This window comes from Bufo gargarizans, chromosome 5 (genome assembly GCF_014858855.1).
Source record: "Bufo gargarizans isolate SCDJY-AF-19 chromosome 5, ASM1485885v1, whole genome shotgun sequence".
NCBI lineage: Eukaryota > Metazoa > Chordata > Amphibia > Anura > Bufonidae > Bufo > Bufo gargarizans.
Genome location: NC_058084.1, coordinates 316,403,071 through 316,472,865, shown reverse-complemented (window position 1 = coordinate 316,472,865; position 69,795 = coordinate 316,403,071). Strand labels below are relative to the sequence as shown.

The 69,795-nt window shown below is 44.6% G+C and overlaps 1 non-coding gene across 1 annotated transcript; it reads right to left on the bottom strand.

Annotated features, from left to right (window-relative positions):
* Positions 1 to 54,690: 54,690 nt before the first annotated feature.
* LOC122939715 lies at positions 54,691 to 54,776 on the bottom strand. The gene has a single exon (XR_006390153.1). It is a non-coding gene; the product is annotated as a small nucleolar RNA SNORD71 (small nucleolar RNA).
* Between the last annotated feature and the right edge of the window lie 15,019 nt (positions 54,777 to 69,795).

The window sequence follows — 69,795 nt, the reverse complement described above, 5'->3', positions numbered from 1 at the left end:
TAGCAATTTAAATGTAGTGGTTTCTGCTGTATCAGAGCTATTTGAAATCTATCCCTAAAAGGGTAGATCATATTGAAGGTGCACATAGGGTCATTCAGAATAATTTCACACACCCGCTACTGTGCATTTCCAAGTCTAATTCTGTCACTAAACCCATACCTGTCACCCAGCGCCTAAATACTAGGCCTCAAATTTTATATCCCGCTAAATCTCTCGTTACCGCTGTCCTGTTGTGGCTGGGAAAGTTATTTTAGTGTCCGTCAAAGCACATTTTTTGTTCTGGGTTGAAATACCAATTCCCAATTTAGCAATTTCATAATTTAGTGGTTTCTGCTATATCAGAGACTATTTGAAATCTATCCCTAAAAGGGTATATAATATTCAAGGTGCACATAGGGTCATTCAGAATAACTTCACACACACGCTACTGTGCATTTCCAAGTCCAATTCTGTTAGTAAATCCATACCGGTCCACCCAGCGCCTAAATACTAGGCCTCAAATTTATATCCCGCTAAATCTCTCGTTACCGCTGTCCTGTTGTGGCTGGGAAAGTTATTTAGTGTCTGTCAAAGCACATTTTTTGTTCTGGGTTGAAATACAATTCCCAATTTAGCAATTTCATAATTTAGTGGTTTCTGCTATATCAGAGCTATTTGAAATCTATCCCTAAAAGGGTATATAATATTCAAGGTGCACATAGGTGTCATGGAACCATGAACCAGACGTACAACAGAGATAAGTGGAAAATAAGAAGGTTTTATTGAAGAGCAAGCCGTAAGCAAAGTCCGAACGGATGGCTAAACCGAAGCAGGGTCTTGCGGAGACAGAGGTCAGGAACCAGAAGGGTAGTCAGACGAAGCCAGGAACAGGAACCAACGGGGTAGTCAGACGAAGCCGGAATCAGGAACCAACGGGGTAGTCAGACGAAGCCGGAATCAGGAATCACGGGGTAGTCAGACGAGGCCAGGATCAGGAACCAGAAGCAGCAGCAGTCTTGGAAGCATGTGAACACAGGAGGACCAAGCAAGGAACTGAAGCCACAGACCTCCTATATATATGAGCTGGGCATCCAGCTCCTCCCAGTGGGAAGGAGGAGCCGCAGGGTGGGAGGCTACAAGAAAACCCAGAAACCAAGATGGCCGCCAGCACATGTCAAACGAAGGGAACAGCAAGGAGGTAAGACCATGACAGTACCTCCCCCTCAAGGGCCCCTCCTCCGCGGAGTAAGGAACGGTTTTCTGAGGGAAGCGTGCGTGGAAGGCTCGGAGCAAGACAGGAGCATGGACATCTGCGGAGGGAACCCAGGAACGCTCCTCTGGACCATAACCACGCCAATGGACCAAAAACTGCACCCGGCCGCGGACCAGGCGTGAGTCCAGGATATTGCTCACCTCATACTCCTCACGATTGCCCACTTGGACCGGACGAGGCCGAGGAATCGAGGAAGTGAAACGATTACACACCAGTGGCTTCAACAGGGAGACATGAAACACGTTGGAGATCCGCATGCCAGGAGGAAGCGCAAGGGCATAGGCTACCGGGTTTACCCTGCGAAGCACTCGGAAGGGACCAACAAAGCGAGGCGCCAGCTTGGGAGTGGGCACTCGAAGGTTGAGGTTGCGGGTGGACAACCATACGCGGTCTCCGACCTGGTAGGAAGGAGCGGGCGCTCGTCTGCGATCAGCCTGGAGTTTCTGGCGCTGCGCAGAGACCTCAAGGGACCTCTGGATCTGTACCCAAGAAGCACGTAGGACGGAAAGGTGATCCTCCACAGCCGGAGTATCCTGGGGAGAGAATACCTCCGGTAACACGGCAGGTTGGAACCCATAATTGGCCATGAAGGGAGACGTCCCAGAGGAAGAGTTCACCGCCGTGTTCCTGGCAAACTCAGCCCAAGGCAGGAGGTCAACCCAATTGTCTTGGTGATCGGAGACATAGCAACGAAGGAATTGCTCCAAGGCCTGATTGGATCGTTCTGCGGCCCCATTGGACTGAGGGTGGTAGGCCGAGGAGAAAGAGAGATGGATCCCCAACTGGGAGCAAAAGGCGCGCCAGAACCTGGACACAAACTGACTCCCCCGATCCGACACAATCTCCTTGGGCAAACCGTGCAACCGGAAGACCTCCCTGGCAAAAATCGAGGCCAACTCTTGTGCAGAGGGTAACTTCTTGAGAGGAACACAGTGGCACATTTTGGAAAACCGATCCACAATCATGAGAATGACCGTATGGCCTCGGGATGCAGGGAGGTCCACAATGAAATCCATCCCCAGGTGTGACCATGGACGCTCCCCGGTGGCTATGGGTTGCAAAAGGCCCAACGGAAGGTGCCGAGGGGACTTACTCTGGGCACAAACGGAGCATGCCGCTACATATGCGGCGATGTCGGAACGTAGAGAAGGCCACCAGAACAGACGTGAAACCGCCCAGGACAGCTGATTCTTTCCAGGGTGCCCCGCGGCCTTGGAGTTATGGTAGGTTCGCAACAACCGAGTGCGTAACTCCTCAGGCACAAAACATCTGCCGTTGGGTCTCCCGGAGGGAGCACCAGATTGAGCCGCCAAAATCTGCTCACCCAGAGGAGAAGTCAGGCTGGTGCGAATAGCGGCCAGGATCTGATTCGGGGGTATGACCGTAGTCGGAATCGACTCCTCCCCGGACAGCTCGGAGTACTGCCGTGATAAGGCATCCGCTCTGATGTTCTTGGAGCCGGGTAGGTAGGAGACCACGTAATTAAAACGTGACAAGAACAGAGCCCATCTGGCCTGACGTGGTGTCAATCTCTTGGCCTCAGAGAGGTAGGTCAGATTCTTGTGGTCCGTCAGGATGAGAACCGGAACCACCGAGCCCTCGAGCAAGTGCCTCCATTCTTTAAGGGCCTGCACGATGGCCAATAACTCCCTGTCACCAATCTGATAGTTGCACTCAGCGGAAGACAGTTTCCGGGAGTAAAACCCACAAGGAAGCAGAGGGCCCTCTGGTGTTCTACGCTGAGACAGGAGGGCGCCTACTCCCGTCTCAGACGCGTCCACCTCGAGGACAAAAGGCAACCCAGGGTTGGGATGCGACAGAATCGGAGCCGACACAAAGGCGGACTTTAGAGCCTCAAAAGCTCGGATGGCCTCGAGCGGCCAGACCTGAGGATTACTGCCCTTCCTGGTCAGATCCGTGAGAGGCTTGGCTAGCATGGAAAAGTCCCTGATGAACTTCCGATAATAATTGGCGAAGCCCAAAAAGCGCTGCAGGGCACGAAGCCCACTGGGCTGGGGCCACTGTAAGACAGCCGAAACCTTCTCAGGATCCATGGAGAACCCCTCAGCGGAAATGATGTAACCTAAGAAGGTTACCTGGGATCGGTGAAATTCGCATTTCTCAAGCTTACCGAACAGCTTGTTCTCTCGTAAGCGTTGCAACACTCGTCTGACATCCAGAATGTGGGCCTCCATGGATGCAGAATATACCAAGATGTCATCCAAATAGACCACCACACACTGCTGCAACAGGTCACGGAAAACATCGTTGATGAATTCCTGGAAGACTGCGGGCGCATTGCACAACCCAAAGGGCATAACCAAGGATTCATAATGACCGGTCCTGGTGTTAAACGCGGTCTTCCACTCATCGCCCGCCTTGATCCTTACCAGGTTATATGCCGCCCTCAGGTCGAGTTTGGTAAAGACCGTGGCCCCTTTGAGGCGATCGAACAGCTCGGAAATCAAGGGTATCGGGTAAGCGTTCTTGATCGTGATGCGATTGAGACCCCTGTAATCGATGCAAGGCCTCAACTCGCCGCCCTTCTTTTTCACAAAGAAAAATCCAGCCCCTGCCGGGGACGAGGATTTGCGAATGTGTCCGCGTGAAAGCGCCTCCCTCACGTACTCCTCCATGGCCTCGTTCTCCGCTACCGACAGTGGATAGACTTTGCCACGAGGAGGAACGGCACCGGATTGTAACTCTATGGCACAATCGTATGGGCGGTGCGGAGGTAGGGCAACCGCGCGCACCTTATCGAATACATCCCGGTACTCTTCGTATTCAGGAGGCAACAGAGAGTCCGAGGAAGTACACAGCAACTTGACAGGCCCATGGATGCAACTAGCCCCACACTGCGGTGACCACGAGAGGATCTCGACCGATCTCCAATCGAAAGTCGGATTATGCTTCTGGAGCCAGGGGTACCCCAAGACCACCGAGTAGTGTGGAGACGAAATAACCTGGAGACAGACCGACTCTCTGTGAACGGCACCAATGGCTATCCCCACTGGAAGGGTCTCATGAGTCACGTGTGGCGGCAGAAGGGGTCTGCCGTCTATCGCCTCAAGAGCCAGTGGGGAACCTCGAGGCTGCAGAGGAATGGAATTGGCGGCAACGAACACTCTATCAATGAACAAACCACCAGCACCAGAGTCCACCAACGCCTGGGTCGTCACCGAGCCCCCGACCCAGGAGAGGACAACCGTGATCAGTGGTTTGTCAACACGGGAAACCGGGGACGAGGAGACTCCACCCAAGATCTGCCCCCGACAGGATCTCAGGTGCGAGCGTTCTCCCGGACGGTTCGGACATGCCAACCGAAAATGCCCACCGAGACCACAGTACATGCATCGGCCCTCGCGTCTCCGGAGTACCCTCTCCCCCTCAGACAGGCGAGCAAACCCCCGCTGCATGGGTTCACCCCCAGACAAGTCATCCCCAGGAGGCGTGGGAGGAGAGGGAGGCACGGGTGGGACAGCAAACGTAGGCGCCAATCTGTTAGGAGACCTCCGCAGGCTCTCCTTAAAGGAAGGTCTCTCCCTGAGTCTGGTGTCAATCAAAATCAGGAAAGAAATAAGAGACTCGAGCTCCACTGGTAGGTCCTTAGCTGCAACCTCATCCTTCAAGGCATCCGAGAGACCATGAGAGAAAGCAGCGACCAGAGCCTCATTATTCCAGCCCACCTCTGCTGCCAGGGTACGAAACTCAATGGCGTATTCAGCTACGGATCGTGAACCCTGTCTGATGGACATAAGGAGCTTCGCAGCAGAGGCAGCACGAGCCGGCACATCGAATACCTTCCGAAGGGAAGCAACAAAACCGGAAAACTCGGCAACCACCGGATTGTTGTTCTCCCATAAAGGGCTGGCCCAGGCCAAGGCCTTGTCCGAGAGCAGCGAGATCAAGAAGCCCACCCTTGATCTCTCAGTAGGAAAGGCATGTGGCAGCAACTCGAAGTAAATGCCCACCTGGTTAAGGAAACCTCGGCACTGAGTTGGCTCTCCCCCAAAGCGCTGTGGAAGGGGGGCAGAACCGGTCATACCCTGAAACCCCACAGGCGCAGCAACGGGTGTCAGGGTAGACTCTGGCGCAACAACCGGAGCGGCAGTAGGAGCGGGCCCAGGAGCGACAACCGACCCATCGGCAACGGAAGCTAAATGAGCCGTGCGTTCAAGCAGGGTTTGCAACGCCACAGCGAACCGACCCAACAGGTGATCCTGCTGATCAAGTCTGGCAACCAGCGTAGGTAGCGAGGGTGGCCCTGTACCGTCAGAATTCATGGCTTGGTCCTAATGTCATGGAACCATGAACCAGACGTACAACAGAGATAAGTGGAAAATAAGAAGGTTTTATTGAAGAGCAAGCCGTAAGCAAAGTCCGAACGGATGGCTAAACCGAAGCAGGGTCTTGCGGAGACAGAGGTCAGGAACCAGAAGGGTAGTCAGACGAAGCCAGGAACAGGAACCAACGGGGTAGTCAGACGAAGCCGGAATCAGGAACCAACGGGGTAGTCAGACGAAGCCGGAATCAGGAATCAACGGGGTAGTCAGACGAGGCCAGGATCAGGAACCAGAAGCAGCAGCAGTCTTGGAAGCATGTGAACACAGGAGGACCAAGCAAGGAACTGAAGCCACAGACCTCCTATATATATGAGCTGGGCATCCAGCTCCTCCCAGTGGGAAGGAGGAGCCGCAGGGTGGGAGGCTACAAGAAAACCCAGAAACCAAGATGGCCGCCAGCACATGTCAAACGAAGGGAACAGCAAGGAGGTAAGACCATGACAATAGGGTCATTCAGAATAACTTCACACACACGCTACTGTGCATTTCCAAGTCTAATTCTGTCAGTAAATCCATACCGGTCACCCAGCGCCTAAATACTAGGCCTCAAATTTATATCCCGCTGAATTTGAATACAATACATTGGGCCAAATAATATTTTTGTTGTTGTGGTGAACCATAACAATGAGGAAAACATCTAGTAAGGGACGCGGACGTGGACATGGTCGTGGTGGTGTTAGTGGACCCTCTGGTGCTGGGAGAGGACGTGGCCGTTCTGCCACATCCACACGTCCTAGTGTACCAACTACCTCAGGTCCCAGTAGCCGCCAGAATTTACAGCGATATATGGTGGGGCCCAATGCCGTTCTAAGGATGGTAAGGCCTGAGCAGGTACAGGCATTAGTCAATTGGGTGGCCGACAGTGGATCCAGCACATTCACATTATCTCCCACCCAGTCTTCTGCAGAAAGCGCACAGATGGCGCCTGAAAACCAACCCCATCAGTCTGTCACATCACCCCCATGCATACCAGGGAAACTGTCTCAGCCTCAAGTTATGCAGCAGTCTCTTATGCTGTTTGAAGACTCCGCTGGCAGGGTTTCCCAAGGGCATCCACCTAGCCCTTCCCCAGCGGTGAAAGACATAGAATGCACTGACGCACAACCACTTATGTTTCCTGATGATAAGGACATGGGAATACCACCTCAGCATGTCTCTGATGATGACGAAACACAGGTGCCAACTGCTGCGTCTTTCTGCAGTGTGCAGACTGAACAGGAGGTCAGGGATCAAGACTGGGTGGAAGACGATGCAGGGGACGATGAGGTCCTAGACCCCACATGGAATGAAGGTCGTGCCACTGACTTTCACAGTTCGGAGGAAGAGGCAGTGGTGAGACCGAGCCAACAGCGTAGCAAAAGAGGGAGCAGTGGGCAAAAGCAGAACACCCGCCGCCAAGAGACTCCGCCTGCTACTGACCGCCGCCATCTGGGACCGAGCACCCCAAAGGCAGCTTCAAGGAGTTCCCTGGCATGGCACTTCTTCAAACAATGTGCTGATGACAAGACCCGAGTGGTTTGCACGCTGTGCAATCAGAGCCTGAAGCGAGGCATTAACGTTCTGAACCTGAGCACAACCTGCAAAGCATGAACTGCAGTGGAGTAAACACCTTAAAACCAAGGAAGTCACTCAGGCTCCCCCTGCTACCTCTTCTGCTGCTGCCGCCTCGGCCTCTTCTGCTGCTGCCGCCTCGGCCTCTTCCTCCGCCTCTGGAGGAACGTTGGCACCTGCCGCCCAGCAAACAGGGGATGTACCACCAACACCACCACCTCCGTCACCAAGCGTCTCAACCATGTCACACGGCAGCGTTCAGCTCTCCATCTCACAAACATTTGAGAGAAAGCGTAAATTCCCACCTAGCCACCCTCGATCCCTGGCCCTGAATGCCAGCATTTCTAAACTACTGGCCTATGAAATGCTGTCATTTAGGCTGGTGGACACAGACAGCTTCAAACAGCTCATGTCGCTTGCTGTCCCACAGTATGTTGTTCCCAGCCGCCACTACTTCTCCAAGAGAGCCGTGCCTTCCCTGCACAACCAAGTATCCGATAAAATCAAGTGTGCACTGCGCAACGCCATCTGTAGCAAGGTCCACCTAACCACAGATACGTGGACCAGTAAGCACGGCCAGGGACGCTATATCTCCCTAACTGCACACTGGGTAAATGTAGTGGCAGCTGGGCCCCAGGCGGAGAGCTGTTTGGCGCACGTCCTTCCGCCGCCAAGGATCGCAGGGCAACATTCTTTGCCTCCTGTTGCCACCTCCTCCTTCTCGGCTTCCTCCTCCTCTTCTTCCACCTGCTCATCCAGTCAGCCACACACCTTCACCACCAACTTCAGCACAGCCCGGGGTAAACGTCAGCAGGCCATTCTGAAACTCATATGTTTGGGGGACAGGCCCCACACCGCACAGGAGTTGTGGCGGGGTATAGAACAACAGACCGACGAGTGGTTGCTGCCGGTGAGCCTCAAGCCCGGCCTGGTGGTGTGTGATAATGGGCGAAATCTCGTTGCAGCTCTGGGACTAGCCAATTTGACGCACATCCCTTGCTTGGCGCATGTGCTGAATTTGGTGGTGCAGAAGTTCATTCACAACTACCCCGACATGTCAGAGCTGCTGCATAAAGTGCGGGCCGTCTGTTCGCGCTTCCGGCGTTCACATCCTGCTGCTGCTCGCCTGTCTGCGCTACAGCGTAACTTCGGCCTTCCCGCTCACCGCCTCATATGCGACGTGCCCACCAGGTGGAACTCCACCTTGCACATGCTGGACAGACTGTGCGAGCAGCAGCAGGCCATAGTGGAGTTTCAGCTGCAGCACGCACGGGTCAGTCGCACTACAGAACAGCACCACTTCACCACCAATGACTGGGCCTCGATGCGAGACCTGTGTGCCCTGTTGCGCTGTTTCGAGTACTCCACCAACATGGCCAGTGGCGATGACGCCGTTATCAGCGTTACAATACCACTTCTATGTCTCCTTGAGAAAACACTTAGGGCGATGATGCAAGAGGAGGTGGCCCAGGAGGAGGAGGAGGAGGAGGAGGAGGAAGAGGGGTCATTTTTAGCACTTTCAGGCCAGTCTCTTCGAAGTGACTCAGAGGGAGGTTTTTGGCAACAGCAGAGGCCAGGTACAAATGTGGCCAGCCAGGGCCCACTACTGGAGGACGAGGAGGACGAGGATGAGGAGGAGGTGGAGGAGGATGAGGATGAAGCATGGTCACAGCGGGGTGGCACCCAACGCAGCTCGGGTCCATCACTGGTGCGTGGCTGGGGGGAAAGGCAGGACGATGACGATACGCCTCCCACAGAGGACAGCTTGTCCTTACCCCTGGGCAGCCTGGCACACATGAGCGACTACATGCTGCAGTGCCTGCGCAACGACAGCAGAGTTGCCCACATTTTAACCTGTGCGGACTACTGGGTTGCCACCCTGCTGGATCCACGCTACAAAGACAATGTGCCCACCTTACTTCCTGCACTGGAGCGTGATAGGAAGATGCGCGAGTACAAGCGCACGTTGGTAGACGCGCTACTGAGAGCATTCCCAAATGTCACAGGGGAACAAGTGGAAGCCCAAGGCCAAGGCAGAGGAGGAGCAAGAGGTCGCCAAGGCAGCTGTGTCAATGCCAGCTCCTTTGAGGGCAGGGTTAGCATGGCAGAGATGTGGAAAACTTTTGTCAACACGCCACAGCTAACTGCACCACCACCTGATACGCAACGTGTTAGCAGGAGGCAACATTTCACTAACATGGTGGAACAGTACATGTGCACACCCCTCCACGTACTGACTGATGGTTCGGCCCCATTCAACTTCTGGGTCTCTAAATTGTCCACGTGGCCAGAGCTAGCCTTTTATGCCTTGGAGGTGCTGGCCTGCCCGGCGGCCAGCGTTTTGTCTGAACGTGTATTCAGCACGGCAGGGGGCGTCATTACAGACAAACGCAGCCGCCTGTCTACAGCCAATGTGGACAAGCTGACGTTCATAAAAATGAACCAGGCATGGATCCCACAGGATCTGTCCGTCCCTTGTCCAGATTAGACATTAACTACCTCCCCTTAACCATATATTATTGGACTCCAGGGCACTTCCTCATTCAATCCTATTTTTATTTTCATTTTACCATTATATTGCGAGGCTACCCAAAGTTGAATGAACCTCTCCTCTGTCTGGGTGCCGGGGCCTAAATATATGCCAATGGACTGTTCCAATGTTGGGTGACGTGAAGCCTGATTCTCTGCTATGACATGCAGACTGATTCTCTGCTGACATGAAGCCAGATTGTCTGTTACGGGACCTCTCTCCTCTGCCTGGGTGCTGGGCCTAAATTTATGACAATGGACTGTTGCAGTGGTGGGTGACGTGAAGCCTGATTCTCTGCTATGACATGCAGACTGATTCTCTGCTGACATGAAGCCAGATTGTCTGTTACGGGACCTCTCTCCTCTGCCTGTGTGCTGGGCCTAAATATATGCCAATGGACTGTTGCAGTGGTGGCTGACGTGAAGCCTCATTCTCTGCTATGACATGCAGACTAATTCTCTGCTGACATGAAGCCAGATTGTCTGTTATGGGACCTCTCTCCTCTGCCTGTGTGCTGGGCCTAAATATATGCCAATGGACTGTTGCAGTGGTGGCTGACGTAAAGCCTCATTCTCTGCTATGACATGCAGACTAATTCTCTGCTGACATGAAGCCAGATTGTCTGTTACGGGACCTCTCTCCTCTGCCTGTGTGCTGGGCCTAAATATATGCCAATGGACTGTTGCAGTGGTGGCTGACGTGAAGCTTCATTCTCTGCTATGACATGCAGACGAATTCTCTGCTGACATGAAGCCAGATTGTCTGTTACGGGACCTCTCTCCTCTGCCTGTGTGCTGGGCCTAAATATATGCCAATGGACTGTTGCAGTGGTGGCTGACGTGAAGCCTCATTCTCTGCTATGACATGCAGACTAATTCTCTGCTGACATGAAGCCAGATTGTCTGTTACGGGACCTCTCTCCTCTGCCTGTGTGCTGGGCCTAAATATATGCCAATGGACTGTTGCAGTGGTGGCTGACGTGAAGCCTCATTCTCTGCTATGACATGCAGACTAATTCTCTGCTGACATGAAGCCAGATTGTCTGTTACGGGACCTCTCTCCTCTGCCTGTGTGCTGGGCCTAAATATATGCCAATGGACTGTTGCAGTGGTGGCTGACGTGAAGCCTCATTCTCTGCTATGACATGCAAACTAATTCTCTGCTGACATGAAGCCAGATTGTCTGTTACGGGACCTCTCTCCTCTGCCTGTGTGCTGGGCCTAAATATTTGCCAATGGACTGTTGCAGTGGTGGCTGACGTGAAGCCTCATTCTCTGCTATGACATGCAAACTAATTCTCTGCTGACATGAAGCCAGATTGTCTGTTACGGGACCTCTCTCTTCTGCCTGTGTGCTGGGCCTAAATATATGCCAATGGACTGTTGCAGTGGTGGCTGACGTGAAGCCTCATTCTCTTCTATGACATGCAGACTAATTCTCTGCTGACATGAAGCCAGATTGTCTGTTACGGGACCTCTCTCCTCTGCCTGTGTGCTGGGCCTAAATATATGCCAATGGACTGTTGCAGTGGTGGCTGACGTGAAGCCTCATTCTCTGCTATGACATGCAAACTAATTCTCTGCTGACATGAAGCCAGATTGTCTGTTACGGGACCTCTCTCCTCTGCCTGGGTGCTGGGCCTAAATTTATGCCAATGGACTGTTGCAGTGGTGGCTGACGTGAAGCCTTATTCTCTGCTATGACATGCAGACTAATTCTCTGCTGACATGAAGCCAGATTGTCTGTTACGGGACCTCTCTCCTCTGCCTGTGTGCTGGGCCTAAATATATGCCAATGGACTGTTGCAGTGGTGGCTGACGTGAAGCCTCATTCTCTGCTATGACATGCAAACTAATTCTCTGCTGACATGAAGCCAGATTGTCTGTTACGGGACCTCTCTCCTCTGCCTGTGTGCTGGGCCTAAATATATGCCAATGGACTGTTGCAGTGGTGGCTGACGTGAAGCCTCATTCTCTGCTATGACATGCAGACTAATTCTCTGCTGACATGAAGCTAGATTGTCTGTTACGGGACCTCTCTCCTCTGCCTGTGTGCTGGGCCTAAATATATGCCAATGGACTGTTGCAGTGGTGGCTGACGTGAAGCCTCATTCTCTGCTATGACATGCAAACTAATTCTCTGCTGACATGAAGCCAGATTGTCTGTTACGGGACCTCTCTCCTCTGCCTGTGTGCTGGGCCTAAATATATGCCAATGGACTGTTGCAGTGGTGGCTGACGTGAAGCCTCATTCTCTGCTATGACATGCAGACTAATTCTCTGCTGACATGAAGCCAGATTGTCTGTTACGGGACCTCTCTCTTCTGCCTGTGTGCTGGGCCTAAATATATGCCAATGGACTGTTGCAGTGGTGGCTGACGTGAAGCCTCATTCTCTGCTATGACATGCAGACTAATTCTCTGCTGACATGAAGCCAGATTGTCTGTTACGGGACCTCTCTCCTCTGCCTGTGTGCTGGGCCTAAATATATGCCAATGGACTGTTGCAGTGGTGGCTGACGTGAAGCCTCATTCTCTGCTATGACATGCAGACTAATTCTCTGCTGACATGAAGCCAGATTGTCTGTTACGGGACCTCTCTCCTCTGCCTGGGTGCTGGGCCTAAATATATGCCAAGGGACTGTTGCAGTGGTGGCTGACGTGAAGCCTTATTCTCTGCTATGACATGCAGACTAATTCTCTGCTGACATGAAGCCAGATTGTCTGTTACGGGACCTCTCTCCTCTGCCTGTGTGCTGGGCCTAAATATATGCCAATGGACTGTTGCAGTGGTGGCTGACGTGAAGCCTCATTCTCTGCTATGACATGCAAACTAATTCTCTGCTGACATGAAGCCAGATTGTCTGTTACGGGACCTCTCTCCTCTGCCTGTGTGCTGGGCCTAAATATATGCCAATGGACTGTTGCAGTGGTGGCTGACGTGAAGCCTCATTCTCTGCTATGACATGCAGACTAATTCTCTGCTGACATGAAGCCAGATTGTCTGTTACGGGACCTCTCTCCTCTGCCTGTGTGCTGGGCCTAAATATATGCCAATGGACTGTTGCAGTGGTGGCTGACGTGAAGCCTCATTCTCTGCTATGACATGCAGACTAATTCTCTGCTGACATGAAGCCAGATTGTCTGTTACGGGACCTCTCTCCTCTGCCTGTGTGCTGGGCCTAAATATATGCCAATGGACTGTTGCAGTGGTGGCTGACGTGAAGCCTCATTCTCTGCTATGACATGCAGACTAATTCTCTGCTGACATGAAGCCAGATTGTCTGTTACGGGACCTCTCTCCTCTGCCTGGGTGCTGGGCCTAAATATATGCCAATGGACTGTTGCAGTGGTGGCTGACGTGAAGCCTGATTCTCTGCTATGACATGAAGACTGATTCTCTGCTGACATGAAGCCAGATTGTCTGTTACGGGACCTCTCTCCTCTGCCTGTGTGCTGGGCCTAAATATATGCCAATGGACTGTTGCAGTGGTGGCTGACGTGAAGCCTCATTCTCTTCTATGACATGCAGACTAATTCTCTGCTGACATGAAGCCAGATTGTCTGTTACGGGACCTCTCTCCTCTGCCTGTGTGCTGGGCCTAAATATATGCCAATGGACTGTTGCAGTGGTGGCTGACGTGAAGCCTGATTCTCTGCTATGACATGCAGACTAATTCTCTGCTGACATGAAGCCAGATTCTCTGTTATGGGACCTCTCTCCTCTGCCTGGGTTCCGGGGCCTAAATATCTGAGAATGGACTGTTCCAGTGGTGGGTGACGGGAAGCCAGATTCTCTGCTATGGGACCTCTCTCCAATTGATTTTAGTTAATTTTTATTTATTTAATTTTTATTTTAATTCATTTCCCTATCCACATTTGTTTGCAGGGGATTTACCTACATGTTGCTGCCTTTTGCAGCCCTCTAGCCCTTTCCTGGGCTGTTTTACAGCCTTTTTAGTGCCGAAAAGTTCGGGTCCCCATTGACTTCAATGGGGTTCGGGTTCGGGACGAAGTTCGGATCGGGTTCGGATCCCGAACCCGAACATTTCCGGGAAGTTCGGCCGAACTTCTCGAACCCGAACATCCAGGTGTTCGCTTAACTCTAATCGCGATTAATATGCGATTTAAATAATCGCGTATTGCGATTTTTAACTTAAGGCTAGTACTTTCCTATTGGTTTCAATGGTTTGATATCTAGAATTAGCGAAGATGACGAATATATTCGTCATATTCCTCAAAACGAAGATAACGAAGTATTCTCGATTTTTGTTTTTAGCTATCTATTCATCAACTTCGCTAATTCTAGCAATCAAATAGGAAAGTTGACTATAGAGACAGCTACGTTTAATTCGCTATGCGATTATATTACTTAGCTTTTTTTTTTATAAATAGAATAATTATAATACCTGATAATTATTATTTTCCGGTTATCCGTTATCTTAGTTTTGTAGAATATGACGAATACATTCGTCATATTCGCTAATTCTACCAAGCCAACCATAGTAAACCAGGTTCTAAGTTGAAATCGCAATTCGATTATTATAACTTGATTGCCATTTCAACTTGCACTGCTATATTCCACCTTAGGCTAGAATTAACGAATGTGGAATATAGCAGTACTATGTTGAAATCGCCATGCGATTACTTCGAGTTATATTAATCGCATTGCGATTTCAACTTGATGCTGCTGCTGTGTCTCAACTAAACCAGGTCCAAATTGAAATCGCAATACAATTAATTCAAGTTATAATAATCGAATTGCGATTTCAACTTGGATCTGGTTTACTATGGTTGGCTTGGTAGAATTAGCGAATATTGCGATTGTATTCATCATATTCCACAAAACGAAGATAACGAAGTATTCTCCATCTTCGTTTTTAGCTACCTATTCATCAACTTCGCTAATTCTAGCAATCATATAGGAAAGTTTATTATAGAGACAGCTAAGTTTAATTCGCTATGCGATTATATTACTTAGCTTTTTTTTAATAAATAAAATAATTATAATACCTGATAATTATTATAATTATTCTATTTATTAAAAAAAAAAGCAGTAATATAATCGCATAGCGAATTAAACTTAGTTGTCTCTATAGTAAACTTTCCTATATGATTGCTAGAATTAGTGAAGTTGATGAATAGGTAGCTAAAACGAAGATGGAGAATACTTTGTTATCTTCGTTTTGTGGAATATGACGAATACATTCGTCATATTCGCTAATTCTACCAAGCCAACCATAGTAAACCAGGTCCAAGTTAAATTCGCAATTCGATTATTATAACTTGAATTAATCGAATTGCGATTTCAGCTTAGCACTACTATATTCGATATTAGGCTAGAATTAACGAATATGGAATATAGCAGTGGTAAGTTGAAATCGAAATTCGATTATTATAACTTGAATTAATCGAATTGCGATTTCAACGTAATTCTCAAATACGACAGTACATTCTAGTATATGGAGACGTTTCCATGGTGATGGGGACGCTCCATGAGCACGGAAGTCGGCAGAAGCGGCAACGGGCACTGACTGGAGCAGCCAGGAAGCCAGGAATCCAAAGGACAGGTAAGAACAACTTTAGGGAAGTGGGAAAAAAATTATATAACAATAAAAAAATGAATATTCGATTTCGCCAATATATAGAACTATATTCTAAATATTCGCAAAATCTCAAAGTCACGATATTCGAGAAAAAAATTTGCAATTCGAATATTCGCGCTCAACACTATACAGCAGTTGTTGTCCAGCCAACAGCCAGTATTTATGCTGGAACAGGCTGGATTAGCCTACCAGATTCCCAATGCAACCGTGGACGAAACCTAAGCAAAAAGCAGCAATTCTGGCCTTTTTTTTTTTTTTTTTACAACGATCACCATACAGAATAAATTACCGGTACATGATAACTATGTAGTGCAGGTCGTTACAGACACAGCAATACCAAACATGTGAAGGTGATTTTATTTTTTATTTTTTTCCATTGAAAACCATTTTTTTTTATTGCAGGAGATTTTTTAACTTGGATTTTTTTTTATTTAGTAAAGCTTTTTTAAACTTTTTTAACCATTTAACAGTCCCACAAGGAGACTTAATAGGCGATATTTTGATTGCTTCTATAATTCTCAAATTATGCAGTACAAGAGAATTACACTGTAAGTGCTATACTGAAAGTCACCAGCAGGCTATGCAAGAGAGGCATGGCCTGCTATGATACATGACAGGAGGCCTGGACCTTCATCAGGCCCTAGGCTGCCATGAGACAGAGGGAGTCCAGTGCCATGATTTCCATTGGCCACTGCATCTAAGGGGTTAAGCAACTCGAATCGGTACTTTTGCCAGCCCGGCCTGTTAAACAGGAGCGTGACTCTAATGTTAGAGCTGAGCACGTGCTCTCCGCTGCCCGGGGCTGCCATAAGAAGAAGGCGGCACTGCCTATTGCCACTTAGTGACCGCCGTAAAAAAAAAAAGGGGTATTGGTAGTCACTAAGGGGTTAATATGTTATAATACCTTATGACCAAAATTGTACTGTAAACACGATTTATCAATTTCATAAGTGAGAATGAATGTACAGTACATAACAGAAATAGTACAACAAAACCCACTGTCTTCAATATGGTTGTGTAACTCTGTAAATGTGTTGCCTTTTATTTGACTGGCTATCTGTCTGCAGCTCATGTTCTGTACAATGTCAATAGAATGTCTATGAAATATTTGTGTCACTGAACAATGAGGCAATTTAAGATAATACTATTTGGGCACAGGGTTTTATTTAATCATACATGTCCTTGGCAAGATATTTATACAGTATTTGCACATAAACAAGATATTAGGATTTTTTTTTTTGCTGTATATTTGGTCTGAAGCCCATTGCAAACACGGGTAAGGCTACTTTCACACTGGCGCTTTGGTTTCCGTTTGTGAGATCCGTTCAGGGCTCTCACAAGCGGTCCAAAACGGATCAGTTTAGCCCTAATGCATTCTGAATAGAAAAGGATCCGCTCAGAATGCATCAGTTTGCCTCTGTTCCGTCTCCATTCCACTTTGGAGGCAGACACCAAAACGCTGCTTGCAGCGTTTTGGTGTCCGTCTGACGAAACTGTGCCAAACGGATCCGTATTGACACACAATGTAAGTCAATGGGGACGGATCCGTTTTCTATGACACAATCTGGCACAATAGAAAACAGATCCGTTCTCTATTGACTTTCAATGGTGTTCAAGACGGATCCGTCTTAGCTATGTTAAAGATAATACAAACAAATCCGTTCTGAAGGGATGCAGATGTTTGTGTTATCTGAACGGATCCGTCTGTGCAGATCCATGACGGATCTGCACCAAACGCGAGTGTGAAAGTAGACTTATATAGGAAACAGATCTTTAACCCCTTAAGGACAGTTTTGGCCTAATAGGAGTTATGTCACCTCAGCAAGTGGCATTTATCATGTAGAGAAAGTTAAAGGGGTTCTTCACTTTCATTTAACTGATGAACTATCCTCTGGATAGATCATCAGCTTCTGATCGGCGGGGGTCCGACACCCGGGACCCCCGCCGATCAGCTGTTTGAGAAGGCAGAGCTTAGCCGCGCCCACTCTAGTTGATACAAGTCGTGACATCAGTGGGCGGGCGGCCCGGCGGTAAACAGTGAGAAGGCAGCGGTGCTGCTGGAGCGCCGCTGCCTTCTCAAACAGCTGATCGGCGGGGGTCCCGGGTGTCGGACCCCCGCCGATCAGAAGCTGATGATCTATCCAGAGGATAGATCATCAGTTAAATGAAAGTGAAGAACCCCTTTAATACAAGGCACTTACTAATGTATTGTGATTGTCCATATTGCTTCCTTTGCTGGCTGGAATCATTTTTCCATCACATTATACACTGCTTATTTCCATGGTTACGACCATCCTGCAATCTATCAGTGGTGGCTGTACTTGCTTACTATAGGAAAAAGTGTCGGCTTCGGTAGGCATTACTAGAATATACCAATACAGGCCAACAGGTGGCAGCACTGTATTGGTATATTGTAAATGGAGGGTTCTATGATGGCCATCACAGAACACAATGGGCAATCTAATGATTACCAGTTTATAGTCACCCAGGGTGATTTAAAATGAATAAATAGTTTTCAAAATATAAAAAAAATTAAAGATTTATAAAAGTTCAAATCACCACTATTTCCCCCAAATCAAAACAAAAATACATAACCAATAAAAAATAAAAAACACACATTATGGGCATCAACGTGTGCGAAAACATATAACAATATTTATCCCATGCGACAAATGGTGTAATAGGAAAAATAAAATAAAATTTTTGGTCACTTCACCTCCCCAATAAAAATGTAATATAAAGTGATCAAAAAGTCACACACATTTCAAAATGGTATCACTGAAAAGTTAAGATCGCTCTGCAAAGAATGAGCCTCATACAGATCTGTATACATAACTAGTGTTGAGCGCGAATATTCGAATTGCAAATTTTTTTCTCGAATATCGTAACTTCGAGATTTCGTGAATATTTAGAATATAGTTCTATATATTCGCGAAATCGAATATTCATATTTTTTTTTTTTTATTGTTATATTTTTTTCTTTCCCACTTCCCTAAAGTTGTTCTTACCTGTCCTTTGGATTCCTGGCTTCCTGGCTGCTCCAGTCAGTGCCCATTGCCGCTTCTGCCGACTTCCGTGCTCATGGAGCGTCCCGTCCCCATCACCATGGGAACGTCTCCATATACTAGAATGTACTGTCGGATTTGAGAATTACGTTGAAATCGCAATTCGATTAATTCAAGTTATAATAATCGAATTGCGATTTCAACTTAACACTGCTATGTTCCATATTCGTTAATTCTAGCCTAATATGTAATATAGCAGTGCTAAGTTGTAATCGCAATCCGATTAATTCAAGTTTTAATAATCGAATTGTGATTTCAACTTAGCACTGCTATATTCCATATTAGGCTAGAATTAACGAATATGGAATATAGCAGTGTTAAGTTGAAATCGCAATTCGATTAATTCAAGTTATAATAATCGAATTGCGATTTCAACTTTTTACGTATATTCTTAATGCTCTAACTTCGTCTTTTAGAATATTCGTAATATTCTAAAAGACGAAGTTAGAGCAATATAACGAATATTCTAAAAGACGAAGTTAGAGCAATATTACGAATAGTCTAAAAGACGAAGTTAGAGCAATATTAAGAATATTTGTAAAATACACATATAGATTGTAATTTAGCTAATATACTGCTATAGTAATTTTTTTAATAGTGTACATAATTTAAAAAACTTAAGTTCATAAGAGGCAAAAAAAATTTAGAAAAAAAAAGGATTATAGCACTATATTAGCTAAATTACAATCTATATGCGTATTTTTACGAAAATTCGTAATATTGCTCTAACTTCGTCTTTTAGAATATTACGAATATTCTAAAAGATGAAGTTAGAGCAATATTAAGAATATTCGTAAAATACACATATAGCCTAGCCATAGTCAATTAGTCATAGGAACGTTGCCTAAGAAAAAAATCGCAATATGCGATTAATTAAATCGCATATTATTTGCGATAATTGGAATAATTACGAATATTCGATTTCAACCAATATAACACGAATATTCAATTGAATATTCGCGAAATATCGCGAAATCGAATATGGCACCTCCCGCTCATCACTATACATAACTACAAAATAGGGGTCAGAATATGGCGATGAAAAATATTTTTTTTGTATTAAAACACAAGAAAAACTAAGTGTGGTATTGTTGTAATCGTACTAACCTGGAGAATGACGATAAGGCTACTTTCACACTAGAGTTTTCAATTCCGCTATTGAGATCCATTATAGGATATCAATAGCAGAACAAAACGCTTTAGTTTTGTCCCCATTCATTGTCAATGGGGACAAAGCTGAACTGAACGAAACGGAATGCACCAAAATGCATTCCGTTCCATTTGGTTGCGTCCCCATTGTGGACAGAAACACGCTGCAAGCAGCGTTTTTCTGTCCGCGATGTGGTGCGGACCAAGACGGACACACTGTAAGTCAATGGAGACGGAACCGTTTTCTCTGACGATAGAAAACAGATCTGTCCCCCATTGACTTTCTTTCAAATTTTTTTTTTTTATTGAGGTTTCATGAGTCATGACGGATCCGTCTTGGCTATATAAGACATAATACAACTGGATGGATGCATGCGGTTGTATTATTGTAACGGATCCACAAAAAACGTTAGTGTGAAAGTAACCTAACCGGTACATTTTAATGCATAGGGGACACAGTAAAAGAAACAAAACATAAAATTGTAGCAGAATTTTTTTCCAATTCCATCGCATTTGGAATTTTGTTCCATCTCGTCACTACATCATATGCAATATTAAATAGTGCCATTAGAAACTACAACTTGTTCTGCAAAAAATAAGCCCTCATAAGGCTAATTCTCACCAGAATCATCATCCACCGCAGCTTTCAGGGCCAAACATTGCATTTATTGGGACATTTTTCATACACAGAACAGTTCAGTTAATAATCACTAGGTGTGATGTGGTCCCCACATACATCAAAACAAATACCTGCCCGGCTGGGCTCACTATACCTGTTAACGTGGCCCTGACTAACACTGTTCACACACGGAACCCATATGCGGCTTTTCCTCAGCCCGTAGTTCCCCAGCCTCTCCGGCTGTAATCAGTCCCGTACCTGTGTGGGGAAGTGTGGCCCAACAGTCCTCCCGACTCCAGCCTTGTGACCCTTGAATCCCGGCGTCATGGTGTTCCCCAAACTTCGGGCTGTCATAATGCCCCGGGGTCTCTCAGTCTGGCAAGCTGAGACCACGCACAGAGCCTCTGCTCTGGGTCTCTGTATCTCTCCTCAGACTGACCTACTCTGAGGCGCTTTATGCCAGCCTGATTACAGCATGCCTCACCTGCGATCACCTCAGGTAGAAAGGAAAACCCATACTGGAAGGTGTGGACTGGCAACTCCCTCTACCAAGCCTAGCCACCAGTCCAAGTAAAATCCAGCCCAGAAAATGTATACAAAAATGTCTCAGCAAACTATGCTTTGCTGAGACAACTGCCACTCTCTGGATTTCATCTGTATCACCCATCTGAGGTACCTGAAGTGGGACAACACACCTTCCAGCACTGTTCACATTACCACAGAAGGCAGAGAGTGAAAAACAAAAAAGCAAAAATAGAAAATCACAAGGTCCTCTAAGGGTTAATGAAAATTTAACACCATTTGCAATTTTCCAAATTTGGATTTCTTTGCCTTTAAAGGGGTTATCCCACAAAATTTTTTTTTTTTTTTTAAAACCAGCACCTAGATCTGAATACTTGTGTAACCAGCACCTAGATCTGAATACTAGTCTAGCTGCTGAGTTATTCACTAAAATCTATCTGTATAGCGCTACCTGCTGTTTGCTCTTTTTGAAAATTTACCCAGCTCAGTTCCATCCTTCAACTGCCTCCATAGGCAGCAGAAAAAACATGCCACTTGAGAACGAACATGACCCCTGAGCTAGCAGCTTGAAATAAATCTAGCAGCGCAATTGTAGCAATGAATGGGGATATATCTGGATCCATGTGAGATACAGGGCTATATCTAAGGTTTTTTTTTAGAAAGAGAATGCCATGTACCATATGGTATCTGATTTTTATTTTTTGGACATTATTCATGGGATAACTCCTTTAAGACAGATATTCATAGCTCAGAAAATACTTCAAAATTTCTGTTTACCTTAAATCCACTGTATGTTGGCATAATCATTCAATCGTAGTTTTTTCTTTTTGAGACGTTAAAAGGTTTATACCAGGGGTGTAGCTAAAGGCTCATGAGCCTTGGTCCAAGGGTTCAGCTGGGCCCCCCCCCCCTTCCCTCAGTGTTTTGTTTCTAGGGAAGCACATAGCCTTCATGATGCCTGCGCCAAAAAATTTAAACAGTAGACCCCCCCAACCCCCCATGCCAAATTCTTGACCTAACCCCTTCCCTCCAGCCAGAGCTATAACTTGACCAGCATGTACTTTCTATAATACTGGTGTATTTCTATAATACTGGTATCTTCTTATGTGGCACAAGGGTCTTTGGGCCCCCTCAGGCTCCTGTGCCCGGTTGTGACTGCTACCTCTGCACCCCCTATAGCTACGCCCCTGGTTTATACGTTTAGCACCAATGTTACAAATTTTCAAGATTTTCCAAGCCCTATTTTTTTAAGGGCCAATTCAATTCTGAAGTGGTTTTGAGGGGCCTATATATCAGGCTAAAATCTATACCCCTCAAAGTATTCAGCATGGCATTTAGAAAGTTAAAACATTTTAAAAACTTTTTTTGCATATTTCCAATTTTAAACAATTTTTAGACAACATATGATAAAATAGAACTCATACTTCAATTGTAATAACCTGACTCTGCAGTTTTTAGAAATATCGCATATGTGGCCCTAGAGTGCTACTTGACTCAAATATTGACTTCAGAATTAAAGTGGCACCTTCTGGATTTTGAGGCCCCCATTTTTTTTTCTTCCAGTAACCATTTCAGTTTGCAGAGGCCTTGACGTGCTAAAACATAAGAAATACTCCCCAAAAGGCCCCATTTTGGAAACTACATCGCTTAAGGAATTACTATAGGGGTGCAGTGCGCATTTTCACCCAACACATTTTTGTAGAATTAGAATTGGGGCATGAAAATCTGAAATTATATACTAACAATAGTATGTAATTTTAGCTAAAAAAAAAATCATTTTTACAAATATTTGTATTTGTGGAAACCCCATGAAATAACCCCATTTTATTCCATTTGGGGACTACTTGGGGACTTCAGTATGTAAGCCGTGTACTGGGGCGGGCTCCCCAGAATACAGCGAAGTCACAGACAAGGAAAGCGACACTGACACCAGCTTAATATGCAAGAACAGAAAAGTAGTAACATAAGCATCACCAAAGCAATATAAACATGCATAGAAATGCTATATCCCGGACCCACAGTCAATGTCCCTGCCTACTAGATAGGCCTAGCCGATGGCGGACACAGCAGAGCCTGCAAATCGTGCTGTGCCGCTACAGAGGACACCCCTAGCCGGTGGCAAACGCAGCAGAGCCTGCAAGTCAATAACTGCGCTGCAGTCCAGTACATTTCAGCCTAGCAAAACGATGCAATCCTAACTAGCTAACTAATGCGAGGCCTAGGCTAGTCTCTGTAACTTCAGGCGCCACACAATATATTACAATCAGTAACCAGGTGTACTGACCTGCATCCGTTCTCGGCCCGAGGATGCAGCCTACCAGAGATTGCCACCAACTTCTCAGCAACCGTGCGGCCTTGCTAGATGATGAGGCCTTCTGTCCACACACTGAACTGGTCTTCCTGGGGAAACCTCTCTTTCAAACGAGCTGGATACAAAAAGGATGTAACAGCTACTCTCCTTCTTCTGAGTGTCCATTAACTGCCGGACATCTGCAAGCCAGGATGGAGTCGGATTCAGTCCCTCACAGGACAATCCTTCCACCATGCCAGATCAACACTTCCTGGTTCACTCACAGGCAGCAGCATGAGTTATCATCTGTTTTGCATATTCAAATCTTAGAGTGTGCTGGCTGTAGCTGCAAAACAGTGGCTTCTAGTGCCCGGAATGCCAAATGACAGTTTAAGTACAGACATTATGCAGAAATAGCTGTTTCACAATCTCACAAGTACCTGGCAGACCTGGAAGCCATTAAAGGGAACCTGTCACTGGGATTTTGTATATAGAACTAAGGATATAGGTTGCTAGATGACCGCTAGCACATCCGCAATACCCAGTCCGCCAGGGGGTTAAAAACATCTGACTGGTAAAAATATTTTTTAAAATGCTTAAATGGGTTAAAAAAAAAAGCAATACACACCTGACTGGTCCTGTTATCATACTGCCCAGGTCCCCCACCGTTTCTATTTCTGAGTTCTTTTCATCACACAAGAAATGATCGCTCAGCCAGTCACAGCAGCCTGCGCCTGGATGATTGTCTTTTCCTGTGTGTCAGAGAGGAGAATGAAGTAGAGACCACTAGGGGAATTATCAGAAGAGTAGAGTAAGGGGATTGCTAAACATTGCTTCTTTTATTTATTTATTTTAAACCTATTCTGATCCTAAACTTGTGTGCCAGTCATTTGGTCAAGACATTCATTGAAGAAAACTGACACTATGTACCATGGTGAATGTTTTAGACCTTGTCCATGCCCCCTGAATATACAGTTTTATTATGGACTGGTAATGAGCAATGAAAATACAACTTTGGTACCATTATACAATTTTAGACATGTCCTTGTACTTCGCCTTGCAGCCATAATCATCATCAATCAGTGCTGGTAGAGGTGAGTCCACCTCAGTAAACTGTACACTTGCCTTGCCTAAAAAAAATAATTGGAATAGCTTAGTTTTCCTAAAAATCATGCCTATTTATTTTGTATCATATTATTCGGAGAGCACAGTATGTATGAGTGCACAGTAAACCCCTTTACGCATATTTCATGCAAAGCAAATGGCCTTTGGTATTATCAATTTCATTGGAAATAAGGCTTTAGCTATCCTGTTTGTCAGTTTCATCACATTTATAAATAATAAATAACAACAGTAACTAATATTTTATTAAAGAGCCTTTCACCCATCTCTGACACTCATATTGTAGGATGTACACACTATGTTGACGAAGATTGAACAGTGTAAATATCACCTGCTCTGTAGCTTATAAATACATCTCAGATAAGGACCTACATAGGTGCCACAGACTAGAACATGACAAACAATCAGAGCACCATTTTGTGGTGCCAGTGGCAATATTTCCTTCTCTTTTACTGTAGCTCTCCATGCTCATTCATTTTTTTTGTTTAAATGCAGTACGTATCTTCACTTACTGTAACCTAATTACCATAGTTTAGTTGCGATATTCCTCTTCACTTCTGTGGATGGCTGGCTGGCCTGTGCCACAAGCTGGAGCTAAACTCTAGGTAAGGCCCCTTTCACACGGGCGACTTTTCCGTGCGGGTGCGATCCGTGCGGCGAACGTATGGCACCCGCACTGAATCCTGACCCATTCATTTCTATGGGGCTGTGCACATGAGCGTTGTTTTTAACGCATCACTTGTACGTTCAGTGCAAATCGCAGCATGCTCTATAATGTCCGATTTTGACGTGACGCAGGCCCCATAGAAGTGAATGGGGTGTGTGAAAATCGGATGGCATCCGCAAGCAAGTACGGATGCCATGCGATTTGCACGCATGGTTGCTAGGAGACCATCGGGATGGAGACCCGATCATTATTATTTTCCCTTATAACATGGTTATAAGGGAAAATAATAGCATTCTGAATACAGAATGCATAGTAAACCAGCGCTAGAGGGGTTAAAATAAAATAAAAAATAATTTAACTCACCTTAGTCCACTTGTTCGCGAAGCCGGCATCTCCTTGTGTCTCCGCTGCTGATGAACAGGACCTGGGATGAGCTGCTCCATTAAATAGAGCTTAAGGACCTTCGATGACGTCACTCCGGTCATCACATGATCTTTTACCATGGTGAATCACCATGGTAAAAGATCATGTGACGTACCATGTGATGACCGGAGTGACGTCATCGAAGGTCCTTAACCGGTATTTAATGGAGCAGCTCATCCCAGGTCCTGTTCATCAGCAGCGGAGACACAAGGAGATGCCGGCTTCGCGAACAAGTGGACTAAGGTGAGTTAAATTATTTTTTATTTTATTTTAACCCCTCTAGCGCTGGTTTACTATGCATTCTGTATTCAGAATGCTATTATTTTCCCTTATAACCATGTTATAAGGGAAAATAATACAATCTTCAGAACATCAATCCCAAGCCCGAACTTCTATGAAGAAGTTCGGGTTTGGGTACCAAACATGCGCGATTTTTCTCACGCGAGTGCAACGCATGACAATGTTTTGCACTTGCGCAGAAAAAATCGCGCATTTTCCCGCAACGCACCCGGCTCTTAGCCGGGCCAAAAAAATGACGCCCGTGTGAAAGAGGCCTAAGGGTTCTTCCAGGATGCGGAGGCTTGGCAGCCATGTACTTTTGACACCTATGCTCTTGCCTTAAGTTCTTTGTAGTGTCGCGCTAGTATTGCACTAGATAGGTACACCCTTATAGCTAGTGCCACTCACCTCTACTTCTAGCTAGCTACATGCAAAACATTAGCATCCATCAGCTTCAGCTCTCTCATGGTGTCCCTTCCTTCTCCTGCAGCTATTACAAAGCTTGCCAATAGCATACTTCAATGTAATTTGGTATCACATAACAGTTCAGTTTGGATGGAGTGACCACTGCAACAGGGTCAATTGGTGACCCACAGCAACAAGTTAAAAGTAAAGGCTGCATAGTTCCCTTGTAAAATTAGAAAGACAGGACACACCACAGGAGTGGTGATTATTTTTAGCCCCTATCAGCTATTGATATACCTGTAACCACAGTAGACAGAGAGACACGGACAGTTAGCCCTAACTGAAACTTCGCAGAGCAGAGACAGCAAAGACCCGCTGGCTATGGTGCCCACTACAAGTGCAAGTGGGCGCCATGTTTAAAGATCGCACCAGCGCCATACATGTACGGCACTGGTAGCAGAAGGATTAAAGTTAATGTTTCACCATGATCTTGGACTATTATCTGCTGTATATACATGAGTAACACTGCAGATAAGGAGTCCAGATCCAGATAAGGAGTTATTTTTTACTTTCTTATCAATGCTCATTTCCCTGCTGTCAGTGCTCAGCGCTCGACTGAAATACATTGTCATGACTGCTGTGTGTGTGCACGAGTCCTTTCCATTAAGTTAGTAGAGACTAGCAGAGAAAATCAGTGCTGGCATCGGAGGAACAATGGGACAATAGGAAAAGATATAATAGTGGTCAGGGCTCCTTATGTCCAGTACTACTTATGTAATAGTCCAAGATCATGGTGACACAATCCCTTTAATAAATTTCAAGGAAAGGTAAGGGTAAATCTATAGCTGAGTACAGTATGTGCATAATCAAAAACCTTTAAATCTGCCAAGTTTAAGGAAGCAATGAAATTTTAAATATAATGACAAAATAGTCCCAAATATGTAGACTGTTCATAGCTGCAGTTCATCTTCATAGTTAGTTGATATTTGCTATATCTGTAGACGATGCATCTGGTTCACTATCTGTGATTACTTTATGTTCCCTCATATTATTGACTTAGGTTATCTTGTTTTTCCACCGGTTAATAAGCAAATGTGGTGATAACCAGCAGATTCTATGTTCAGGGTATGAAATTAGTTTGCATGTATGAGATACAGTATCATTTGCTTTCTGCTTTGAATATTACTTTCTATTCCACTAAAAACACCTTCCTCTGTAATGTTCTACTATTTTACTGTTCTACTATTAAGTTCATATATTTGACAGAGCTTTCCTAGTCTATAATGTGAATAGCAAGGAACGTTTTATTGGATATTAAAATAAAATTTACCTGCAAAAGGTAGTTATCATCAACTAAGTCTTTGCACGTCTTCATATTAGACAGCAAAAATAGTGCCACATGCAGAGTACATTTTTTACTGTCAAAACAGCAGACTCCACTACTGCCTCCGCTGTAAGTCATGGGAACCATCTGGTGCCATTGGTATCTGTCATACGACAGATCAAAAAGAGTTCCTCAGTATGGGGATGAATGATCACTGCTACAGTCATTCATCCTCATTCAGATTCTTTGTTTACACAGGAAAAAGTGTGGCCAACAATGATTTCACCATACGTGCCACATAAATGATTGCCCAACAATTGAGCATTTTGCTCATTTGTCAGGGGATCAGCGACACACTGGAGAAATATCAGGAATAAGCATTAGTGCAAACATTTGTTACCAAATAACTGTCCTGATAATCTGACCATGTAACTAGGCCTTAAAGGGGTTGTCCAGATTCAGAGCTGAACCCGGACATAACCCCATTTTAATCATAAACATGTGGCTGGCTCACAGTAAAATACCAATATGCAATTTATTTGAATATACACATATATACAAAAATAGATAAATAATAAAAAATATATATATAAAACAGTCACGGCCCCTTGTTAATGCCTAAATGCGGAGCTCACGCAAAAAAGGCTAAATATACTCTAATAGCAATGTTTCTCCAACCATTGATGCCTTTTTCCCGCTCACCTCTGGGGCCTCTGTACTGCTGTGTCTTGTTGTTCCCTTGTGTGCCGGCACACTTACTTGCTTATGCGTTGTCTGTATATGGGAACGCCAACTTCTGCAGAGTCTATGTCTGGGATATTGTAAAGACGAGATTTGTTGGTTTATATTTTCACACTGCTAGGCGGAGGCTTCCACTTAGTAGTGTTGCCGTTGACAACACCGGCATTGATCGGTGGGCTTTAGTGCTTCCCTAGCCATTTAACAGGCTAGGACAGTACAAAGCACGCCCATCAGTGCTGGTGACGTCACCGGGGTCACTCCTAGGCAGAAGCCTCCGCCTAGCTTACACTATAGAGAGTCTGGTACATCACCAGATCTCCATAAAAAGCCTTTGCCCTGTGCAATTCAGTGTGGGGAAAAAGAGAGCATCTGAGCATGAAGTGCTTCGATGGTCATATTAGGGGGGCTGCCTGGGAGAAAATGGGGATACGTCCGGGTTCGGCTCCAAACTCAGACAACACCTTTAATTTCAGTCATGAATGGGTTGTGTGACATTTACATTTATTTACTCATGTACAATAGAGATGAGCGAATTGGAATTCAATCTGAATTTCAGGAAAAATTTGATTCGCACAGTCGAATTTCCTCACGCTTCGTAACGAATCGTTTTTTTTCTGCTGGGAACGAGGGATCACCCACAATGCCATGCATGCAGCCAATCAGCAGCCAGCCAGCCCCTGGGATGTCACAGCCCTATAAATAGCCTCAGCCATCTTGGATTCAGCAATTTTCCAGTGTACTTAGTGCAGGGAGAAACGTGATAGGAGCTAGGGACAGTATTACGAAAGACTTTATTGTGCTGAAAAAAACAATTTACAAGTTCAGGAAAAGATCATTCAAGGTGTAGGGAAAGGAAAGGAGGCATTATCTAAACTAGAGATGAGCGAATTTCTCAAAAGTTCGATTCGGCTGCATCGCCGAAGTTTCCGAAAAGATTTGATTCAATACGAATTTATTTGTGTCGAATCACGTTAAAAAAAAGCTATTTCCTTGCTGCAGAGAGCCTGTAAATTGTGCCTTGCTGTAACACGCATAGGGAGTCTGCTGTGGTAGTGAAACAATACTGTAAGTCACTATGACACGCACATGACAGGCGTCGCTCTTAGAATCACTGCACACTTCACTTATTTGGGCACACTTCACCTAGTTACGGGGCCAAACTGACAAAATAACTCAAGTGTGAACTCAGCCTTACAGGTCGATGTTAGTGCCAGGTATAAAGAACCATGCAGAGGCCCAAGATCATACTGTAGCGTGAAAGAGCGCACTCCTTTTACACTGTCGTCAGTTGATTTCAAATAGATGTCTACAGAACCTGTTCTATTAAACGCTTATACAAGTAGAGCCGCCTGACAGAGTGGAGAGGGTGTCAGCAGTAAGTTTGTGTTGACTTCACTGATTATTATGCCCTTCTTCTGATCCATCAAAAAAATAACCCCCAAAAAAACAGATCCTGTCTGTTGAGCATCCGCCTTCACTTCGTCAGCATTTGGTCAGTAATCCATGAGTATTGCTAAAGCCCAAAAAAAAGAAAAAAAAAAGGAGTGGATCCAAAACAGAGATGACACGTGAATTAAATATTTGCATGTCTTCTGTGTTTTGTACCAACTCCTGCTTTTGGCTACCAAATCATAAGCCAATTCTGATGGGACCATACAGGCCTTACAGCTGCTACACAGACAGGATCCGCTGTGCATCTCATTTTTCCTTCCTTCTGACAGATCAGAAGAAGGGTCAAATAAATGATGATGTCATCCAGGCCAAAAAGTCAAAATAGTGGCCCAGTCATGGAGTGGGGAGGGTGGAAGAACAGCATGAGAGGTCCACAGAGTGGCCAAATGACATAGTATTGGGGTAGAAGCAGCATGAGGAGACCACAGAGTGGCCCAGTGACAAAGTGGGGAGGTGGCAGCAGCAGCAGTATGAAGAGACCACAGAGTGGCACAATTACATAGTATTGAGTTGGCAGCAGCAAGAGGAAGCCACAGAGACATAGTGTTGAGTTTTTAGCAGCATGAAGGTGCCACAGACTGGCAAGGTGACATAGTTTGGAGGTGGCAGCAGCATGAGTAGGCCACCGCTGAACGGCAAATAATGTTTTTTTTTGCCACTAATACACGGCAAAAAGGGCTGTAATTTTCTCACTTTACCACACAATGGCTAATAAGCACTTTTTCACCACTAATAAACGCCAAAAGAGGCTTTAGAACATATATCTGCACCGCTGAACAGCAAATAATCATTTTTTGCCACTAATAAACGCCAAAAAAGGGTTTAGAACATAGCTGCACCGCTGAACAGCAAATAATACTTTTTTTGCCACTAATACATGACAAAAAAGACTTTAGAACATATAACTGCACCGCTGAACGGCAAATAATACTTTTTTTTGCCACTAATACACACCAAAAAGGGCTGTTATTTTCTCACTTTACCACACAACGGCTAATAAGCGCTTTTTTCCAGTTAATACACGCCAAAAAAGGCTTTAGAACATATAACTGCACCGCTGAACGGCAAATAATACTTTTTTTGCCACTAATAAACGCCCAAAAAGGATTTAGAACCTAGCTGCACCACTGAACGGCAAATAATACTTTTTTAGCTAATAATACACGCCAAAAAAGGCTTTAGAACATAGAACTGCACCGCTGAACAGCAAATAATCCTTTTTTTGTGCCACTAATACACGCTAAAAAGGGCTGTAATTGTCTCACTTTACCACACAACAGCTAATAAGCGTTTTTTTCCCCGCTAATACACGCCAAAAAAGGCTTTAGAACGGCGAATAATACTTTTTTGCCACTAATAAACGCCAAAAAAGGCTTTAGAACATAGCTGCACCGCTGAACGGCAAATAATACTTTTTTTGCCACTAATACATGACAAAAAAAGGCTTTAGAACATATAACTGCACCGCTGGACAGCAAATAATACTTTTTTTTGCCACTTATATTGTGGATTAGTAACCTACTATGAGGGTTCAGAGAACAGGCCACATGGGGAGGGAAGGGGGGGGGGCACATTGTTGAGCTGTGTGTGCCGGACCACCCAGCCTGCTCTACAGTAGCTTCACGCTGATGGGTGGGGCTTGATCTCAGAAAGTTCTGCTATTGGCTGGCAGATGATGTCATAGTAAGCTGCCAGCCAATAGGAAACAGAAAGCAGTACAGGCAAGTGGTGTGCCCAGCGCTTCCCAGCCTGAGAACGGCCATAGGAGGAGGAGAAGACGGCAATTTGACTGTATATGCTCCTCACTGAGTAAGGACCTTCAGTGGAAGGAGCGCCAGCTCTGCTGCTGTAAGTGGCATTTGCTTCTATAAAATGCAGCAGTTGTGAGTAGGGGCAGCTCTAGATCTAATGAAAACATTCAGTACTGCTCTGGGGCCCCTTCTGAGCTTGGGCACTGGAGCAGTCGCTTCCCCTGCTTCCCTGATAGCTACGCCACTGGGCTGAGCCAACAAGGTGGTAGCGTGGCCGTGAGTCAGCAGGGTGGCAGCAGTGGGAGGTCAGAAGCCAAACGTTCACGGGGTAGACTGCCCGCTTTGCAGGAGCCTACCTGCCCGGAAAGTAGCAGTGCAGGGGTTCACGGAGGCAGCGGTAGCAGGCAGGGGAAATGTCATGCTGGGTGGTCTGGCAGTTTTTAGTCAAGCCACCGGAGGAGGCAAACATGGTCATTTGCTGAATCTGTCAGCAGAAAGTAAAGAGTGGCCAGGGTGCCAATGTTGGCACCACGGCCCTGCGTCAACAAATGCAGCGTCACCATAAAGTGGCCTGGCAGAACCGTGGTGCTAACATAGTAGTCCAGCTTGCCGCAGCAACTACTGCATCACCCAGTGGCCCGCACCCCTTTTCCTGCAGTCAAGGCTCCAGCACCTAAGCCGAAGGGAGCTGTCTGTCCTTCCCATCATCTACTCGTCCTGATGCTCCGGCTCTTCGTCCTCCTACTCTTTGTCAGTCATTTCGTCAGCAATCGATTACCAAAGTGATTGTCAAAAGACAACAGTATGTGTGCACTAATCCAACGGCATAGAAGCTGAACATGCTTCTGGCCAAGTTGCTGGTGCTGCAGTCCCTCCCTTTCTAAGTGGTGGACTCTGCACATTTTAGAGAACTGATGGCTTGTGCCAAGCCAAGGTGGATAGTTCCAAGCCATCATTTCTTTGCAAAAAAGGCAGTACCAGCCCTGCCCTGTTGAACAGAAAGTGGGCCAGTCCTTGAGTCTGTGTGTGTCCACCAAAGTGCACGGCAGCGCAGATGTGTGGAGCTCAAACTATGGTCGAGGACAATATATGTCCTTTACGGCCCACTGGGTAAATGTGGTTGCTGCCCAGCCACACCAGCAACTTGGTCAGGTGACGCCGCTGCCGCCTCCATGTTCTCACTCCATTGGTCCTGCGACAATGTCCGAACCTGCCTCCTCATCCTCCATCGTGTCCTTAGCCTCCACTGCAGGGACAATTCACAGTGCTCCTCCAGCATATCACATGTTCAGGGCACAGCGTTGTCACGCTGTTCTGCACCTAGTTTGCCTAGGCGAACGGCGTCACACAGGGGAGGAACTGCACCATGTCCTTCATCAAGAAATCGTATCCTGCCTTTATCCTCGACAGCTAAAAATCGGAACCATGGTCACCGACAACGGGAAGAACATGGTGTCAGCGCTTCGTCAAGGAGGTCTGAGCCATGCGCCTTGCATGGCACATGTGTTCAATCTAATTGTAAAGAAGTTCCTGAAGTCTTCCACCCATTTGCAAGACATCCTAAAAATGACCAGGAAACTGTGCATACACTTCAGCCACTCTTACACTGCAAAGCACACCCTCCTTGAGCTGATATGCAATATTTCAACTCGGAACTCCACCCTCCATATGTTGGACCGATTATATTTACAGAGAAAGGCTAGAATTGATTTCTTGATCATACAGGCGGACAGAGGTACTCCCCTGTGTAAATTCGATGTTAGCCAGTGCCAGCTCATGCGTAACACCTGCCGTTTGTTCGGGCCCTTTGAGGAGGCCACTTTTTTGTTAGTCCCCAGGACTAGGGGATGAACGTAGTCATTCCACTGCTTCATGTCCTGGAACAGATGCTGCTAAATCTGGCTGGCCAGGGGACAGGAGAAGTGACGACTACATCTCATGACGCACATGAGCCCTGTGGGGGTTGAACTAGAGGAGTAGGAGGACATTCGAGTACAAGCAATGTGTAGAGAAATGGGTGGTTTTTCTACACATGTGACAGGAGATGAGGAGCAGGAGCAGCCAGAGGAGCTTACAGGACGATGATGAAGTTGAGGCAGATGACCCAGACACACCGTGGCAGTATGCATTGGATATGGAAGCAGGGAGTCCCTCCGAGTCACTTGCGCAAATGGCCCAATGCATGATCAGTTGCTTGCGTAGTGACAGGCGAATTGTCACCATTCGGAAGAGGGATGACTACTGGCTCTCCCCCATGTTAGACCCTCGCTACCGGTCCAAAATGGGGGCCTTTTTTCCACCCGGTGAGAGGGAGGACAAACTGAACTACTATAGAGACATCCTAACCTGAACCAGCATACTTGGTTGTGGCATACTTCGACTATACCCTGCCACTTCACATCGAAGATCCCCTGGACTACTGGCCAGCTAAACTCTATTTGAGGCCGCAACTGGCCTAGTTTGCCCTGGACAAGCTTTCCTGCCCGGGCAGCAGTGTGGCCTCAGAGTGGGTGATTATTGTGGCGGGGGCCAGTTACCCAAAGGAGAACTCGCCTGTCCACCCAAAATGGGGAGAGACTGACCTTTGTCAAGATGAATCAGGCGTGGATCATCCAGGATTTCCACCCACCAATGCCTGAAGCATCAGATTAGCTCATCCATTCTGCCTCATCCAAACCTTGACAAAAGAGACCGGTTAATTCTAGCTACCTGTTTCAGCCACTATTCTGATGCTGCCACCTGCCTGATGCCACACATATGCTGCTTCTACTGCCACCCACCATCTTCAGCGGATACTGGTAATGCCCCCCACCTCTCCTCATCTTGCTGCCACCCCACCACTATGTCACTGGGCCACTCTGTGGTCTTCTCATGCTGCTGCTACCTCAACACTTTGCCACTGGGTCACTCTGTGGTCTCCTTATGCTGCTGCCACCTCAACACTCTGTGGTCTCCTCATGCTGCTGCCACCTCAACACTCTGTCACTGGGCCAATCTGTGGTCTTCTCATGCTGCTGCCACCTCAACACTCTGTCACTGGGCCACTCTGTGGTCTATTCATGCTGCTGCCACCTCAACACTCTGTCACTGGGCCAATCTGTGGTCTCCTCACCTCATGCTGCTTCCACCTCAACACTCTGTCACTGGGTCACTCTGTGGTCTCTATATGCTGCTGCCACCTCAACACTCTGTGGTTTCCTCATGCTGCTGCCACCTCACCATTGTCACTGGGCCATTCTGTGGTCTCCTCATGCTGCTGCCAACTCAACACTCTGTCACTGAGCTACTCTATGGTCTCCTCATGCTGCTGCCACCTCAACACTCTGTTGTCTCCTCATGCTGCTGCCACCTCACCACTCTGTGGTCTCCTCATGCTGCTGCCACCTCACCACTCTGTCATTGGGCAACTCTGTGGTCTCCTCATGCTTCTGCTACCTCAACCCTTTGTCATTGGGCCACTCTGTAATCTCCTCATGCTGCTGCTACCTCACCACTATGTCACTGGGCCACTCTGTTGACTTCTCATGCTGTTTCCACCCTCCCTACTCCATGACTGGGCCAGTATTTTTCCTTTTTAGCCTGAATGACATCACCATTTATTTGACCTTTCTTCTGATCTGTCAGAAGAATAAAAAATAAAAAACACAATGGATCCTATCTATGTAGCAGCTGTAAGGCCTGTATGACACAGTCCCTATTTTGCATCAGAATTGGCTTATGATTTGATAGCCAAAAGCAGGAGTGGGTACAAAACACAGAAGACATGCAAATATCCCATTCACATGTCATCTCTGTTTTGGATCCACTCCTGTTTAGTTTTTTTGGTCTTAGCAATATTGATGGATTACTGACCAAATACTGACCATGTGAAGGCAGAAGCTCAATATACAGGATCCTTTTTTGGGGGTTATTGTTCTGACAGATCAGAGGAAGGGCAAAAAAAAACTCTGACATCAACATAAACTTACTGCTGACACCCTTCACTGTTTAAGGGGGCCTCTACTTGTATCAGTGTTTAATAAAACAGGTTCTGTAGAAATCTATGTGGAATCAGTGGACAACGGTGTAAAATGAGTTCGCTCTTTCACTTTACAGTAGAATCTTGGGCCACTGCACAGTTCTTTATAGCTGCCACTAATATTGACCTGTAAGGCTGAGTTCACACTTGAGTTATTTGGTCAGTTTTGGCCCCGTAACTGCCCAAATAAATGAAGTGTGAAGTGATTCTAAGAGCGACACCTGTCATCTGCATGTCATACTGACTCACAATATTGTTTCACTACCACAGCAGACTCCCGATGCATGCTTTTGCAAGGCACGGTGTTCTACACCCCTATACAGGCTCTCAGCAGCCAGGAAATAGATGGTTTTTAATGCGATTCGTTATGAATAAATTCGTATGGAATCTTTTTGGAAAATTCGCTCATCTCTAATGTACAATAATAGTTATAATGTCCTTGGAAAATTCAGTGAAATATACAGGCAGCAGCCCTAAAATGGTTTAACAATCTCCAATGCTGATAGGAATATTACCTCTTGGACTTCTAGTATTGGAGAGAGCCTCTGACCTCTATTTGTTGATGCATGTCAATGTTCAGCCCCCTGTCAGACAATTCTCCCACTCCCAATTTTAGGCTTAAATTGCTGATTGTGTTACCTCGGACCTATTATATCAGCTCATGGGCGACAAGGTAAATCTCTGAATTTACTAATTTCATGCAACTTTAAATGGGTTTTCCGAATGTTCTATTCTGATCGGTGGAGGTCTGACACCAGCACCCTCACCGATCAGCTGTTTGAAAACTGCAGAGCCATGGCCTGCTCGCAACTTACCAAGTACAGCACCATTCATTGGATAGCAGCTGTGCTTTGTATGACAGCTCAGCTCCATTCTGTCACGACCATGTTTATGGCCGTGACTCCTTGGGAGCCGCATACAGTTGCCCGCGGTTTGGGTTGTAGTGTCAACCGCAGCTGGAGGCATAATGTTGTTAGCCTTAAGTGCGGTTGCCGCGGACAACAGGTATGTGTGCGGTCCCCTTGGAGTTGTGTGCATGTTTGTATGCACTTTTGTATGTCTGGTGTGCACTGACATCTTCCCTTCACTGTGGCTGTCCGTGGCAACGTTTGGTTGTATTGTGTACATGTGGTGGCAGTGTCCCGGCCTTCCGGCTGACTCCCAGGACGTGGATGCCACCCATGTCGTTGCCTGCGGCAACAGCCACAGTGTGTTCTTGGTTTGGACACTTCCCCTTTAAGTTGTGTTTTCCCTTCTGTGGTATTGGAAGGGTTAACTCCCTTTCTGTGTGTGTGAGTCACGGGGTGTGTCTGACTGTTGGGTGTGGCCTCTTGGCCCTATAAAGCCTCAGTTGTAGGCAGTAGTCAGAGAGGGTGCTTCAGCCATGCTTGCTGGAGACATCCTCCTGGTTACTTAGCAACTGCCAGTGGGGGCCATCCTTCTGGTCATAGCAAATATAATGTCGTTTGGTGTCTAGAAGATGTGTTTGGTTTTATGCTTCTTTATTGCACCTATTGTCCTGGGTTCCCGTGTGATGTGTGTTGTGTGCTGAGTCCTTTTGTTTGTGGATGGCAGTACTTCCACATGGGTTCCAGGCTTTGTGTCTGTGGCAGGTGAGTATTATGTTTGTGGCAAGTACCTGCCATTGCCATAGGTTGTATTTGTTCTCCCTTCCTTGCAGCTTGGCCAGTGAGACTCCTGTTCCTGCGTATCCAGAAGGAACAGGTTGTCTTACCCTGACTCCTAGTCCAGGGACCGGTCGGAGGGTGAGTTAGGGCTTCGAGGTTCCTGAGCATGGGTCCTCCTACCTTAAAGGTCGGCCCATGCAGCTAGGAGTTAGGGTCAGGTTAGGGACGCTTTAAGAGGTGACCTGCTCCCTAATCCTGTTGTCCTGGTCGAGCTGCGACCATTTTCCGTCATCGCACGGCTGAGGGTTTTCCCCATCCTCAGCCGTGACACATTCACTTGAATGAAACTGAGCTGCGCCTAGGCTATATGACTGATAAGCATGACATTACTGGCTTAGGTTAAGTGGAGAGGAGGCCATGGCACTCACTGGAAAGCAGTGGTCTCTTCAAACAGCTGATCAGTGAGAGTTCTGAGAGTTGGACCCCCACCAATCAGATACTGATGACCTATATTTATAGATCAGTAGGAAATACTCAGAAAACCTCTTTATGTGAAAGCAACAATTCAAGAAGGTAAAAAAGAGTGGGAAAACATTCACGAGTCTACATATAATTCCATGTGCAGTCTAACATTCTAAGAATAAAATAAAATGCGAATGTAATGTAAGTTGAAAGCTGTAAATCTATACAGTAACTTTCTATAAAAAGCTGCACTGTTGGATTATTACACTGCACCTAAAATATGTAAAGGTTACTGATTCACCCGTATATACGTATGTCTTGACTCCAAAGGCTTTAGTCAGAATTGCAGCCTGCCTTGTATGAGGATAAGCAATGTATCATGGATGCAAAACATATTATTGTGTTTACAGCAAAGGGATTAATTTGTCATTTCAATATCTTTACAGAAATTATGATGAATCAATCAGTCAATGACTTCAGCAACAACGAGTCAATGGATGCTTTGAATAGAACCAAAGACAGTCAATCTGCAATCAAACTAAACACTTATGCACTGTCTTTGACCATATTTTCCATAACCCTATGTCTTTTTGGGCTCTTGGGCAATGGAACAGTGATTTGGTTCCTCAGTTTAAAGATTAAGAGAAACCCATTTACCATTTACATGCTCAATCTTGCTGTAGCTGACTTTACCTTCCTGTTTGGATTATGGATATGGATGATGTACACATTTTGCTACCTAAATGGCGTGAGGATATCAGTTATTAAGCAGAGCAATATAGCTTTAATAACTGGCCTTTTTTATAATTTTGGATTTAATGCTAGTATTTACCTTCTGATGGTTATCGCGCTGGAGAGATGTCTTGCTGCACAATATCCATTCTGGTACCAGTGCCAAAGACCCGAAAACTTATCAATCTACATGTGCATACTATTTTGGTTACTATCAATGTTAGTGACAGGACTAGAAAATTCAATTTGTGCTGATGTAGCACACTATCACGACCCAGGCTCAGAAAACTGCACCTATGTGTATTTCTTTACTTCAGCTTTATATCTTACAGTTGTTCCCATAATGGTAATTTCAAGTGTCACTCTCATGGTTACTATTCAAACAGTCTCAAAATGCTGGCACAATGGTAAACCTTACATTGTCATTGTCATTAGTGTCACAGTTTTCCTAATTTCTGTGGTACCTGCACAGATCCTGGGACTTCTATTATACTTCAATGTGCTACAGACAGGAGAGTTCCTGGTCGCATTCTTTTTTGCTACATCTCTGTGCTCAGCTTTAAATTGTAGTGCTAACCCTTATATTTACATGGCTGTGGGCATGTGGGGAAAACAAGACATGGAGGAACGTTCGATAAAATATGTATTAGAAATGATGTTTAAAGAAGACACAGCAAACAAAAACACAACTTAAAAATGTGATGTAAAACAAATATTAGAGCATGATCTGAACCTGTCCTATGTCATAGGAATAAAATTTGAAGGATGTACACTTGAACAGGATATCTCATCAGCCCGTGGTAACTGAAGGTGTTGTCAGTTCTCACTGACAAGCATTTATGAATGCTTTTATGTCTGGCTTTGGACCCTGAAAACTTTATACCATTGGGTGAGAGCCAGGGGCATAACTAAAGGCTCATAGGCCCTGGTGCAAGAGATCAGCTTGGGCCCCCCTTCCCTCAGTGCTTTGTGGCCAGGGGCACACAAGCACATAGCCTTCATGCTGCCTGAAGCAAAAATTTTAATGGCACCCCCTGAATTCTTGATCTTAACCCTTTCTTCCAGTCAGAGGTGTAACTTGACCAGCATGCAGTTTCTATATTACCAGTGTCTTCTTATGTGGCACAAGAGTCTTTGGGTCCCTTCAGGCTCCTGGGCCCGGTAGCTACTGCTACCTCTGTACCGCCTATAGCTATGCCCCTTATGAGAATGTGTATATGTTACAATTCAAAATATATATCTGTATCCAAAGAAATCTTATTGAGACTGCTAGAAAGTTTTCCCGGAAGGACTCACAAACCACTTTGTTTGAAGATACTACCTGCACATATCCTATAACTGCCCTTGTCATAGAAAAGCTAATTTTAGAACTCTATCTGTGTGCTTTACAAGCATCAAATTGCATTAAGTCGTTAGATCATCCTGGCATTATTTCTTTTCATGGCCTGCTATTCCTAATATGCCTGCTTGTGCACCTACAAGCCCAGTGCTCAGCTACGATTTTCTATAAAGCATTCCACCGTTAACCTTCTCTCAGTGCTTTAGCCTCTTATCTTTCCCCCCACAGCTTTCATCTTTCATAAAATACAGCTCTGAAATCTCTTCTTGGTTATATAACATACTGTGTGTTAATAACACTATTATACTGCAATCACAAAAGCCTCGTCAGTGTTCACAGGTAGGTTATCAAGAGGGATGTTGGATACGTAGATGACTGCAAGATCATACAATGCACATGGTTTGTTTTTAATCTGTAAATATGGAGCAGAAGCTTCATCACCTTGACCTGCATATGAGATGGCTACACAAAACCTAAAGATAAATTTATTTACCCCCCACACACACACAGTGGTACCTGCAAAGAGATCTACACTTAACCCGTAGGATACCAGCGCTGTACATGTACAACGCTGATATCCGTGTCTGAAATCCCAGCGGCGTACAGCTACACCGCTCAGCTCCTGCGCCCGCCCGATCAGCTGCAGGGGTCCAGCAGTTATTGAGCCAGAACCCTGCTGTAAGCGACATTAACCCTTGCACTTTCGCGGTCAGCGCTGTCTGCAGGGGGGGGGAATCAGACCCCCAAAAGTTGACGTCCCAGAGAGGGACAAAAAAAAAAAGTAAAAAATAAAATAAGTAAAAAAATAAAAATAAAGTTTCAAGTAAAAATAAAATAAAAAAGAAAGCGTCCTTTTCCCAAAATAAAGTAAAAATATATATTTTTTTTAAAAATAGGGAAAAAAGTACACATATTGGGTATCGCCATGTCTGTATCGACCGGCTCTATAAAAATATCACATTACCTAATCCCTGAGGTGAATACCGTCCAAAAAATTAAATAAAAACTGTGTTAAAAAAATATTTGCCACCTTACATCACAAAAGTACAACACCAAGCGATCAAAAAGGCGTATGCCCCCCAGAATAGTACCAATCTGTCACCTTATCCAGCAGAAAATGAGCCCCTACCTAAGACAATTGACCGAAAAATAAAAAAAAATATGGCTCTCAGACTATGGAGACACTAACACACATTTGGAGACACATTTTTTGTTTAAAAAATGCTTTTATTGTGTTAGATGTAAAAAAAAAAAAAAAAAAAAAAAAAATGCTCTATAAAAATATTACATTATATGCTCCCTCAGGTGAATGCTGTAAAAAAAAAAACTATGCCAAAACAGACTTTTTCACCTTTCCTCACAAAAAGCTTAATACCAAGTGATCAAAAAGTCTTATGTACCCCAAAATGGTACCAGTCAAACCTTCACCTCATCCCGCAGAAAATGACATATTACTTAAGACATAAGACAATCACTTAAAAAATTTAAACTAATGGCACCTATAAACCTATCCATCATAATCTGCGCTGCAAAAGCCATATGGCGCTACTTCCGTCCCAAATCCTGCCATGTGCCCCCACCGCAGTTTACCTCCACATAAGGGGTGTTGCTATATTCAGGAGAAAATGGGTAACAAAATATGGGGTAATTTTTCTCCTGTTACTCCTTGTGAAAATGAAAAATTTGGGGCTAAAGCAACATTTTATTGGAAAAAACTAAACTTTTCATTTTGACAGCCAAGTGTTTCCAAATTCCGTAAAACACTTAGGGGGTCAAAGTGCTCAGTACCCCCTTTATATATTCTTTAAGGGGTTTAGTTTCCAAAATGAGGTCACTTTTTTAGGGTTTCCACTGTAGGGGTATGTCAGTGTCTCTTCAAATACAAAATGGTGCCTAAAAACCATTCTAGCGAAATCTGCCTCCAAAATCCATATGGCGCTCTTTTCCTTCTGACCACTGCCACGTGCCCATAGAGCAGTTTACCACCACATGTGGGGTATTTCTGTAAACTGCAGAATCACAGTAATATATATTGAGGTTTATTTTGCTGTTAACCCTTGCTGTGTTGCAAGAAAAAATGATTAACATAACAAATCTACCCAAAAAGTGAAAAGAAATTTCACCTCCATTTTCCTTTAATTTTTGTGGAACACCTCAAGGGTTAACATCAGTGTATAAAGTAGACCTATGAGGAATGTTAAGTAATAAATATTTTTTGAGGTATCACTTTCTGTTTTGAAAGCAGAGAAATTATAATTTTGAAATATGCAAATTTTTCATAATTTTGGGTGAATTTGGGATATTTTCATAAATAAAGGTGAAATATATTGACTCAAATTTATGACTGTCATGAAGTACAATGTGTGACGAGAAAAAAAAATCTCAGAATGACTTGGATAAGTAAAAGCGTTCCAAAGTTATTACCACATAAAGTGACACATGTCAGATTTGCAAAAATCGCCTGGGATTTAAGGTGAAAAGTGGCTCAGTACTGAAGGGGTTAACTTAGCCTCACTGCTCCATTACAACTCTGTGACTCCTGGCCTTCACTGGATTGCGGGTCCCTACCTGTCAACTTCCACATGGATGGGTTACATGCACTGCTGCAGCCAATAACTGGCCTCCCCAGTGATTTGTCCCCAAGCGGATTATCATTCGTGGGTCACTTGGCACTTGAGGAGGTCAGTCATTGGTTGCTGTTGTGGTACACATGCATGTAGTACTACATTCAGAAACCTGATGTTTGGTGAAGGTAGTCCTTGAGCCACATTGCTGGAATGCAGCAGCGAGGAGTAGGTAGGTATCAATAACTTTAAAAGTTTCACTGGGTGAGGGCAAGAATTAAAAAATAAATATCCTGGATGATCATTCATTAAAAGAAATAAACATTATTCTGTTAGTATGATCTAATGTTCTTATGGTAGAAAAGTGTTATTCCTATTGCATAAACTGATGGCATATTGCCAAGATATAACATAATTTTATGTTTACTGGGAGTCTGACCTCTGAGACCCCACTATTTTGAGAATGAAGGCGCCACAGCACAGATTTATTGCTGCATCCCCTTTTAAGTTTTACGTACACAAAGGCACTCATGGCCAAACAAAAAAAAAAACTGTAGAAACTGTATAAAAGAGGCTTTGTATACTATGTACACTTAGTATGCTTAACCCTGCTTGGAGTTTCTGTGTGAATAAAGTTTTTCTCAAGACAATCATGCCTCAGTTGTTTTTGTCCCAAGAACAGTCTAACACATCTTAAAGATTCATTTCTTAAGGTGAAAAAATGTAGCAACATATTATAGCGCCACTTTCTATATCACCAATATGCACTTTATTGTATACAGAACATCAGTATTAGAAGTGAAAAAGAACATACTGACAATATGTAAAATGTCAATTTCTGTCAAGCTAATAAGGAGTGACTACCAATATTGTAGGCTGGGCTGCGTTCTAGGTTTTAAAGGTTCTATTGCTGGCTATATGTCCTTGGCACTGATCTCTAGCTGTTTTTATAGCTTGAGATACAGCAGGTTAAACAACATTACTTCAGAAAGCTATGGTTTCAGTTGGTATGGAGGATAGGTGGGTCAGTGCGGACAGGCTGCAGGGAGAGCAGAGAGGTATAGAGCATCCTCTCCATGTGTAACTATTGTACATGACCCCTGGAGAGGAGTAAAATAGACTTCTGTGCATGTTATTCCTTCCTCCACCATCACAGTGCATTACTGCTCTCTGATTGTCAAATATGGGGGGGTCTTTTTTCCAGAAAAGGAGCAAAAAGCGCTTGCCCATCTAATAAACCCTAATTAGACCATTAGACGTCAAGATGAAGACATTTACTAGTGTCCAGATCAAGGCATAAAAGTTGCACCATTTGTACCCCATTCACACAAACATCAAGAACTTTTACAATATACACTGTCCCTATTCTGTCTTTTCTTCCATAAAATGTAGTATCATTTAACAAAAAGTGGTACAGCATGAAAAAAAATCACGTTTGGGTATTGCCAGAAAATAACATATTCATTATGCCATGTGGTGAGGAGGAGGGATCCATTCAAAAGGTGGCCATGGGGCCCAGCCTTATTTTTGCTACTCCCTTGTATACATGCATATGCTGTGGGTTCAATGGATATCCTTATCACAGACATTTATATCCAAAAGATATGCCATAAATTTCACAGATGCAAGTCCACCTCCGGGACACGTACTGCTTTGAATCTAGAAGAAAGAAAAAACATCAGACTGGTTTGAAGTTGTTTGGGAGCAGCACCTATACAAGTTCATGTGTTTGATTTCAAGTGTGTGTTGGTATTAAGTGTGTGACTTTAGATTAGATTAAGTGACTTTCGATTCTGAGACTTTATGAGGGGACTACAGTAAGTCAGTGGCTTATCATTGCACTGTATTATTGTATTTTTCCTTTTACTTATCTTTCTCTAAAACAGGAGGGTAGCGAGGAAGCACTGAAAAACTATAAGAAAAAAATAGAATAGGTAAAAAACAAATAAAATCTGTCAAAAAGAGAGCAAAACTAACTAAAAAATGTTCTTCAATTATATAAATCGTAAAAAGTATAAATCTGAAGGTGTCAGATGAGGGAGGAGTTGCAGAGAGCGATGAGGAGAAAGCAAAGCTATTAAATATTTTTTTCTCCACTGTATCCACTGAAGAAAATAAACTGCCAGATGAAATGCAGAATGTAAAAGTTAATTCTCCATTAAAAGTGCCCTGTCTGACCCAGGAAGAAGTACAGCGGCGTCTTAAAAGGATTAAAATAAACAAATCGCCAGGACCGGATGGCATACACCCCCATATCCTAAGAGAATTAAGTAATGTCATAGCCAGACCCTTATTTCTGATATTTAAGGCGCATAGCAAATGTGGTCCAAAAACAGAGCACGGAAACTACAGGACGATAAGTTTAACATCTGTCGTGGGTAAACTGTTCAAAGGTTTTCTAACAGATGCTATCTTGGAGTACCTCAATGAAAATAAGCAAATAACGCCATATCATCATGGCTTTATGAGGGACTGGTCATGTCAAACTAATTAAGTTTCTATGAGGAGGTAAGTTCTAGACTCGACCGCGGCGAGTCAAAGGATGTCATATATCTTGACTTCTCCAAAGGATAAGATAGTGTGCCACATAAAAGGTTAATATAAAATGAAAATGCTTGGGCCAGCAGAAAATGTGTACTGTACGTACATCTATTTATTCCCAGGACTGTGACAAGGGGACATCCTCTGTGTCTAGAGGAAAGAAGGTTTGTACAGAAACATAGAAGAGGATTCTTTACGGTAAGAGCAGTGAGACTATGGAACTCTCTGCCTGAGGAGGTTGTGTTTGTGAGTTCACTAAAAGAGTTCAAGAGGGGCCTAGAAGTATTTCTAGAGTGTAATAATATTAGAGGCTATAGTTACTAGAGATTAGTGTTGGGCGCAAATATTCGAATCGCGAATATTAATTGTGAATATCGCCACTTCGAGAATTCGCGAATATTTAGAATATAGTGATATATATTCGTAATTTCGAATATTCTAGATTTTTTTTCATCAGTAACCTCCATTCTTGCTTGTGGGCCAATGAGAAGGCTGCAATGTCTTTGTCTAAGCTTAGCAACATCCCTAGTAACCAATAGGAAAGTTGCCTACCCCTTTACTATATAAGAACCTCCTCAGCAGCCCTTGTATGCAGTATTTTGCAGATCTGAGAGAGACAGCAGTGTCATTGCTGAGCTCTCTGCTTTCCTGTGTCATTACAATAGATAGTTAGTTAGTTAGCTTATATATATATATATATATATATATATATATAATACAGATAGTTAGGGGGGAGATAGTCAGTGTAGGTTAGATAGTGATATAATGTAGCTGATAGGTTCTGCTGTCCATACATACCTGCTACAGACATAGTGCTGTATGTATGTATGTATGCTACATACATACATACATACATAGTGCTGTGATGTCACAAGTTCGCAACAATACTTAGTACACCAATCAGTAATATGTAGTCAGACCTGTTAAAATGTGAAGTTGCACGTATTGCTCCAAAATATTCGCATCATTAGTGACGATTTTGCACTTGCGAATATATTGGAGCACTCTATCTGCATATAAAGCTATTGCTATGTTCTGCCGTGCCAACCATTTTCTCCAGTCTCAGGAAACTTCTAGCAGCTTGAAAAATGTAGCTTTATTTTGACCGCCTGTATTTTGGCGCATTATGCGAATATTACATTGCCGATTTTTTTAGATCAAGAAAATAATCTCAAATTCGTGCATATATGACCAATATTCTATCAAATATTTGCGAAATATCACAAATTCGAATATTGCCCCTGCCACTCATCACTACTAGAGATGGGTTGTTGATCCAGGGAGTTATTCTTTTTTTTATTTTTTCAATTTTTATTAATAAAAAAAAAACCATATACACAACATTATATTTTTTATTCAAGCTACAATATGAAATTGTTATTATTTTCAATTCCCCATGATCACCCATTCCCCACCCCTCCCTACCCTTGCGATGCATCTTAAAGACCTCTACGATCCCACTCAAATAGGCAATAGTGGAAACATACACTTTGGGGTGAAAAAGGATCAAGGCTTCCAAGCCTCTTATATCTTAGTCCACTTCTCCTGACTTTTTTTTTTGCCTATATAGGACCTTCTCATAGTTTGTAACTCTATTAACCAGATTTATTCAAGTATTCAAAATTGGAACATCTCGTGAGAACCAAACTCGAGTAATCAGAAGTCTCGCCAGAAACAATATTCTATTCAAGAGAATCTTCCTATACTTATGGCAATTATCTTAGAGAGATCACTCAATATACAACATTCAACCAAAAATGTAATTGGGAGTCTTAATTTATGATTAATAAAGTTATTAATGGCAAACCAGTATTCTTTTAATTCTGGACAAGACCACACCGTGGACACTTAGAACTATCTCTTAACCCACATTTATTGGGCCACAAAGGTGTAACATATAATCTGTGTAAAATATTAAATTGTATCACTATGTGATTAAAATTGTGTGATATTGAACTGAAATTCACTAGTAGAAACATATGTGTCGGCAGATAAGAACCATTTGGCCCATCTAGTCTGCCCAATATACTGAATACAATGAATAGCCCATGGCCCTATCTTATATGAAGGATGGCCTTATGCCTATCCCATGCATGCATAAATTGACTTCTTCTCTGTTGATTCCCTTTATGTATTTAAAAGTTTCTATCATATCCCCTCTGTCTCGTATTTCTTCCAAGCTATACATGTTAAGGTCCTTTAATCTTTTTTTTTTTTTTTATTCTTTTTATTTATCATTTTCTTCTTCTCATTAAAACATACCATACATGGGAATTAGCCATTACAAGAATGCATATATATGCCATACTAAATTACAAAAGAGTATCATAACAATACAAATATACACCATTATACAAAATCATGTCATAACAGTTTATCCCCTTCCTTTAATCTTTTGGAAAAACCTCTTAACAAGAATAAATTCCCCCCCCCCCCTCCCATCCCCAACCTCCCTTCACCTCCTCCCTCCCCTCCACCCTATTTGGTTGTCTTGGGAGTATCCTAATGGCCTTTCCTTCAGTGACCTCATTTCAGAGTCTTGTAGTTCCCCCCCTTTTTCTCCTTATTTATTTATTCATTGACTTCACCTGCCTGACTTTCTCATATCTTCTCACCCTTTCACATAGATTTTTCCAGTCTGCCACATTTGGTGGGCTAGCCGCTCCCCATCCTCTGGCCAGGACAATACGTGCCAGCATCAAACCTCTTTCCCATTTTCCTTCACTTTTTATATCTACTCCAATTTTTCCAGTATCTCCTAGGATTGCTATACTGATCTCAAAAGGGGCCGGTTTCTTTGTCTCTCCCTCTAGATACTGAAAAACTTGAGACCAGTACCCCTGTACAATCGGGCATGACCAGATCAGATGGACAAAGTCAGCCCTCTCCTCTCCACACTTCCAACATTTTGCTTCTCCTGTTTTATACATCTTACTCATGGCCCTTGGGGTAACGTAGGTCCGGTGAAGGATGAAAAACTGCGTCAATCGGAAACTACTGGAAATTGTACTCCTTTTAACATTTTTATATATATTTCTCCAGTCCAAAGTTAAGGGTGCTACCTCCTGTGCCCATTTCTTTTCACTATTAAATCTAATCACCCCTCCCAAACCCTTCTTTATCCTTTTATAAATCTGTGAAATTGAAACTTTACTCCCTATTTCCTGACAACAAAAATCAACAAATTCTGAGTGCTTTATAATGAAGTATTCTTTATTCTTCGTTTTATAAAAAGCGTGTTTCAATCTACTATATCTAAACCATGTAAGATAATCTTTATCTATACTTAAACCCATTTCCTCAAGTGTCTTCAGCCTTCCTTCCAGTACTATCTGGGGCACGAATCTAATACCCTTTTTATCCCAAAACAAATAATCCTCAAACTTCAAAAATTCTTTTAGATTAATATTTCCCCAAATGGGTGTAACCTTTAATGTGTACTTTATTCCTAATAATTTTTTAATATTAACCCAGACTAAGTGTACCATCTTACTGATTGGGCAGTGCCTCCCCTTAATTTTTATCATTCCTGCTTCCAATGTACTAATAATATTGTATTGGAGAGCTCCCGACTCCCCCTCCAAATAGCGACGCAGTCTATCATCCTCCATCATTAACCACTGAAGCTGGGCTGCAAAATAGTAGCCCCTAAAGCATGGAACGGACAAACCTCCATCTTCCTCAGCTAGCCATAGATATTTTTGTTTCAGCCTGACCCTTTTTCTCCCCCAAATAAGATCATTTATTACTCCTTCTAACGCATTAAAAAAGTGGTCCCCTATCCATATTGGGCATGAGGAAATAACATACAGAATCTGTGGCAGTAAAACCATCTTTATTATTGCTATTCGGTCCGTTTGTCGGATCAACAGCCTTTGCCAAACCCTTGTTTTTTCCCTAACCCTTTTTAATAGAGGGTCAATATTAAGTTCTAAAAATTCCTGGATCCTCGAACTAACTTTTATTCCCAGATATTCGAACGATTCCGTAGGTTTCAAGACCTTAATGTTAATTTCCTCCGGCCCAATTTCATGACCAATTGGGAGCAGCACCGACTTTGTCCAGTTCACCTTAAAGCCAGAAACATGGCCAAACTGGTTGACTACCTCCATCAGGTGCTGTACCATTGGTATTCCTCCGTCCACAAAAAACAGAACATCATCGGCGTAGAGGCATATCTTATCCTGTGCACCATCTCCCCCAAATCCCCTTATCTTTCCATCTGCTCGAATCTTACAAGCTAATGGCTCAACAAACATAGCGAACAATAATGGTGAGAGGGGACACCCCTGACGGGTTCCCCTCTGCAGGGGTATCGCCTCTGTTATTTCTCCATTGACCCTAACCCTAACCTTCGAGTTATTATATAAAAGCTGTACCCATTTAATAAATTTCTCCCCCAGATTGAACTCATGCATAATCTTCCAGAGGTATGCCCACTCCACCCTATCAAACGCCTTTTCAGCGTCCAGCGACAGGATGGAGTGGGCACCCTCCCCAACCATCTGCATATTCAGCAATGTCCGTCTAATATTCGTCTGAGCCTGACGTTTGGGTACAAACCCAGTCTGGTCTGGATGTATTAATTTTCCAATAATTTTTCTTAAGCGGTTTGCAAGCAACTTAGCGCATATTTTAAAGTCGGTGTTGAGTAGAGAGATGGGGCGATACGACTCCACCTTTCTCCCATCCTTCCCCTTTTTAAGTATCAAACTTATCACCGCCTCAGAGAGAGAGGACGGGAGTTCGCCGCTATCCAATGATTCATTCAGAACCTGTACTAACACTGGAAGAATGACCTCTCCATACCTTCTATATATCTCAAAGGGTAGGCCATCCAGCCCAGGACTAGTATTCCCCTGAATTGTTTTCAATGTGTCTCGTAGTTCCTCAACTTCAATAGGGCCACTCAACCAATCCCTTTCCTCCTCCGAGAGTCTGGGGATAGGAACTCCCTCCATAAAGATTTCAATTTCTTCAAGCCCCCCCCCCCCCCCCCTTCCGAGGAGTAGAGGCCCCCATAATATTCCATAAATTCACGCTCTATCTTTCCTTGGCTGGATACCATCCCCCCATCTCTCCCCTCAACACCGTCAATCCTATTACCACCCCTCTGATTCCGTATAAGTGTAGAGAGCAATTTTCCCGATTTCCCTGACTCTCTAAAGTATCGTTCCCCCTCAAAAAAAACCTTTTGTTGTGCCTTATCATTCAGGTAATTCCTCAATACACTTTTAGCCTGATCCAGCTGACTTATAAATTCAGGGATTTTTTTGGTCATGAGTTCCCCTTCTATTTCTTTTATCCTATCTGTCAGGTTTCTCTCCTGTTCTGCAAATCCCCTTTTCAGGCTCTTAATTTTACTTATCAAAATACCACGTAGAAATGCCTTAAAGGCATCCCAGACATACCCTGAGCCTGCAGACCCTAAATTATGTTTCCAAAATTCATCTATATTCAGTCTAATATCATCTTCCTCCTTGATTAAATTCAACCAGTGAGGGTTCAAACGAAACTCACGAGTTGTTGGTCTTAAATTTGTTTTAAACCGCAGACAAACAGGGGAATGGTCCGAAATACTATTCACTTCATACTTCATACTGGAAATTTTGTGTACTAAATCTGAGCTTACCAGTGCCAAGTCTATCCTAGACATTATTTTATTTCCCCGGCTAAAACAGGAGAAACCTGTCTTGTTATCATAAAGATGTCTCCACACGTCTATTAAGGATAGTTCCTGCGATATTTTCCATAGCACTGATTGTCGCCCTGTCGTCTGTTTAACCTTTGGGATCACAGAATATCTGTCTAACTCATCATTCATAACATTATTTAGGTCTCCCATAATTACTATGGGGCATTTACCTCTTGAATCTGCATACTCCACTAATCTATGAATAGCCGTTAGGGAGAATGGGGGGGGGTATGTACACAAAAGCCAAAATACATATAATACCATTCCATTGACAATGAAGAAATACATATCTACCCCTGTCGTCTATCTTCTCATCAATTGGGCGGTAATCTACTTTATAGTGAACATATACACTAACTCCAGATGAGTATGTAGAGAAACATGAATGGTATTGATACCGGGCCCACTTCTTATTTAACTGGTTTGTTTTATCCTTTATACTATGTGTCTCCATTAATCCTACAATCGCCGGAAGATGTTTAGAGACAGTATCAAAAACCATTACCCTTTTAACCCTATCTCCTAGGCCCCTTACATTCCATGTTATAAGGTCCTTTAATCTTTCCTGGTAAGTTTTATCCTGCAATCCATGTACTAGTTTAGAATCTCTTCTCTGAACTCTCTCCAAAGTATAAATATGGTCTCCAGTTCTGCGCACAATACTCCAAATGAGGTCTCACTAGTGCTCTGTAGAGCGGCATGAGCACCTCCCTCTTTCTACTGGTAATTCCTCTTGCTATATACCCAAGCATTCTGCTAGCATTTCCTGCTGCTTTATGACATTGTCTGCCTACCTTTAAGTCTTCTGAAATAATGACCCCTAAAGCCCTTTCCTCAGATACTGAGGTTAGGACTGTATCGCAGAATTTATATTCTGCTCTTGGGTTTTTACGCCCCACGTGCAGTATCTTGCACTTATCAACATCAAATTTTAGTTGCCAGATTTTTGACCATTGCTCTAGTTTTCCCAAGTCCTTTTCCATTTGGTGTATCCCTCAAGGAACATCAACCCTGTTACAAATCTTTGTGTCATCGGTAAAAAGACACACCTTTCCCCATTCCTCTAATTGAATCCTTGGGCAATCAACTCCCCAAGCCCTTTGTCTTGGTGATTGTGTTTTATTAAATAGTGCCTTAAGTAAAAATTTATACAAATGTGTAATCTTAACCCTGTAGTCTAAATTCCCTAGAAAATCATTTAAGGAGGTAGAATTATCTATCTCCAACAGTGATTTATTCTTTACACTAGAAAGTGCCAAACATAGCTGAAAATATCTAAACCAGGAAAAACCAACCATAGTCTCATAGTTTGTGCTAACACCAAGAACGGAAGTATCTCTCCGTTCTTCACCACTTGTGCTACATATAAAATATAATTTTTTTGCCAATACTGGTCCCCAGTTGAACATTATACCAGAGGGGAGTACATTGAAGAGATCCCGTTATTCCTAGCCATCTTCTAATAGTGTCCCATGCCTTAGATAGTAACGTTTTAGCCTCTCTATACTAATGTTGCATATTAATCAATTGTCCTGATTCCAATAATGTGAATAAGTTGTTATACGAGATCTCCTAACCAGAGTAGTACACAATACACTTTTTTTCCATTCACAATATAGCCACAGTTGCCGTCTATAAAGCAACCCTTGAAGTAGGGAAGATTCAAGTCTTCCTGATCCAAGTGCTTGTATAGATATTCCAGTTTGAGTCTTACCCTCTTTCTTCCTCACAACAAATCATTAATAATTCTCTCGATAAGCTTAAAGAACTTATCCTCTATCCATATAGGTGAATTCCTAAGGATATAGGGGAGCTGGGGCAAAATCACCATCTTGACCAGGGAAACTCTATCAGCTCTGGATAAAGGAAGTCGGAGCCATATCCCAATTTTTTACCTCAAGCTTAGCTAACCCTTTCATTACCAAGGGTCATTGATGCCCCAGTGTCCAGGTCAAAATTTTACAAATCTGACATGCGTCACTTTATGTTGTAATTGCTTTGGAACACTTTTATTTATCCAAGCCATTCTGATTGTTTTCTTGTGACATATTGTACTTCATGATAGTCATAAATTTGAGTCAATACATTTCACCTTTGCAATCGCACTCTGCAACCAGCACTCTGCCCTGCCTTTATGCTGGATGTTGAATAAGGCATTGGTGTACAGCCACTCAACACGTCAAGATCGCCTTCATGAGTTGTCACTAGTTCCTACCTGTTATGGGCCATGACAGCCACACAACGTGGTGAGTGGCTTATTACGCTTTGGCCAAAATATACACCAATGCCTTATTCAACATCCAGCATAAAGGCAGGGCAGAGTGCTGGTTGCAGAGTGCGATTGCATTTGTGTTTTTGCGTTTGTATCTGTATTTCGCCATAGCAATCTGCACCTGCATAGGGTTGTGCGGGCTGAATCCCCCATATTTCACCTTTATTTATGAAAAAATCCCAAATTTACCCAAAATTTGGAAAGATTCACAATTTTCTAAATTTCAATTTCTCTGCTTCTAAAACAGAAAGTCATACCTAATAACATATTTATTACCTAACATTTCCCATATGTCTACTTTATGTTGGCATCATTTTGGAAATGTAATTTTATTTTTTTAGGACGTTAGAAGGCTTAGAAGTTTAGAAGCAATTCTTGAAATTTTTAAGTACAATTTTCAAAACCCACTTTTTAAGGACCAGTGTAGGTCTAAAGTCGCTTTGTGGGGTTTACAAAGTGGAAACCCCCCATAAATGACCCCATTGTAGAAACTACACCCCTCAAGTTACTCAAAACTGATTTTACAAACTTTGTTAACCCTTTAGGTGTTCCACAAGAATTAAAGGAAAATGGAGATGATATTTCTAAAAGTAACTTTTTTGGCAGATTTTCCATTTTATTACATTTTTTTCTTTAACACATTGAGGGTTAACAGCCAAACAAAACTCAATATTTATTACCCTGATTCTGCGGTTTACAGAAACACCCCACATGTGGTCGTAAACTGATGTAAGGGTGCACGGCAGGGCGCAGAAGGAAAGGAACGCCGTATGGTTTTTGGAAGGCAGATTTTGCTGGACTGGTTTTAGATGCCATGTCCCAATTAAAGCCCCCCTGATGCACCCATACAGTAGAAACTCCCCAAAAGTGACCCTATTTTGGAAACTAGGGTATAAGGTGCCGGTTTTATTGGTACTATTTTGGGGTACATATGATTTTTAATTGCTCTATATTAAGTTTTTTGTGAGGCAAGGTAACAGTTTTTTTTTCCCCAAGATTCATCTGACAGGGTAGATCATGTGCTATGTTTATAGAGCAGGTTGTTACAGACGCAATGATATCAAATATGTCTACTTTCTTTGTTTGTTTCAGTTTTACATAATATTTTTTTTTAAAGAAATTATGTTTTTGTGTCCATTTTCTGAACGCCATACGTTTTTTATTTTTCTGCTGATCGTCCTGTGCAGGGGCTCGTTTTTTGCAGAAAGAGTTGAGGTTTTTATTGGTACCATTTTTGGGTACATAGGATTTTCTGATCATTCATTATTGCACTTTATGGGGCAAGGTGACCCAAAAATTGGCTGTTTTGGAACAGTTTTTATTTATTTATTTTTACAGCGTTTATCTGAGGGGTTAGGTCATGTGACAGTTTTATAGAGCAGATCGTTACGGACGTGGCAATACCTAATATGTACACTTTTTCTTATTTATTTAAGTTTTACACAATAATTGCATTTCTGAAACCAAAAAAAATTATGTTTTAGTGTCTCCATAGTCTGAGAGCCATCGCTTTTTTATTTTTTGGGCGATTGTCTTAAATAGGGCATCATTTTTTGCGGGATGAGGTGACGATTTTATTGGTACTATTTTGTGGGTCATAAGCCTTTTTGATCACTTGCTGTTGCATTTTTGTGATGTAAGGTGACAAAAATTGCTTTTTTGGCACTGTTTCGTTTTTATTTATTTATTTATTATTATTTCTTTACGGTGTTCTCCTGAGGGGTTAGGTCATGTGATGCGGCGATACCTAATATGTACACTTTTTTTATTTATTTCACTTTTAGTGTCTCAATGTTCTAAGAACTATCGTTTTTTTTATTTTTTGAGCGCTTTTCTTATGTAGGGTCTCATTTTTTGCGGGATGAGGTGACGGTTTTATTGGTACCGTTTTGTTTGATATACACCTTTCTGATCGCTTGGTGTGATGTAAGGTGACAAAAATTGCTTTTTTTTACACAGTTTTTATTTCAATTTTTTTATGGTGTTTATAGGACGGGGTCTGTCATGTGATATATTTATACAGATGGTCGTACCAAAGGCAATCTATTTTTTAAATTTTACATTTTTATTTATTTATTTTTACTTTTATTATTTTCACTTTTTTTTTTTATCAAGTCCCTCTTGGATCTTGAAGATCCAGTGGGGCTGATGGCTGTACTATACTTTGCAATGCTCTTGTATAGTATAATACTATCAGATGCCCTGTAGGTGGCAACACTGGACGCTTTTGCAAAGCGTCCGGTTGCCATGGCAACCATCGGGCGCTGCCGTTGCAGCGCAGCAGCCCCGATGGTGGAGAGAGGGAGCCCCCTCCCTCTATTAACCCCATGGATGCCACTACAGCGGCATCTATGGGGTTACAGCAGAGTGTCAGCATAGAGCTGACACTCTCTGCTGATGGCGGCAGCTCAGGAATGGAGCCGCCGCCATCACACACAGCAGGGAGACCTCATCGGAGGCAGGGGGCAGAGCTGGAAAGGGGGGGGGGGGTACGGCCAACATTGAGGGAGGCTGAGGCAGCACGAAAAGGGGGCAGGAGGAATGTATGGGGCGGGGAGGGGGCAGGAGCTGCATCGCATCAGGGCAGGCACTGTGGAGATGAGCTTCAGGGGCAGGCGGACACAAGGGGGGGCTTAGAGGGGCACAGATCGGGGGGGGCACGAGGAACACTATCTGATTTCAGGCTCTGATCTGCAGAGCGCAGATCAGAGCCTGAAACCGGCATTTTAACACTGCCACGATCCGATTGGTTAGTCTGCATAGACTAAGCAATCAGATCGATTGCCGGCAAGGGGCCACCCTTGCCGGCATTACTGAACTGTATGCTGTCCGTGACAGCAGCAGGACAGGGGCAGAAGCTTTAATCCAAGCGCTTTGCAGAACTGGCTTGACATTTATACACGTGGTAGCTGCACGGGGCATGTGCAAATATCACGTATATAAACAGATTGCAGTCGGGAAGGGGTTAATAATGGAATCAAATTAAGCTGTAAAAAATCTTAGAGATATAGATATACCCAAATATTGAATAGAATTAGAAACATTCAGCATGGTCAAGGTTCCCTCAGTAGAAAGAACAAAACTATTCACTGGCATAAGAGTGGTTTGTGACCAGTTTATATCTAGGCCTGAGACCTTACCGAAAGAATTAACTATATGGATGAGTCTTGGAAGAGTTGTATTAGTATGATCTATAAAAAATAAGACATCATCCGGGTATAGGGAAATGCAGTCCTCCACCCCCATTGCTCCAAACCCTTCAATCCTGGAATCCTGCCTAACAGCCAGGGACAAGGGCTCAATATAAATATAGAATAACAATGGGAAGAGAGGACAGCCCTGGCGAGCACCCCTATTCAAAGTAAAACTTGTCAAACTCCCATTGATGTTTAATCTTGCCAGAGGGGATCTATACAACAATTTGATCATATCTATAAATCTGTCTCCAAACCCCATCCTACCCCAAAACTTCCAAAGGAATCTTCACTCCACCCTGTCAAAAGACTTAGAGGCATCCAAAGACAGGATGGAGTGAGAGACACCCCCCCCCCCCTTTATTTGGAATAAACCCATTCTGGTCAGGGTGCATGACTGAAGAGACAACTTTAGAAAGCCTTGTAGTCAGAATCCTTGAAAGAAGCTTAACATCGGTATTCAGTAAGGATATAGGTCTATATGACTCAAAGTCCAAAGGAGCCTTACCTTTTTTCAATATTAATGTTATTACACAGCAAGTATACCGTGGCTCAACCAAATCCAAATTATGGTTAAGGTGCTCTGTTTTTTGATGATTCCCCTCCTGAGGAACAGGTTGTCACATCGTAAAGGGGTCTGGCCGTTCTTGGATCTACAACTACCCACCTAAGACCATCACAAAGTGATTATATTTCATATTCCAATTGAGACTCTATATAGGACATTGAGCCCTTTAAGATTACTCTACATCTTAGGCCTCATGCACACGACCGTTGTGTACATCTGCGGCCGTTGTTCTGTTTTTTTCCGCGGACCCATTGACTTTCAATGGGTCCGTGGAAAAATTGGAAAATGCTCCATTTGGCATCCGCGTCCGTGTTTTCAGTCCGTGAAAAAAATATGACCTGTCCTATTTTTTTCACGGACAACGGTTCACGGACCCATTCAAGTCAATGGGTCAGTGAAAAATCACGGCTGCACACAAGATTGTCATCCACGTCCGTGATCCGTGTCCGTTTTTTCCTATCATTTCAAAGGCAAACTTGACTTCGATTTTTTTTTCTTTTTTTCATGTCCGTGGTTCCTCCAAAAATCAAGGAAGACCCACGGAAGAAAAAACGGACACGGATCACGGAACAAAGGCCGTGTGCATGAGGCCTTAACCAGAGCAAAATCACCACCTGATCCGGCTGATGTCACGTTACAACTGCTACTCTTCGGCAAAGACTGCAAACTTCTCCCACGTGAGACGCCAAGGTCTATGCTTTACATAGCCGGAAAGTTCGCATGACGGTAACAACAATCGACATACCAAAAGACCAGAAATATCGCAGGAGTATGTGACACTTGCAAAGAGACACAGCCCGGAGATCAGTGAACGGAGGGAACAGGTAAGAGGCTGTGGGAGGGGGACGCCCCAGACGCCAGCCTTACTATCGATACCTTGCCTCCTAAGCGATTGATTTTACCTGTTTACATCTACTTCAGATTTGCAAGTAACTTGCTATATCGTCACATAAGTAACTTCCTTTACCATCACACAACATCAGTGGCAATTATTATTGGGAAGCAATATGTGTTAAGGCCAATTAATTGGCCTGTATTTGTGGGAGGGGCACGGTTGCCTATATCATGGCACCTCTGCCCCTCCTTCAATGAACGACGTGTCAAACTCTGGCCTCGTTCGGTGCATGAGGATTGCCTCTGGTCAAGCTCCCAGAAGTTTGTTTCCCAGAGGTTCGTTTTGTGCGCAAGCTACTGGATCAGGTAAGTGACTGCCACGCTTTGCAGTCTCGATCTCACAAGTCCGGCCGGCAGTGCCGGCTCCCTAGGTAAAGGGGGAGCCACACTGCACCGGAGCATCTGCCAGGCAGCTTCAGCTCCCACGTGGCATGAATCGTAGGGTGCAGGGGTCAGCGTGATCCCGATTCGAATTCCCCCCCCCCCTTCAATGTCTGGCACAGGCCGCTGTGCCACTAGTTAGGCAGGGTCCTTGGCAGCAGCATGGTTCCCCCCCCCCCTTTATGCCCGCACTGGCCCCATGTCATCTTGCAGCACACTTACCCGTGCTGTTCCTGCTTGTGGTCTCCTCTGCTGTCTGCACGAGCTACAGGTGGCTGGTAACTGTGTGGGCTCCCCCTGGTGGCCGCTGGAGCCGATACAGTCCATGAGCAGCGTTGGATGGTGCAGGCTCCCTCTTGTGGTGACTGCCGGCAGTGCAGTCCATGGCTCTGTGCTCTGTGTTGGCTCCATCTAGTGGCCACCAGAGCTATGACCACCTTGGGGAGATTTAGTTAGGGTTGCTAAAAAAAAAAATGTGAAATAAATAAATAAATGAAAAATAAAAATAAAAAAGAGAATACATGCTTTTTGATTGATAGAGTTGTGTTTTAGGGAAGGGGCGTCACACTTGTTCAGTGCTAGTTAGAGGATCTCCGTATTGTTGGGCGCATGCCTCTACGCCTGGCGGTATGTCGTATGCAGGGATCTTACATGTGATTTATTCCAGGATCTGTGTCGTCCTTCTTCAAATATATTCTGCACGTTGTTCAACCATCAGGGTACAGTATGGCAGTGGCTGTGTCGTGTTACTATTCCTCTTCTCTCCTTCTGGTGGTGGGTCAGTTGTGCCACCGTCAGACTCATCAATCACTGGGGTGTTCTAGGTTCAGCTATCGCTTCTCCTTGGCTCAGGTCCTCTCGTCCCTTTTCACTCGTATTCTTCACAGTTGCATGGGTCTCGACCTACTCACAGCTTACGTCACATGATCCTGGTGTCGGTTGACAGTCAGGGTTTGATTTGTGCATACTGTATCCACAGGATATGTCACGTGCTTCAGACATAGTGGAGACTTCGGTCGACGAGAACCCCGCCAGGATGTCAGAAGGGGGCAGTGTGTCGTCTCTTCGCAGTTGGACCGTCCCTAGGCTGATGACGGAGTTGTCCAGAAGGGGTATTTCGTATCCCGCTTCTGCTAGGAAGGCCGAGTTATACCGGTTACTGGTCGTTAACTCAGGCCCTCAGCAGCAGGAAGAGGTCCCCATGGTCACAGTTCAGAATTTTCTGACACAAATCCATCTGATGTTGAATGAGAGAAGGGAAGAACTTGATTTGTATTTATTTAGGATAACGGAGTTGGGATACAAGTATGGTGGTAGTTCCTTCTACGACTACCATTGTTCTTTCTCGGCCAAGGCAGCGGCCACTTTAAGTCAGTTCCAGTTTCTCACAAATTGGGCTAACATTGATACAGAGATTTTTGTAGGCATTTCGCCGGGCTTAGGGCACCTTCGTGCTCCCTGTGCCATTCAGTTGACCATTCTACTGTGTGGTGTCATAAGGCTGTTTTAAGTGAGGGGTCGAGTTCTACAGGTCCTGTTCCGGCCCGTCCGATTCACACAGATCCTCTGGTTTAGTTGACAAGCTGGGTAGACCCATCAAACTACTCGGCAAGTCACAGATTTGTAATAATTTCTACTACACATCCTGTAACTTCGATCAGTGTCGCTTGCTACACATATGTACTAAACTGCTTCAGAGCCCACCCTAAAGTAGTCTGTTCATTAAAATCAGATAATAATTACATGTGTGTTGTTAATATAGTTCGGTTGCAGCAGTTCTTACGCCGGTATTCTGACCCAGGCTTCGTGGAGTTCCTTAGTACAGGGTTTAGGTTCGGTTTCCACACCGGGGTGGTGGCCCTTCCAGAGTCTACACACGAGAGCAGGAACTTACAGTCCGCTGACCATCACCCTTTGTTCCCACAATATCCGATAACTTCCCCGTAATTTTGTCCGACGCCACTGCCAATACAGGTTTCGCGGCTATTTTTGGCAACCATTGGTTAGCAGACAGATGGCCAATCGAAATTAGTTCCATTCCTGGGTTTTTCCGTACCTCAGCAGTTTGAACTCTACCCCTTAGTGACAGTGTCCTATACCTGGGGTCAAAGTTGGTCAGGTCAGACTGTGTCCTTCGTGTCCGATAATACAGCCGTCATCGAGATTCTCAATAGTGGTTCTTCTAAGTCTCCATGTGTCATGTTATTTCTTCGGCGCCTGGTCCTTCTGTCATTACAACACCAATTTTGTTACGTAGCTTCACATGTAGCCGGTAACCACAACGTAGCAGCCGACGCGTTATCTCGTTTAATTTTACCCTTTTTTCACAGATCTGTCCAGAAGCAGACGCCATCGGGAGCCCAGTCCCTCCATACGCTGCTCTAATCCTTCCATAGACGCTCATCTCGCCACCGCTCGGTCACTGTTACTCAAGTCCCTCTCACCCAATACAGCCAGAGCCTACCAGACAGGTTGGAGAGCCTTCCAGAGATTTCAGGACTCTTGTCCGCAAGGTGACACCGAGTTCGTTCCGTACATCCTGGCGTTCATAGGTTACTGTCACACCAATCTGAAACTATCCCACACCATGGTCAAGTCCTACCTCGCAGGGGTGCAACATTTTAGAGCCATGAGTTTCCCTCAGTCAGGTTCATTATTTTCAATTCATGCCAGTAAAGCTACTCTGAGGGGTCTCGAGAAAAGCGACTGCGAGTCACGCACTCGCCAGCTACCCGTCACTGGCCAGCTTTTCCGCGACCTTTCCGACTTGTTAGACAAAAACCATTCGGTGCCCTGCATAGTTTTGTAATAAAAGCTGCCATGTACCCGGCCTTTTACGGGTTTTGAGACCGGCCGAGTTTACTTCCCCAGCTAACAGTAGCAGATACGTCACTCTCAGTCAGCTCTCGGCTTCTAGAGATGGTTTCATACTCTTGCTACTCACCACCAAGACCTCTCAGGTAGGCCCCCCGACCCAGGTGTTTTTCTTCCCGACCTCTCATCATTGGTGTCCCGTGCGCGTGCTGCAACAGCTTTTGTCCTCTCTGCCAAACAAGCCGGCCGACAGTCCTTGCTACCATTCAACAATACTCACCTTACCTGTCCCCAATTCATAACTCATATTTGTGCTTATAAATGTTTGTAGCTTTGCGATATGATAGGAATTGTTGTTCTTTTTGGCCTCCTTCAGCTATCCCTTCGACGTCGCGGTTTCGGCATAACTCTAACTGCTTTAGCTAGCCAGCAGGTAGGAGTCCTTCTTTCGTGAGTGCCCCGACCACAAAGTATTCACAATTTCTTTTTTTACAGTTATATATGATTATTGTAATATTTATGATAGGTTAAGGTATTATTATTAATTGTGCACAAATAATCACCTGATTATTTCTTATATTATGTTCAAGCACTAAGGGACACTGCAACAGTGTTTGATACATTGTTTCAACACCAATGCACAGTTTATTTTTATGATTGCAAATAGCTGAAATTTGAGATCTATTATCTGGTGCCCAAATAATCGCAGTATTTTATAATCGCAGAATATTGTAGGGGTAATTATATACTTTTATTTTTTATTAAATTTTATTCAAATACATTTTCTAACTGTCAGATGGTGAGTGCCTGTTTTTAAATTTCAAAATTGTTTCTTTTAATGCTATTACAGCTTCTGTCATTGACTCCTGGGTAGAATGCCGTCCTTTAATGAATCGACAAATACCTTCAGTAGGCTAGGAAGAAAACCTTCCCTATATCTACAATAAAATTCATATGGAAGTCCATCTGACCCAGGGGAGGAGTTACCAGAGCATGCTTTAATTGCAGCCTTTACTTCTTGTAAGGAGAAATAGCATCCAAATAGGAATCCATCAATTTATCTGTGATATTGGTATATGCTTTATAAAGATCTGAAATATAATTTAAAAAAAAAAAACACTTTATAAATTCATAATCTTTAACAATTCTTCCATCTATTAAGTGGATGCTACCTATCAGTTTTTTTTTTTATCTTGATTAGAGATCACCCTTGACAAAAAATTTTGCGACCTGATTCAGTAAAATATTTCTAACCCTTATAAAATAGCGTCTGATGGATATTATCAAGCAAAAAGTCGGAATATGCTTGACTTGTTCTTCATGGCTGCTATCGCCGCTTCTTTTAAAGCCTTCTCCTTAATACCATAGCCTTTCCTTAAATTAGAGATGTTACTAATAGAGTTGAGCGAACACCTGGATGTTCGGGTTCGAGAAGTTCGGCCGAACATCCCGGAAATGTTCGGGTTCGGGATCCGAACCCGATCCGAACTTCGTCCCGAACCCGAACCCCATTGAAGTCAATGGGGACCCGAACTTTTCGGCACTAAAAAGGCTGTAAAACAGCCCAGGAAAGAGCTAGAGGGCTGCAAAAGGCAGCAACATGTAGGTAAATCCCCTGCAAACAAATGTGGATAGGGAAATGAATTAAAATAAAAATTAAATAAATAAAAATTAACCAAAATCAATTGGAGAGAGGTTCCATAGCAGAGAATCTGGCTTCCCGTCACCCACCACTGGAACAGTCCATTCTCAGATATTTAGGCCCCGGCACCCAGGCAGAGGAGAGAGGTCCCGTAACAGAGAATCTGTCTTCATGTCAGCAGAGAATTAGTCTGCATGTCATAGCAGAGAATGAGGCTTCACGTCAGCCACCACTGCAACAGTCCATTGGCATATATTTAGGCCCAGCACACACACAGGCAGAGGAGAGAGGTCCCGTAACAGAGAATCTGGCTTCATGTCAGCAGAGAATCAGTCTGCATGTCATAGCAGAGAATCAGGCTTCACGTCAGCCACCACTGCAACAGTCCATTGTCATAAATTTAGGCCCAGCACCCAGGCAGAGGAGAGAGGTCCCGTAACAGAGAATCTGGCTTCATGTCAGCAGAGAATCAGTCTTCATATCATAGCAGAGAATCAGGCTTCACGTCACCCACCACTGTAAGAGTCAATTTTCATAAATTTAGGCCCAGAACCCAGGCAGAGGAGAAAGGTCCCGTAACAGACAATCTGGCTTCATGTCAGCAGAGAATCAGTCTTCATATCATAGCAGAGAATCAGGCTTCACGTCACCCACCACTGTAAGAGTCAATTTTCATAAATTTAGGCCCAGAACCCAGGCAGAGGAGAAAGGTCCCGTAACAGACAATCTGGCTTCATGTCAGCAGAGAATCAGTCTTCATATCATAGCAGAGAATCAGGCTTCACGTCACCCACCACTGTAAGAGTCAATTTTCATAAATTTAGGCCCAGAACCCAGGCAGAGGAGAAAGGTCCCGTAACAGACAATCTGGCTTCATGTCAGCAGAGAATCAGTCTTCATATCATAGCAGAGAATCAGGCTTCACGTCACCCACCACTGTAAGAGTCAATTTTCATAAATTTAGGCCCAGAACCCAGGCAGAGGAGAAAGGTCCCGTAACAGACAATCTGGCTTCATGTCAGCAGAGAATCAGTCTTCATATCATAGCAGAGAATCAGGCTTCACGTCACCCACCACTGTAAGAGTCAATTTTCATAAATTTAGGCCCAGAACCCAGGCAGAGGAGAAAGGTCCCGTAACAGACAATCTGGCTTCATGTCAGCAGAGAATCAGTCTTCATATCATAGCAGAGAATCAGGCTTCACGTCACCCACCACTGTAAGAGTCAATTTTCATAAATTTAGGCCCAGAACCCAGGCAGAGGAGAAAGGTCCCGTAACAGACAATCTGGCTTCATGTCAGCAGAGAATCAGTCTTCATATCATAGCAGAGAATCAGGCTTCACGTCACCCACCACTGTAAGAGTCAATTTTCATAAATTTAGGCCCAGAACCCAGGCAGAGGAGAAAGGTCCCGTAACAGACAATCTGGCTTCATGTCAGCAGAGAATCAGTCTTCATATCATAGCAGAGAATCAGGCTTCACGTCACCCACCACTGTAAGAGTCAATTTTCATAAATTTAGGCCCAGAACCCAGGCAGAGGAGAAAGGTCCCGTAACAGACAATCTGGCTTCATGTCAGCAGAGAATCAGTCTTCATATCATAGCAGAGAATCAGGCTTCACGTCACCCACCACTGTAAGAGTCAATTTTCATAAATTTAGGCCCAGAACCCAGGCAGAGGAGAAAGGTCCCGTAACAGACAATCTGGCTTCATGTCAGCAGAGAATCAGTCTTCATATCATAGCAGAGAATCAGGCTTCACGTCACCCACCACTGTAAGAGTCAATTTTCATAAATTTAGGCCCAGAACCCAGGTAGAGGAGAAAGGTCCCGTAACAGACAATCTGGCTTCATGACAGCAGAGAATCAGTCTGCATGTCATAGCAGAGAATCAGGCTTCACGTCAGCCACCACTGCAACAGTCCATTGTCATAAATTTAGGCCCAGCACCCAGGCAGAGGAGAGAGGTCCCGTAACAGACAATCTGGCTTCATGTCAGCAGAGAATTAGTCTGCATGTCATAGCAGAGAATCAGGCTTCATGTCAGCCACCACTGCAACAGTCCATTGGCATATATTTAGGCCTAGCACACAGGCAGAGGAGAGGTTCATTCAACTTTGGGTAGCATCGCAATATAATGGTAAAATGAAAATAAAAATAGGATTGAATAAGGAAGTGCCCTGGAGTCCAATAATATATGGTTATGGGGAGGTAGTTAATGTCTAATCTGGACAAGGGACGGACAGGTCCTGTGGGATCCATGCCTGGTTCATTTTTATGAACGTCAGCTTGTCCACATTGGCTGTAGACAGGCGGCTGCGTTTGTCTGTAATGACGCCCCCTGCCGTGCTGAATACACGTTCAGACAAAACGCTGGCTGCCGGGCAGGCCAGCACCTCCAAGGCATAAAAGGCTAGCTCTGGCCACGTGGACAATTTAGAGACCCAGAAGTTGAATGGGGCCGAACCATCAGTCAGTACGTGGAGGGGTGTGCACACGTACTGTTCCACCATGTTAGTGAAATGTTGCCTCCTGCTAACACGTTGCGTATCAGGTGGTGGTGCAGTTAGCTGTGGCGTGTTGACAAAAGTTTTCCACATCTCTGCCATGCTAACCCTGCCCTCAGAGGAGCTGGCCGTGACACAGCTGCCTTGGCGACCTCTTGCTCCTCCTCTGCCTTGGCCTTGGGCTTCCACTTGTTCCCCTGTGACATTTGGGAATGCTCTCAGTAGCGCGTCTACCAACGTGCGCTTGTACTCGCGCATCTTCCTATCACGCTCCAGTGCAGGAAGTAAGGTGGGCACATTGTCTTTGTAGCGTGGATCCAGCAGGGTGGCAACCCAGTAGTCCGCACAGGTTAAAATGTGGGCAACTCTGCTGTCGTTGCGCAGGCACTGCAGCATGTAGTCGCTCATGTGTGCCAGGCTGCCCAGGGGTAAGGACAAGCTGTCCTCTGTGGGAGGCGTATCGTCATCGTCCTGCCTTTCCCCCCAGCCACGCACCAGTGATGGACCCGAGCTGCGTTGGGTGCCACCCCGCTGTGACCATGCTTCATCCTCATCCTCCTCCACCTCCTCCTCATCCTCGTCCTCCTCGTCCTCCAGTAGTGGGCCCTGGCTGGCCACATTTGTACCTGGCCTCTGCTGTTGCAAAAAACCTCCCTCTGAGTCACTTCGAAGAGACTGGCCTGAAAGTGCTAAAAATGACCCCTCTTCCTCATCCTCCTCCTCCTCCTCCTGGGCCACCTCCTGTTCCATCATCGCCCTAAGTGTTTTCTCAAGGAGACATAGAAGTGGTATTGTAACGCTGATAACGGTGTCATCGCCACTGGCCATGTTGGTGGAGTACTCGAAACAGCGCAACAGGGCACACAGGTCTCGCATGGAGGCCCAGTCATTGGTGGTGAAGTGGTGCTGTTCTGTAGTGCGACTGACCCGTGCGTGCTGCAGCTGAAACTCCACTATGGCCTGCTGCTGCTCGCACAGTCTGTCCAGCATGTGCAAGGTGGAGTTCCACCTGGTGGGCACGTCGCATATGAGGCGGTGAGCGGGAAGGCCGAAGTTACGCTGTAGCGCAGACAGGCGAGCAGCGGCAGGATGTGAACGCCGGAAGCGCGAACAGACGGCCCGCACTTTATGCAGCAGCTCTGACATGTCAGGGTAGTTGTGAATGAACTTCTGCACCACCAAATTCAGCACATGCGCCAAGCAAGGGATGTGCGTCAAATTGGCTAGTCCCAGAGCTGCAACGAGATTTCGCCCATTATCACACACCACCAGGCCGGGCTTGAGGCTCACCGGCAGCAACCACTCGTCGGTCTGTTGTTCAATACCCCGCCACAACTCCTGTGCGGTGTGGGGCCTGTCCCCCAAACATATGAGTTTCAGAATGGCCTGCTGACGTTTACCCCGGGCTGTGCTGAAGTTGGTGGTGAAGGTGTGTGGCTGACTGGATGAGCAGGTGGAAGAAGAGGAGGAGGAAGCCGAGAAGGAGGAGGTGGCAACAGGAGGCAAAGAATGTTGCCCTGCGATCCTTGGCGGCGGCAGGACGTGCGCCAAACAGCTCTCCGCCTGGGGCCCAGCTGCCACTACATTTACCCAGTGTGCAGTTAGGGAGATATAGCGTCCCTGGCCGTGCTTACTGGTCCACGTATCTGTGGTTAGGTGGACCTTGCTACAGATGGCGTTGCGCAGTGCACACTTGATTTTATCGGATACTTGGTTGTGCAGGGAAGGCACGGCTCTCTTGGAGAAGTAGTGCCGGCTGGGAACAACATACTGTGGGACAGCAAGCGACATGAGCTGTTTGAAGCTGTCTGTGTCCACCAGCCTAAATGACAGCATTTCATAGGCCAGTAGTTTAGAAATGCTGGCATTCAGGGCCAGGGATCGAGGGTGGCTAGGTGGGAATTTACGCTTTCTATCAAATGTTTGTGAGATGGAGAGCTGAACGCTGGCGTGTGACATGGTTGAGACGCTTGGTGACGGAGGTGGTGGTGGTGGTGTTGGTGGTACATCCCCTGTTTGCTGGGCGGCAGGTGCCAACGTTCCTCCAGAGGCGGAGGAAGAGGCCGAGGCGGCAGCAGCAGAATAGGCCGAGGCGGCAGCAGCAGAAGAGGTAGCAGGGGGAGCCTGAGTGACTTCCTTGGTTTTAAGGTGTTTACTCCACTGCAGTTCATGCTTTGCATGCAGGTGCCTGGTCATGCAGGTTGTGCTCAGGTTCAGAACGTTAATGCCTCGCTTCAGGCTCTGATGGCACAGCGTGCAAACCACTCGGGTCTTGTCGTCAGCACATTGTTTGAAGAAGTGCCATGCCAGGGAACTCCTTGAAGCTGCCTTTGGGGTGCTCGGTCCCAGATGGCGGCGGTCAGTAGCAGGCGGAGTCTCTTGGCGGCGGGTGTTCTGCTTTTGCCCACTGCTCCCTCTTTTGCTACGCTGTTGGCTCGGTCTCACCACTGCCTCTTCCTCCGAACTGTGAAAGTCAGTGGCACGACCTTCATTCCATGTGGGGTCTAGGACCTCATCGTCCCCTGCATCGTCTTCCACCCAGTCTTGATCCCTGACCTCCTGTTCAGTCTGCACACTGCAGAAAGACGCAGCAGTTGGCACCTGTGTTTCGTCATCATCAGAGACATGCTGAGGTGGTATTCCCATGTCCTCATCATCAGGAAACATAAGTGGTTGTGCGTCAGTGCATTCTATGTCTTTCACCGCTGGGGAAGGGCTAGGTGGATGCCCTTGGGAAACCCTGCCAGCGGAGTCTTCAAACAGCATAAGAGACTGCTGCATAACTTGAGGCTGAGACAGTTTCCCTGGTATGCATGGGGGTGATGTGACAGACTGATGGGGTTGGTTTTCAGGCGCCATCTGTGCGCTTTCTGCAGAAGACTGGGTGGGAGATAATGTGAACGTGCTGGATCCACTGTCGGCCACCCAATTGACTAATGCCTGTACCTGCTCAGGCCTTACCATCCTTAGAACGGCATTGGGCCCCACCATATATCGCTGTAAATTCTGGCGGCTACTGGGACCTGAGGTAGTTGGTACACTAGGACGTGTGGATGTGGCAGAACGGCCACGTCCTCTCCCAGCACCAGAGGGTCCACTAACACCACCACGACCATGTCCACGTCCGCGTCCCTTACTAGATGTTTTTCTCATTGTTATGGTTCACCACAACAACAAATATATTATTTGGCCCAATGTATTGTATTCAAATTCAGCGGGATATAAATTTGAGGCCTAGTATTTAGGCGCTGGGTGACCGGTATGGATTTAGTGACAGAATTAGACTTGGAAATGCACAGAAGCGTGTGTGTGAAGTTATTCTGAATGACCCAATGTGCACCTTGAATATTATATACCCTTTTTGGGATAGATTTCAAATAGCTCTGATATAGCAGGAACCACTAAATTATGAAATTGCTAAATTGGGAATTGTACTTCAACCCAGAACAAAAAATGTGCTTTGACGGGCACTAAATAACTTTCCCAGCTACAACAGGACAGCGGTAACGAGCGATTTAGAGGGATTTAAATTTGAGGCCTAGTATTTAGGCGCTGGGTCACCGGTATGGATTTAGTGACAGAATTAGACTTGGAAATGCACAGAAGCGTGTGTGTGAAGTTATTCTGAATGACCCTATGTGCACCTTCAATATTATATACCCTTTTAGGGATAGATTTCAAATAGCTCTGATATAGCAGAAACCACTAAATTATGAAATTGCTAAATTGGGAATTGTACTTCAACCCAGAACAAAAAATGTGCTTTGACGGACACTAAATATCTTGCCCAGCAACAACAGTACAGCGGTGGGTAACGAGAGATTTAGAGGGATTTAAATTTGAGGCCTAGTATTTAGGCGCTGGGTCACCGGTATGGATTTAGTGACAGAATTAGACTTGGAAATGCACAGAAGCGTGTGTGTGAAGTTATTCTGAATGACCCAATGTGCACCTTCAATATTATATACCCTTTTAGGGATAGATTTCAAATAGCTCTGATATAGCAGAAACCACTAAATTATGAAATTGCTAAATTGGGAATTGTACTTCAACCCAGAACAAAAAATGTGCTTTGACGGACACTAAATATCTTGCCCAGCAACAACAGTACAGCGGTGGGTAACGAGAGATTTAGAGGGATTTAAATTTGAGGCCTAGTATTTAGGCGCTGGGTCACCGGTATGGATTTAGTGACAGAATTAGACTTGGAAATGCACAGAAGCGTGTGTGTGAAGTTATTCTGAATGACCCAATGTGCACCTTCAATATTATATACCCTTTTAGGGATAGATTTCAAATAGCTCTGATATAGCAGAAACCACTAAATTATGAAATTGCTAAATTGGGAATTGTACTTCAACCCAGAACAAAAAATGTGCTTTGACGGACACTAAATATCTTGCCCAGCAACAACAGTACAGCGGGTAACGAGAGATTTAGAGGGATTTAAATTTGAGGCCTAGTATTTAGGCGCTGGGTGACAGGTATGGATTTAGTGACAGAATTAGACTTGGAAATGCACAGAAGCGTGTGTGTGAAGTTATTCTGAATGACCCAATGTGCACCTTCAATATTATATACCCTTTTAGGGATAGATTTCAAATAGCTCTGATATAGCAGAAACCACTAAATTATGAAATTGCTAAATTGGGAATTGTACTTCAACCCAGAACAAAAAATGTGCTTTGACGGACACTAAATATCTTGCCCAGCAACAACAGTACAGCGGGGTAACGAGAGATTTAGAGGGATTTAAATTTGAGGCCTAGTATTTAGGCGCTGGGTGCACCGGTATGGATTTAGTGACAGAATTAGACTTGGAAATACACAGTAGCGGTGTGTGTGAAGTTATTCTGAATGACCCAATGTGCACCTTCAATATTATATACCCTTTTAGGGATAGATTTCAAATAGCTCTGATATAGCAGGAACCACTAAATTATGAAATTGCTAAATTGGGAATTGTACTTCAACCCAGAACAAAAAATGTGCTTTGACGGACACTAAATATCTTGCCCAGCAACAACAGTACAGCGGTGGGTAACGAGAGATTTAGAGGGATTTAAATTTGAGGCCTAGTATTTAGGCGCTGGGTCACCGGTATGGATTTAGTGACAGAATTAGACTTGGAAATGCACAGAAGCGTGTGTGTGAAGTTATTCTGAATGACCCTAATGTGCACCTTCAATATTATATACCCTTTTAGGGATAGATTTCAAATAGCTCTGATATAGCAGAAACCACTAAATTATGAAATTGCTAAATTGGGAATTGTACTTCAACCCAGAACAAAAAATGTGCTTTGACGGACACTAAATATCTTGCCCAGCAACAACAGTACAGCGGTGGGTAACGAGAGATTTAGAGGGATTTAAATTTGAGGCCTAGTATTTAGGCGCTGGGTCACCGGTATGGATTTAGTGACAGAATTAGACTTGGAAATGCACAGAAG